Raw genomic sequence first — 69,581 nt, 5'->3', positions numbered from 1 at the left:
AAAACTGGAGAGTTTCATTGATTTTTATGAATGCTGTGTATGTTTGCTGCTATTCAATTCTTCTGCAACTCATTTTTTGTGCACTTACTTGATCAGTTTTTGTGTACTATGTCTTATTATGTTCTCTAAATTATACTATGGATGTTAACTTTTCAATTCAAGTGTTGTATATTTTAAAGCTTGTAATTTTGCAATGTTCTTACTGGATCACAGTTGTCATAATTGGTATTGAGGAAGTCAAGTATTTTTAAATAGGTTATTTAGAGCAAAACTAAGCCTTTAATATCTGCTTTTTAACACGTTTTTCTTAGCTTAGCTTCGCGTTTGTTTGTTTGTTTATTTGTTTGTTTGTTGTTAACATTGACAACGAAAATTAGCCCACTTCTGATTGCTCTAGAAATCTGAAATTCGGCATGCAGGCTATTTTCGCCTAACAATTTCAGATTCAATCATAAAAACTGGCAATTAGAGACCTAAATTAGCTTAATTGAGTAAAGTATATATAAATAGTATATATATAGTATGACGTGCGGGCGCTGACGTTATAGACTACGTTTTTCTTAGCTTAGCTTCGCGTTTGTTTGTTTGTTGTTAAAATTGACAACAAAAATTAGCCCACTTCTGATTGCTCTAGAGATCTGAAATTCGGCATGCAGGCTATTTTCGCCTAACAATTTCAGATAAAATCATAAAAACTTGCAATTAGAGACCTAAATTAGCTTAATCGAGTAAAGTATATATATATAGTATATATATAGTATGGCGTGCGGGCGCTGACGTTATAGACAAGCAGGCGCTTACGCTGCGTATCATCGATACGTACGTCAAGTCATGCTTTTTAGTCCGTGCAGCAACGGACTAAAAAGGAGAAAATAAAATACTTAAAAATTATTTTTTAAAAACACGTTTTTCTTTTGGACTAAAAAGTAGAAAATAAATTATGGCTCGCCCCAAAAACGTGGCTTGGGCTCTACATTCACCATTAAATTTCCAAAATTCGTGTGTTGTGTGCTTTTCGCTTTAATCATAAATCTGCCCGACACGTTTTTTGGGGCGAGCCATAATTTATTTTCTACTTTTTAGTCCAAAAGAAAAACGTGTTTTTTAAAAAAGAATTTTTAAGTATTTTATTCTTGACTAACTTTGCCTCGTCTCTGTGCAGAGCACTGCCGTGGAGATGCTCTCTGTGGTACTTCCTTGGGCTCTCTCTGCCTTCATCTTGCCTCCCCTGGACAATGAGACTAGCGTGATTGGCTTCAACAAGCCCGGTGAGCTTTGGCTGGTAGGACCTGGTCAGTTGAGCTCAATCAATGTCTGACCCTAAGCTTGAAATATGTTACTGGGGTGAGCTGATGTCAGGTGTGCTGCTGTCAGGTGTGCTGCTGTCAGGGGTGCTGCTGTCAGGCGTGCTGCTGTCAGGTGAGCTGATGTCAGGTGTGCTGCTGTCAGGTGTGCTGCTGTCAGGGGTGCTGCTGTCAGGCGTGCTGCTGTCAGGTGAGCTGATGTCAGGTGAGCTGATGTCAGGTGTTCTGCTGTCAGGTGTGCTGCTGTCAGGCGTGCTGCTGTCAGGCGTGCTGCTGTCAGGCGTGCTGCTGTCAGGTGTGCTGCTGTCAGGTGTGCTGCTGTCAGGTGTGCTGATGTCAGGTGTGCTGATGTCAGGTGTGCTGCTGTCAGGCGTGCTGCTGGATCGGTTGCTACACTCAAAATAATCAATTAGATTTTGTACAAATAGCGATGGATTTCTTGTCCTTGTGTGATCCACACTTGCCTAGTTTGAGTCTATCAGTGCTACGTCCCATTTCTGCTCGTACTCCAGGTAAGAAAGTGAGTTTCTATTTGGACACTTTAACCCATTCGTTTTTTCTAAGAGTAGAGCTGACACTTTTCCTGCATTGAAATCAATGAAGCAGTTTGAAAGAGAATCTCTAGTGGAAACGAATGGAGGAAGAGAGGTGAAGCAGACAAAGTAATAATAGAAGTCGTCTGGTGTGATGAAAAGTATTGTAGTGAAGAAGTCGGGAGGAATGTAACAGATTATGCCAGTGACAGAAGCAGAAGCATCTTAGATGAAGTTAAGAGTAGTTAAGAAGTTAGTAGAGAGAAAGTAGGACCGGCATTGAAGTTTCATGGATTATTTGTTATACTGGATCAATCACATGTTGGTTGAAGCAAAATGTCATTAATGTAGATATTGTTCAAAGCTGCAATGATTAAAGTTGTGGTTTCTGCCCGATTCAAATAACTTTGGTAACATTTTAGGGGTAAAATTAACAACTGCAATACAATAGTTTTATATTTCATCTAATTTATGTACAAAATTTAGTAGAGCCTTGATGCTTTTCTAAAATTTTTCTTAGCTTAATTATGGAATATATGGTAGATTTTGTTAGCATGTTCGACATTTTTACGATATCAAGAATTTGTTCTTTCCTCATGAATAGGTCAGTATTTTTTACAAATTTTCATATTCAATTCGTAACTATCTATTGAAATCATTTATCTTGAAGCATTTTATGCCAATGATTGTATTAGTTATCTTGTTATTGGTCATAGAAATTTTAATATGCATTGATTCTACATGAAAGGTTTTGTTTTTAATCGTTCCACCAGCCCGACCATGAAATAAGCGTTGGCCAGACCGCGGGTGAAGGGGAGCTGGCTCTGCTTCACCCCACCCTGGCTCTACTCCAGCCCGGGGTGAAGAGGCTGGCTCTGCTCCAAGGGAGCCCGGGGTGAAAAAGCTGGCTCTGCTCCATGTCAATTAGGGGGGAAGAGGCTGGCTCTGCTCCAGGGCAGCCCGGGGGTGAAAGGGCGCTTCCTCTTCTCCACGGCAGCCCAGGAGTGTAGGGGCGCTGGCTCTGCTCCATGGCAGCCAAGAAGTGAAGGGGCTGGCTCTGCTCCACGGCAGCCAAGGAGCGAAGGGGCTGGCTCTGCTCCACGGCAGCAAAGGAGTGAAGGGGCTGGCTCTGCTCCACGGCAGCCAAGGAATGAAGGGGCGCTGGCTCTGCTCCACGGCAGCCAAGGAGTGAAGGGGTTGGCTCTACTCCACGGCAGTTAAGGAGTGAAGGGACGCTGGCCCTTGTTCGCACAGCTCGATATTTCCATGGGCCAAGGAGAAAATTAAAGGCTAGGCAGCACGTCGAGTTGGAGTGGAAGGGGCAGTAAGATGATCAGAGCTTGTGTAGCCAAGCTAAAAATATTCCAGATGGAAAATTAAAGGAAAAGTAAATTGAAAATTAATACATTGTATTAATACCCTTGTTATTGGTGCGTTATGACTTATTTTAGTCGAGTTAATGCGACAGATGCAAGCAGGTAGTGTTATTTTGGCCATAGATGTTGAGAACTATTCACAGTTTCGGAAGAGTTGGAAGCTTTGTATAGATAGTCGTAACCAGTTATCCACTTGACGATGTTAAGCATAGAGCCTTCATGACCAGAAAAAATTGTCCTTAAGTTCAGATGCTATGAACGTTTGTGTTCACATTACATCACTTGAACATAAGGCCTGCACGTCATCCGCTGCGGAGGCAATTTCATCGCTCATTTATCATTGTGTTAACTGTTAACCAAGTACATGCTAATTATACTTCAACCTGCGCACATATTTTAATCCGCCATGTGTAGAGATTTGTTTGGTTGCAAAATGATTACCATTTTTTCATTTGTCATACGAGGGTGCTTATGACAGAAAATTATTCGACATTAACAATGTTGATCCCTACGAAGTGCCGGCAAAGCAGTGGTGTGCCGACTTTGCAATCCTGCCTCCCGTTTCACATGGTGATTTACTGAACTATTTTGCGTTTGGTTTCAGCCAATACAGCTTGCAAGAATTCAAGGCATACAAGACGCGTGACGAGTAATTTGTAGATGAATGGGTGCAGGAGATATACACCCACACACCAGCCAACTGCAACAACACTGTCATTGCTGCCAAGGTGAGGACAATGGATCATGAGAATTAATGACAATGTAATATGGTGTGCAAATATTTTTACTTATGTAGCTTGTCTACTGGCAAGTAAGAGATTTTGCCTCAGGAAAATATATAGTATCGTATATCACAAATATTACAGTAACGGGCATAACTTTCTGCTTTCTGTTGATGCACTCAGTGTGGTTGAATGAAAAGCTGTTGAAACCTTGGGTCATTGCTGATGCTGATGGCAGGCACCAGCATATCAGCTCACTACGACTGTGTGGCAGGGGTAGGGGAGACTTGTACACATGTTGGAGCGGTATTATTCAAAGTCGATGCCATTGTAAGATGCAGAGAGAAAACAACAGTCACAGGTCACTTGTCGACGTCTTGTAGTAACGCCGAGAACTTCGCTGCCTTGGCCTTCCTTCACGGCTGGTAAACTGAAGAAACGCATTCCATTGTTCAGTTTTCTGTTTAAATAGTCGTGAGAATGACTGGTACATCCAACAACGGCGCAGTAGCGTACCATCTTCAAGCAAAAACTTCAAAAAGAGATAAGTGCAGTAGATTGAACACGTATGCGAAAGTTAGACCATGCAACAAATATGGCGGCCGATCCCACAATGCATTTCGCGACGTCATCCTTGCGAGCCCGAAATAACCATTCCACACTCGGCAATAGCATTAAGCATTCGCTAATAGTGCTTAAAGCAGCAATTACAGCGCACAGTTTATGAGGTTTAACGCTTATATCTCATAAAATATTCAACCCAGACAGTGCGGTGTGATGAAATAAGGTGAATCAATGCACTTATTTCATGTATATCACCACTCCACACTCAAAAATAACATTCGTGCAGAAGCCTGTCAAATATCTTTGTCAGAAGTATTTTTTATTAACCATAGTGTTCCCTGTATTATGACGAATCTGTCGTTATTACTTTCACTAGCTGTTTCAATGTGTATTGAATTTCTTTGCGACGTTTGAGGTCACAAAAGAAATCTCTGCTATAAAAAGGGCAAAATTGCGATGCATCTTAATAGTAAACCTCACTATGATGATGTCAAACTTTTTAATTTATAAACGTTTATATGCTAAAAAAATTACTGTATAGTATGGTTGAAAGCTGGAACAAGTCGTTTAAGAAAGGGCTGTAATTTTTTCAACTGATTGCATCACTGTAGCATGTCCCACGTTTAACTCAGCCTGCTTCAAATGCAAAAAAAAGTATCAAGCTACGAAATTGATGTGGTAGTTACATGGAATATGGCGGCAGATATACACCATTACACTGTGACTGTCACACACCGGCTTCCAGAATGATCACCAGCGTCATCAGCGTGATCAACAGCGTTGAGATATTAAAATGGACAAAGCGTGGGGCGATCCATCATGCGGAAGAGAAGGCGGCAGGAGAAACGGAAGGGAGCACTCATTGCATCCAATCATCACGCTCACGCTACGATGCATCATCAACGCATAGTTGATTATCAGCGCATCTTTTTACTTTATTCTTCTTCTCCGGACGCAATTCAGTGCAGAATTTTAGACTCTTTTAAAATAAAAATCAACTTCTTATTTTACTAACATTTCATTTTGATATTAGGTTCAATTTGAGATTTTTGCTCATCGTTGATTTGCTCTGTAATGAAATTTCATGTACAAGATTAAAAATGGCTAATCCCAATGAGCTATTATTTGCCGAGCCTGCTGTTTCCGGATTATGGCCTTGATTCTCATGCTCCCGCCCTGTGCAGTAAAATTAAGGCTATAAAAACGGTCTCATTTAGTGTAAAGCAGTAAATCAGAAATTGTAGTTTATTCGAAAGAAATAATAAACTAATGGCGAGCCACGTCATCTTATCAGTCCATTGTCAGATTATCACTTGAGCGTCAAGTTGATCATTTATCCCTTACGCTGATCGTGTGGTCAAGTTAATAATTTATCACGTTCATGATCGTGTGGTCAAATTGATCAGTTACAACGTACCCTGATCGTGTCGTCAAGTTAATAATTTACCACGTTCCCTGATCGTGTGGTCAAGTTAATAGTTTATCACGTTCCCTGATCGTGTCGTCAAGTTAATAATTTATCACGTACCCTGATCGTGTGGTCAAGTTTATAATTTATCACGTTCCCTGATCGTGTCGTCAAGTTAATAATTTATCACGTACCATGATCGTGTGGTCAAATTGATCATTTATCACAAACCCTGATCGCGTGGGGCCTAAATAGACGTAACCACGATTACGTTTCCTAAATGCATTTAGCGACCGTGATAATGTCTGTAATTGGTATGTTTATCTTGAAAAGCCGTTACACTTCTATTGTTCTATACATCAAGACCATTGCGAAGTTCATTGAGGAATTAGAAAATTATTATTCGTAATAAACCTTGAATTAATTCAACGTAGTCGAATTACTTGCTAGGTGGGTTCGTAGTGTGTCAAAATAATGAATTTTAATATTTTTGAATGAATTATATCTTTTACTGCATCCTGGCGGCCCCGTTTAGAAGATCCATGAACACAACGCCTTTGCCCTTATCAGGCTTACAAATGACCAGGGCCTATACTTTCAAAAAAAGTTAAGAGATCGTAAGTTCATCAGCCAATCATTGACGGCCTTTCAAGCAAAATCCACCAATCATAAACAAGAAAATAAAGCGTAAGTACTTACGTTCACTTAGCGAGTTTTGAAAGTATGGCCCTGGATTGTCATTCCACCATCGTAAATCTGCATTCAATGCGTAGCCACGAGTAAACGTAAGTGAATGCTTCGCCTTTAAGAAAAAATTAAATGTACATTTCGCACTAAGCCTTGCCACATTGACAAGATGTGTAAATCATCTAAGAAATATAAAGAGAAAAATTATATTCTGAGAAAGACTCTGCATGGTGTTACAGAGGAAGTCAATCACGCACACTACGCAGCTATTTGTCCCGTTATCAGAAACTTCAATGCCGACAACGTCTACTCTAAATCGACACTTTGCTACGACGAAACGTCGCAACCTGCCAGCAGCATTCCAGTGGCAAACGCAAGCCACAGCGCGATGCATGCCGCCAATTGTTTGTGTAAATTTCTTTTTTAGACCAAAATCGCTATTATTTCCCATCAATGAGAAGCCGATTCCAGCGATCAGGAAGAACGGATGAAGCACTAGCGTTCGTGGATTCGAATGATCTTCAGATCGGGACCTTGAATTGCTGCTTAGTTCTGTGATTGAGGCCCAATTTAAATATTACGTATAAACGTTTAATTTAAATATCACGGGTAAACATTTAATTTAAATATTACGGAAAAATAGTGAGGCCCTATTAGAAAGAAGCCTGCGTTTCTCATATCAACGTTGATCAGCATCTGCTCTTGTTTCCCTGGGATTGAGTTAAATGTTAATAGTTGAATAATTAAAGATAGTTGTTATCATCGGTCCGCGTGAATAAAACCACAGTTCATCAAATATTTTTTTATGAATATGACATGACAGGGCCTAACGATGGATATGGACATCCACAACGATGTGATGAAGATAAGCTTGCACGTCAGGCGAGACAGTTTGCAGAATACGAACTGGGGTTTATCCCACAATGTACAGCAGTGGTATTAATTGTTGGTTCTATCTTGCAATTGGTAGCTACAGCAGGGTCTATCTCACAATGTAGAGCAGGGCAGTTGTTTGGTAGGCGTGTCGGTTTAGGGCCACGTGACCTTTGAATGAATACGTAGAGCTAGAATGACAGTCGTTTATTATACAAACTATATAAATCAAACTTGAGATTATATGTTTGGTTGGGTGAGTTTATAACAACTTTTATGTCGGCATTACGCCATAATTGTTTCCACAAAGGCCATTTATGTAGAAGCGCGTTGCATACATAAATAGCATGATTAGAGGCCTCATCCTGTGTTTTGTCACTCCCAGTTCCAGAGGAAGTTGAAGTGTATATCTCTGTTTATTATTGATTTTTCCTTTTTTTCTAGTCTCAGTGATTTCTCGACACGTACCAGGCCACTATAGGAGTAAAACATGAGGTAATATGTATATTTCTCATAGCATTTACTGTGTAATCCAATTCCCTAAAATAATCACACTGCTCTCAAACACAACTTACGTGAAGCACGTTGACTAACTGAAAGCTGGTGCTATGAACGCTATCTTTTAATAAACTAATCACCACTTGGCAATAGGAATAGGCGCTCGTTAAAGTTTAAAAGATTCAAAAGATGCTGCGCCCCAGTTGATACAAATATTTCTCATGATTTATGTACAAAGAAGGTCGCAGTCACTGCATCTAGCAGCAATTTGTCTTCCCGAGCCAACGAAAATGCAAGTTTATGTACTTTAGCCACATCTTCAAACTCGCAATCCTTTCTTCTATTCTACTAGATCGCCAGAAAGAACCACATTTAGTTAGCGCCTAGCGTGAAGTAGCCATATTATCAACGGCCGCCACAATTCCATAAACCAGTTGGAACTTCAACATATTCGATAATTTATCAGCATCGAGGAGATTGGATTTTCACAACTATATGACAGTACGTCGTACGTCGAATCAACGGTATTGCAGTCTCCACCCAGAAGTTCCCTAAAATGACACTATTATACATTAGGCTAATTAACCCTCTACCGCCTGACATGAGTAACCGCAGCAATGCTGCCACAAGCCTACTTCCCAAAAAGGATACGTTCTAGTGAGCGCAAAATGACTTGCACTGATGGTTGCCGCCACGTACGACAACTTTAAAATGTTCTCTGTTGCGTACAAACGTCCTCAGGTTGCTACACTCAATAGTTTACGTATAAATTGCCGCCACGTACGACAACTTTAAAATGTTCTCTGTTGCGTACAAACGTCCTCAGGTTGCTACACTCAATAGTTTATGTATAATTGTATCATTTGTATGTACCCAGAGAGTGACATACGGCGGTAGAGGGTTAATTCGTTTATTACTGCTTACGCCATCAGCGCCAAGTACTAAAAACTACCTTACTCTGTTAGCATCTCGTAAGATCCACCTTCGGTGTATGTGCACCAAGTTCAAAGAACTTTTGGTTTTTATAGGGATTTGGTGCACAAGATGCACCGCAGTGCATGGTTTCAGAATTTTATCGATGATTTTCTACATACTTATGAGATTGCATTAGCGCACAGCATTCCTGTTTATTGCTAAGCTGGGAGGCTAGGAGCAATTCCTGGTTGAACTGGGTAGACGCTTTTCGTTAGTAACGATTGCTTTAGCATTTCAATGCAAACAGGCTTACAATGTCCTTATCCAACTCTAAAACTCCGCCCTTATTTACAGGGAATTTCGGCTGTCAATGGCGTGAAAAGCTAGTTCCGAAAACAAAAACAAATTTGTCCTGTCATGAGGGTGTTAAGAAAATGCTAAGGTATTTATGATTGTTTTCTGCTTCATTGTTATAACTTTTTATTGCTCGACGCTTGATTTTACGAGTATTAGTCAGGTTGCGTCCGTGGCGTCTTATACACTTTTCTGGGAGTATTCGAGCACAAGTTCTCGTATGAATAGACTACTGAAAAAAATGGTACAAAGAGAGGATTGCAATGAAACACTGGTACAATGCATCTTAAACTGGAAATCAAGTGCGCATCCTACGTTAACAAAATCACTGGTATACAGAAAAATGGTAATCCGAACACAATTAAAGTTGAAAATCTATCCCTTTTCATCACCCAAACTTCCCACTTGATAAGAAATGTTGATCCGTTGTACAGTTCCGTATAGTGGTACGACTGTCGTAAACAACCGTATTTTATACGAGCTTTCGCGGCAATATTGTTTACAGCAGTGGATCCCTAAGACCAAAGTCGCCCCACACATTATGTTACGCTAGTCTTGTGGCAAGTCATTTCCTGTCCACAATTGCTTAGCGTCGTTCAGTCTCCTCTCAACTTCTGCATACAAGATATGTTCAACATAACAATATAAAATAAAGTCAGAGTTCCCTACGCTTCATTCAGGTGAGGCTCTCATGGACACAGGATGTTAGATTTCAATGTATGACGGGTCGTTTGAGCTATGAATAAAGTTCCTTTCGTGAGGTAATATAATCATGTAAATCAGAACTTCTATTCATAATGTAAAACTTAACTTAAATACGTTTTTCACACCGTGCACATATATGAATTAGGTGCCTATATAAATAGATATGTGGGTTTCAAATCTAACTTTCTATCCTTATCATTACTGCCGTATGACTTAATTGTTAAGAAGAGGCCTGACAGTTAAGTATTAAAACAGCTAGACAGCACAAACCATGTTGGAAACCCAGTTCTGCTAAGTAGACATTTATAAATTATGCAAGAGCGCCTCTGGAGCGTTCGATGAATCTTGAAAATGACTAAGCCAAAATGTTTCCTGTCAAGATTTAAAAATAACTGAGTTTTTTTTTATATTTCTCTTTCAAAAAAGTATATCTTCATCGAGATGCATGATATAAAGAGCCTCCACATGATAAAAATGAGAATTTAAATGAGAAACTGAAAATATAACTACAATTAAAATTAAGACGGTGCAACGAACACAGAGAAACTCACGACCAGGAGCAAGACCATGGGCATATGAGATCGTGTAATTGAACTTATATTACGGTGATCCAGAACTTTACATGCTATACTCAATTGCTCAATTCAAGACATCAAATCCTCGAGTGAATTCAGCCGTATGATAAAGTTCACTTAATTCTAATCTCGGGTAAATCTAACTATCGATTGATACTGTAGATGATCTGAAAACTCCCGAAACTAAACGTTTGTAATATGCTATGGTCCGCACTACCAAGTAGAATGGCGCAATATAATAGAATTTGTTAAACTGGTGATCGCAATCAACCTATCACATAGGTTATGTGTAGGGTATTTTTTGCGACAAGAAAAAAAATAAGAATGTTTATGACACGATAAACTGAATTGATTTCGTTATATGTATTAGTATCGATACTTTACTACCAAAACGGTCTTCGAAAATGAAATCAAGTTGGAACAGAATTATGTAAGAATTCGCACTCGTCATCACAACAAATCAAGAACTCAACTTGCAGGGTTCGCATCACCACTTACCAGGAGACAAATCAGAAACAAACACTTGGAGTTTAAATGAATGCTGCCATCTTGTAACCTTTTCCTGAAATACCATTTTTGTGATCGAGTTTGAAATGGAGTCGAAATTTAGTCAGAGCTCATAAACCGAGTGTTCACTGGGGTCCTTTATTTGAGTGCACCTGCCGTGAGGCATGGGTTATCATGCGCACCCTCCGTCCCTCTTTCGATCAGCCATTTATTTTTTTGATTCTGAAAAAATATAAGTTAAGAGTTAAAGTGCTGTTGGACAAATTGTTGAAGGATGGCATGGGAAATCGAATCTTGGATTGAAATATCATAAAATAATTTTATATGAGCTGCGTCACGCAATTCTTGACATAGTTTCTGTGTTCTCACACATTAATATAGTTTTGACAATTTTGAAGGAAAATCCTGACAGTTCATGCGTTTTGAAATAAAGAAAGTCGCTATTTTGAAAAAAATTTCTTTCATGTTTGGTAACGCAATTTCAAGTAAGAAAATGATCAAACGTTGTATTAGTTCTAAACTAAATTCAGAGTGCGATATGCACACATATGCAGATGTTTAACCAGGTATAGAAGGTGTGTCTTCATGTCCGATTTTTATAGTGATGGATAAACAATAGCATTGACAGATTGAAAATTAAGTAAAAGCTATTTGCTTTGACGATAAGAAAAAGTCAAACGTAAATGTCAAGAGCTAATAAATTACAGACATTGTGGGGATTCCTTGGATAACCGATTCACGAGCTCTGGAAACAGAACAGATACTATAGATTTAATGCTTTAGACATACGAAAGAACCTGCTTTGAATTGTATTTTAAAAACTTGGGGTTTGATTAGTGTCCAAATTAAGATAAAGAATACTATTCAAACCCTTGCGTTAAATTGACCGTTAATGCATGTCCAATGTTTCTCTGTCATCGAGTACAGTACCTAAACGCGTTCACTTCAGACGTTATAGGTTGCCGGCACAACTCGGAACCATGAACTATATATAGGCAAGGTCATATTTCTCACTATGTTGTAATCAACTTACGCACAAAAAATGTTAAAATATTGCATCAAATGCCGCTCTCGTAGATGCCTCAAATTGTCAGAGAAACTTAAACCACTTACTCGATGGTTATATGTGCTTCTCTGTGGTATTTCAATACCAAACATAAAGGTATCGTGCTGTTAGCCAGATGTGGCTGTTGTAGTCGTGTTTTCCAATGATCAATGCAGCTAATGTTTCTAACGCTGAGAAAGAAACCATGAGGTATTCCAGTAGTGATATCAGATATCTCACCTGTGTCCTGCTGACTTGGCATCATTTACGGAACTCCAGTTCTAATTTCCTTTTCATCTCAGAGATGGCAGGTAATTGATCCAGCTTAATCATTTTTTCACCATTGTTGCAAGGGTAGAGCGTGTAGAAGAGAGTCATTTTCTCGTCTATAACGCGCTTCTTTTCCTGTAGGATGAACATGGGTTTAGTACGACACATTTACTATCTCAGGGTAATTAGTCGAGATTTTAAAATTTACATTAATAGCAAATTTAAATTGAGGAAATACCAATAAATGTATATTAAAAAGTTTGTCAGAATGTCTGAAAAGTTTGAGACTTGAACCTCATCAAAAGTTTGGTCCACAAGCGCATCAGCAAGAAACAAATTACCTACACTATTTTTCGTGCCTGTCAGCAAGTTGAAAGGAAGGATATAATGCGACTAGGTCATATTACCAGAATGCAAAATGAATGGAAATAAATTACCATGCGTTGACATCTTTTAAATGATACGAATTGAAAAGATCGTTATATAGCCGACAATTACGTTTCTCGAGTTCTATACTAGATTTGCTGATGATATTCGTGTATTATTGCGCAGGCCAATGGCGAGCGTCGTGAGAATTGACACAAAAATGGTGGTCAATATTGGTGCCACTAGAAGTAATTAAGATTAAAGTTAGTGCAGATCCATGACCCACAACGAGCAATACATGAAAACAATACTAGGGTTGTGCCAACCCTTGGAACTAGGGTTGTGCTAAATTCCATGTTAGATCGGGGGGTAATATACGCTTACGAATGTTCTAATAAATCATTTTAATAGCTTTCTCCGACAAGGCTGAGATGGCATGGTTTTCAATTCAGTCTCAACCGAAAAACGTTAATAGTTTTCTAACGGGGAAATGCTTTTGGGATTTAAAATTCTATTGATAATTGATGATGTCAAAATGGATCGAGACGATTTTTTCATGAAAAAAATAACAAAGCTCGCATCAACATCTTAGGCTGTCATGCGTTCCCATTTCTAGGCAACTTGGCATGAAATCAAACTGGCAGCAGAAATAGGATTAACTAGAATGTTGGAGCGGACAGGAGGGACTCCCTGGGCGTTGACAGGTTCTGGGGTAAAAACACTCGCATCTTTCTTGATGGTCGCCTCGAGTTCGGTGAGCGCCTCCTTTGCCTTCTGGATTTGGTTCTTGCTGAGCCTTCCAAGGGGCATATCGCATGGGTCTGGAGGAACAAGATGCACTTACACATCAACATGTCATCCGAATAAAATGCCTATCCGAAACTCTGTAATATTCTACAATAAATAATTTACGGGTATTTTATTAGCCATCTCATAGAGCACCTCAACAAGCACAAATAATTCTAGAATCAATTTGAAAAGCACAGAAAAAAATAATCTCACGGTTATCGACCACATGAATAACTCAAACTTCCTTTCAGATGGCGTCATTAAAGTGAAATTATAATGAAAGGCCACGCGAGCATGGAGAAGACAATCCCCGGCCCCGACACGCCATGTGGGTATTGGCCCTTCAAACCGGCGTTGTTGCAATAATCATAATGCATACAAATAAATAGAACTTTTTTAGAAAGTAGTAAGATGTAGAATTACTTTCATGACAAGAAAAAACAAATGAAATATTACTTTAACACTGTTCAATTAATTACTAGACCAGATCGCCTCCTGAAACATGCCTGACACATATTAAACATGAAATTTGCATTGCATGTTAGCACTCACCCATTTCAAGCATTGTGAAGCCCTTTGTAGGCTTTCGAACAAATTCGCTTCGGTTTATCCATTCATTTCCTGTTTTTTCTTCGAACAGCTTACAAAACTTTTTGTCCGCCTCAGCCTCTGATCCAAATGTAGATGTAACTTTCTTTTCTTCAATACAACCCTTGAAAATAGTTGGCTTTAATATTTCGTTTAGATATGCAAGTGCAAGTTAATGAAGTATGATTAGTCATCTTTTACTGATATCATCGAAGCCGTCAAATAATTCTTTAAATTATATAGTCAATCTTATATCAAGAGAACTGCAAAATATACATAAATTTTCCGCGGATTTGAAAATCAAATGTTACCTTTTTAATACAAAGATCAAGCCTCGAATAAAACAGGAACATACTCAAATTGAAGTTACGAAGAAGGGGAAGCTTAACATGTCGGATGTTTGAGGAAGCAGCTCATGCAATCTCAAATGATTGTTTACATAAGAACTAAATAAGCTAACATGTATTATATAGAAATGACTAACCACTTGCCCCGATCGGGAGCACACATGATACTTTTCGCCGTCCTTGGTCATTTGTATCACAAAATATTTATTCTCGTTTTTCGCAATGTCAGCAAAGGTGAGTGTGCAGGAATAGTCCTTATATACTTCTCCTCCGTATGGCAACTTGAGGTGTTCAGCAAATGAACGATCTAATGGGATCGGCTTCGGCTTGTCAACTCGAGGCCTCTGTGCTGCTACCCTGAAATGCATCAGTGATAATAATTAATTTCAAACGTAATCAGAAGTTTTGAGGTTACACAAACAACAGTTAGTGATATTAAAATATTACATAATGCACGGAATATCACATTCCATCTAATTAGCACACATTAAGTCAAACAAAATTCAAATATGTATTTAGGCAATTTCATTTATGAAACCAACATATAAATTGTAAATTTTGGTCTCACCCAGGATTATCTTCAGCTTCGTTTTTCCTTTTAGGTGGCATGACTACAATCTTGATTGCAGTAGATATGATGACTTAACGACTATAATGACGTAACGAATACCTACTTAATTGGCCGTAGGTATTTATAACGGTATAACGCAGGTATAACGGCAGGGAGAATAATGATTAATTAAAAAATAAATTAAAATAATAGCAATAGTAGTGTTAGCGTTCATCAAGCAAAATATGGCCAATACTTCTCCCAATAGCGGTACTCTGAAATTTAACCTCTCGGCCAATATTTTTTATTCGGCCAGTATAGACGTATATAGAAAAAAGTTGTGCCAAAACTTGCTTTCTTTTATTTTTAATCGTTAAGCTACTGATAAGTCTCAGTCAAAAGCATCGTATGAATATAAATATATAAACAACTATCCAAAATGAACCTCATTGACAGGGAATTGCACAATTGATCACTCGAGGATATGATTTGTCTGTAGCATTCTACTACAATCCACATACTTATCTCCTAGAAGTAGAAATATCATTGATGATATTGACTACTTAAAATAAAGTAATTTGTCGAATCATGTCAGATTTTTAGGAGACAAAATACTACCACAAGCCATGTCTTTTACAGCATGGGCCGCATGTTTTGTGATCGAGCGAGCGGTAACCTAATATTTTTGCAGCGTTGGAGAGCGCAGCTAACAGAGGGCCGCTCTTTTTATGAAAAATAACACACATAGCATCAGTTTAATGTTACTTTTCTGTAACGATTGTGCCCAGAATTTGACTTCCAACGCCGAACGTCTGCAGGTTCCAATTCACGAAAACACCGAGGCGGGATAATAACGAAACTCAGATCCCTCGTCACTTGGTCGAATTTATCATCAACGTTGATAAGAACTGCTGATTATCATTAATAGAATGTAAAAGTTTATTATTCAACTTTTATATTAACTTCACAATACTCAGGGCTACTGCGTTTAAAAAAAGTTTTCTAACTAAAATCTATCAAATTTTGTTCGCGGTCAGTAAAACTTTCAGGTGCTAACCGCCACTAATTATCATGTTACTGGCCTCGTGTAAAGAATTATTAGGACCTTCCGTGGCCAGCAGCGCTCATACAATAGGCCGATAGGACGGTAAATAGTGGCAGTTAGTATTTTTCCAAGTTCATTGGACGCCACTAGTGTCCCCGTGTATAAGCACCAGTTTACACTACCAACTTGCTGTCTCTTGAGAAATTATAACTTTGCAAAATTTTTACGACTAAAACTTTCAAAATAATTTATTTTATTCATTCATAGCTGTAGGCATCCATCGCAAAGGCAGTTAATTGGAATAGGAACCCTAAAATGTAGTCTTTATACACTTTACTATAGACTATATAAGAATGCATTACCTTCCAGCAGAACTTCTTCAGAATTTTTAAATCTCAACTGAGAGTTGCGCCGTCAATTATTTCTAATTTACTGACCAACATTCGTGCTGTAAAGTTGTATAATTTATTTTTAGTTTCATCAACAAATTAAACGGCTTAATTATTTGAAATTTACTTATCATTAATGATCGGCACTGGATATGCTATGCACAGACACGTTACAGTGATGCACTCAGTTGAAATCTTCTGTAGAAGCTTCGGCTGCTGCATTTCCAGCGTCTCTGATCCCATCGTCATCTCGAGACCTAATGACTAACTATACTTATCTCAAGTGCATCACTGTAACTCATCTCGAGTGCATCACTGTAACTCATCTCGAGTGCATCACTGTAACTCATCTCGAGTGCATCACTGTTACGGATCTCGAGTGCACCACTTTAACGGATCTCTAGCACAATCCTCAGCGTGCTACAACCGAAAACAAATAACTATAAAATTCTAAAGATTATTCCGTTAAATTCGACCATCACTTCACTGCGACCATCACAGACCGCAATCAGCGCTGACGTGCTGGGATGTAAACATGGCAAGCATGACTCAAAGTCTGTCGTGATGGGGAAGGTCTCCTCACATATGGAACCGAGAGCGGAAATGAGCGCTCAGTGCCGTCATTTGCACCATATAACTGTCGCCACGCACGCGAGCGCTTAATTGGACGCTGCATTTACATCAACTTGACTGCTTCGAATATATTCGAGTGCTGGATCATGTTCATTTTTAAATCTTAACTAAATAAATTTGAGCCATTCTACCCTCTTCTCTGTGAATTAAGTTGAATTTCACTTATTATTGTTCGGCGTCAAACTGTACAATGATCAAATCAAATTTTTTAACATTTCTTCTCGCTTCGAATCATCGACATGTGGAACTAACTCTTATACCCGTCTCCTCAGCTTGCATCGATGGCGCTCCGATTTCAAAGAACAGATTAGATGAAGCTATGCTGGAGTATAGATTTCGACTGGAAGCGCCTAACATCTCACAAATTGCTGGATGTTCAGCAGCTACTTAGCTTCAATGTCAGTTTTGTATAGTTCTGGTCCAAAGGCCAGTCCTCAGATATCAAGATCTCATCATAAGGCAAGTCAACAGCATTATAAGAATCGGCGACGGGCCAACCCGGCCGGCGCCAATATCCTCTATGTTATATATGTTTAGTTTTTTTTTTATTTGAATATAATTTGATAGATTATTAAAGCATTGGGTCCCGGATATGACCCTTAATTTTCATGCTTCCACTTGGGCAAAAAATAATTGTTACAAAACACGGTCTGATTTCCAGCGAAGCCGTAAATCAAAATTTGTTCATTATTAAATCAAACTTAATAGTCCTTTAATACTTAATAGTCATAAACTTAATAGTCCTGGCAGCGCACTCAAGGTTCTATTCGATAATTTGTCACTTACTGTTGAATCTCGAATGGCTATGCATCTACCCGACCTCAGTTCGCAATTCCTGTGTTCACAACAAGTTTAACTCTTCTGCTTGATCTGACTCAATATGATAATCAGTTAGTTGTCAAAGATACAAAACTGATTTACATGAATTATTTCATTTATTTTACTCATATCTTCAAGCTCCCCGATAGCCGACCATCGAATTAATTATCGTCGCTTTCAATGTTAAATATTGTCGCCATCGTAAAATTTCATTCTGAATCGCAAAAAAACTACTGCGCGGAAAACTAGCTACGAAAACGCGTTGCACTCGAACATTTAGAGCTCACTAATAAATTATTGGACTACCAAAAAATCTAATATAACATAGACTTTACAAACGTTAAAATGTAAGCAAATAAAATCTCACATCCTCTCACCAAACCATGAACCAAATGTAATAATTTACAACAAAAAGCACAATATATTTCGATTTGGAAGAGGTGCCATCTGAACGTTCGCTTTACCTTTTCCGTAGAGTTGACATTTAATACAATGATGGAGTTCGGATGAGATTGATCTTCTTGCTTAGGATATCTAAAATCTTGTCCGCTTCTTTCCCATGAGGAATTTTGCTCTTGCGTGACAATAATTTTGATGGCACTGTCGTATCATTTCTCGCACCATCGCATGTCTTCCGGGCATCAGGATGGGATAACGAAATTCCTCTTTGTAGTCGCTATTTAGGATTGCCGTCTTGACTTTTAATATATCATCGGGACTTTTGATGGTGGGATCTTTGATACCCAACAACTCCGGACTCCACAGCCTCGAAATATCTTATTAGGTGCAAAACATGTCTATTGAGGTAACCTTGGGACTCCTCGACAGGGCCGCTACTAGTCTATACGAATTTTGTTCCCCAAGCTGCAAGACCGCTGTTCAGATCCACGCATGGACCATTCTTCTCAAGAGCTTCATAATCTGAACCCATTATAATATCTATATCGCTCTTTTTTACATAATTTTTGACAGGCCACTAATGCGGATTTCATGCGCATCAGTTCTTTAGTCTTTCGGCGAATAGGTTTGCTGGCACACGAGGAATGCCTCCTCCCAACTTATTCTTCTCCCGTAGGATTATTTCCATCTTTCCATTTCTGTTCATTCTAGTGATTGTTACATTATGACGGAAGGTTTTTTCTAAATGGGTTACGCTGCCATTCGCATGCATGTCCCTGGATACATCCGCTCCCACGGGCTGACTCCTTAATTAAATAATTCCTTCACTAAGGATGAGGTTATAGAACTCCTTTGGCTTCCCTCATCAAAAAGTAGTCTCAATGTTCGGGGTTGGCTTGATTCTGAGCTTCATACCTTTACCAGCAGCGTTTTCATCAAAACTTCTTTGGTTTCCGGTATCAATTTGGCGTCTCATTATTATCATTATAATTTTATTATATGATTAGATCATATGTAATTTGGACGTAATATTCACTTGACCTGCTAGAGATTGATGGAAAAGTACTAGAAATGAGTCAGCATCTGGAAGACATCACGTGATAGATCACGCGATCAAGCCTTAATTTTGGGCGGAAGCGAATGCTTTATAAGAGCTGGTAACCTCAGTATGAACCCCCCCCCCCACGCAGTAGTTGATAAGCGCTCCGCGATGTAACGCGTCGGTTGAGTTCTCCGACCTTACGGTCGACACCGTCGCTTATCTGTATCGTAACTCTTGTATTACTACCTTGTATATCAAGATATGTTATCTAGACAGCTGTGTCTTACTTATCCTTCACTACCTTAGTCACGTAACCCGAACCTCAGGTAGAGCTTAATCGATGAGCACGGACATTGGTGCACTGGGTGTTATACTGATATAGGCGACCGTCTCCGGGTAAAGGTTGCTTGTTTCTGTCAGTTGTTTGACTTTTGTATATTCTGGAGAATTCGCTCCTTTTCCCGACTGGCGACACATAGTAGTTGTTATGTGTTTTTTACTGCAGATCTGACACTTGATGAACGAGCGACATGAGTTTGCAAAATGTCGCGGATTAAGACATAATATACATAAGCGCCATTCTTTACTTTTTGCACGTCTCTCATCAGGAGTCAACTTGTCTGCTTTGAAACAAGCTGCAATTTTGTGTTTTCTATTTCAAAACAAACAATTGACTCACTGCCCTAAGAGTAGACCGGATAAGAAGCAAGCTCTTTCGCTTCTTATCTTGCTTTTCCGCTCGATGCTTTTCCGCTGAAGATGCATCTAGTTGTGAAGACCGACTTAAAATCCAGTCCTTCAGTAGTTTTGGTCATAATCAGGTTAGTGCTTATGCTACAACCAAAAGTGTTGAGATTATGGTCATGAATTCTACTATTTTTTTAATGATAAATTTTGGTGCCATATCTGATTAAAATCATTCTTATTATATCGAAAAGCTGGTCTGTTCCGCTTAGGGAGAGATGGGGAAGAACTCATTCATATTGTAACGAAGTACAATGCAGCTCAGACGCAACCTTCAGGCGATGACGTCATTGCCGTACTCAATGTCAGTTGGATAGACTTAAGACTTAATAAGTGGAAACTAAAAACCAACTTATAGTTGTTGACATGGACTTATCTGAATCTCTTAGTGCATATATGGAGACAAATTTACGAGGCCATGAGCTCCAATTTCGTTAGAAATGTCACGATTTAAATAAGGTTCGTTACACTAAAGTTTGACGTGACTAGTCTGAGTTCTGCGATTCGGTGGCTAGAAAAAATGCAGACTTTTAGGAAATAATTAATACTTTTGTGGCATGGAAATATTAACTCGGAAACGCGTTGCAGATTTCCAATTGCAACACGTTGATAAATCAAGATATTTGATTTCGTTGATATGCAAAAATTAATTAGATGTGATTTTCAATATTGGTCTGCATTAAGCAATAATTCGTAAAACTGTACGTGTAATGGTGATGTGTTCCTAGAAGGAAATTTTAATGATCAACTACATGAATGATGGCCAAAAGAGAAGTCTTATGAATGGGTCTGTCAACAAATTTAGCAAAATCAGGATGACTATCTCTGTCTATGCTACACAATTCCGGATTATTTGATAAATGGTGACTATAGTGAAGTAAATTGCTAATTATGTGAAGATATCCAATCCCTTACGAGCACACTTTAAATTGCTAAGATTTAGAGGTACCATACATTCCCACATACCTCTGTTATATATAACGTTAGATGACCTCAACATCTACTACGAGTATATCCCAGATTTTAGGATTTGGTAATTTGTCTACGTCTACTTATCTAAAACTAAAATATATTCATATCTATTTCCTGTTTATCTCCATGGCAATAGGCGTTTATGAGTCTTCTAACGATTAGCACTTATCAGTTTGCTATCGCGACGCCTTTCGAGATAGTTCAGGCTGCAGTTAGAACCGTTCAACCAAAGTTGAACCAGGTGAGTTCCAGGGTGAGTTACAGTTCTGGAATTTGTGTTTAGATTCAATATGTGAACCTGCTAAATTAAGTGATAATATTATAATAAACTTGCATCACATTTCATCTTGATTGAAGTATAAAATTAATTTTAGGCTCGGCATGGGAGACGCTGCCGCTGCGTATGAAGGAGAAATATATGGAGGTTGCTCCTGCACACTCGCCCAGGCAGACGTCGAGAAAAACACGAATAAATTTTTCATGCTTCGACTTGTCAAGCACAAGAAAAAATATCGAGTGCTTTCTCGATCGGGACGAGTGGTTTGTTTCTCAACTACACATTGCTATAAGGAAATCAGTGCATTAGTCGCAAACATTTGTTATTATATTTTTAAATTAAATTTTCACTATTACCCTATTTTAAATAATAGTTCGTCTGTGTAAACTATGTACTATCAAGTCCTTACAATTGCTATTATAATGGGAATTATTGCAAGAAAAACTTGTAATTAAGGGCTTCTATGATGTGGAGAAAAATGAGCAAACCTTCATGCAGTCTGCTTGTTGTCTTGGCTAATTATATTTCATATTTCCTACTTGAACCATTTACAAGGGGGCAACCGGATCTCAGTGGAAAGAAGAGGCTAATTTCTCGTCAGGGAAACGAGCCGTTGCGCGTTTCAGCTCCATTTTCAATGAGAAGACAGGCAACGATTGGTATGATCCCGAAAAATGGGTTCCCAAGGCTAATAAATTCACATTCCTTGAAACCGGTGAGATTTTTACTACAAGTTTAACAACTAAATGATGATTCGGCATTCAGAGAAAAGCTTTGCTAGGTAAAACTTTGATCGTGAGTCTGCTTTCAAACCATTTCGTTCTAATTCGCGAAATTAAAAAACAGATAATATTAAATTTCAGAAATGCTTTTCATTACATTCCCACTTTCTGTTACTTAATTCCCACCCCAGTTTGGGGCGTGACTTATTTTGTTTTTTCACTCACAGCGTTTTAAATGTACCTATTTGACAGTGCACACGACAAAGTTATTTCCTATGTAATCCTTATGAATATCAAAACTACAAAAATTGCTATGCAAATTTATATAACATTGATATTGATGCATTTCAATTCACGTTATTAGCTTAACTTGAACTCTAACTTTGATTCTTTTTGGTCTCGACTCAGTACCAGAAGAGGGCCCCTTCGGCTTACTCCTGTTGAACCCCGACAGCATCGGTGGCCTGAATTTTGGTGGGAGTCCTAAGCTACATTGTCATGTTTCCATTTCATTTTCTTGTATTCCATTTTTATTTTTTTGTATTGTTGCTTTTAAATTTATTAATTTGTATCGGTGGCCTGAATTTTGGTGGGAGTCCTAAGCTACATTGTCTTGTTTCCATTTCATTTTCTTGTATTCCATTTTTATTTTTTTGTATTGTTGCTTTTAAATTTATTAATTTGTATCGGTGGCCTGAATTTTGGTGGGAGTCCTAAGCTACATTGTCTTGTTTCCATTTCAGCAGTTTCTTGCATTCCATTATTATTTATTTGTATTGTTGCTTTAAAATTTATTACCACAGCTGGACTACCGACACTTCCATGACACTAGCTGGAAGTAACGCAAGTGAAGTCAAGCGGCCAAGAAATGTGTCCATCTCTTTAAATTTCTTGAAATATATTTTCAAACACAATTTCAGATTTTAATATTTATTATTCAATTTCTTATAAGATTATTTTCTTTCAAGCAGGGCTTTTGTATATAAGTTTCGAACTGGTATGATGTAATCGACATGGCCTTTTTGAGTGATACGTTGACGGACAAATATTCATCCTCTTTCAGACCCACGCGAGATGCCCCTAGGGAGGCTCAGCAAGAATCAAATACTATTAGGCCTGAAAGCGCTCTTCGCGGTCGAGATGGCCTACCAGACTAAGGTGAGTTTTCTTCTCCCTTCAGGGCGTCATGAGATGTTGAGGACCGGGGTCTAAGTTTCTTTGGATTTATGATAAGTTAATAATGAATGGTTATTGTGTTATTTATTAAAACTAATATTCAGGCCACATTTTATCGAATTTTTCATCAACAAATTATTTTAATGAATGAATAGAAAATTATTTAAGACGTTAAAAACATTTTTGGGGGACTGAAGTCATCCTAAAATAGGCCTATAGTGCTTCTGCCTTGTACGCCGGACATACGACCTACGAGACGTGTCCGGTCACCTTTTCTATGACTTCTGAGGCTATTAGTAATAGTGTCCAATAAGTCCTTAGAACAAAACGGTTCTTATAAATATTCCTAGTAACTCTAAGGTTGACTGAGCAGGAAAGAGCGAAACGCACGGTTGCAGTTAATAGTATTCACTATTGCCTAAGGCACGGTGGGTACAAAGGCATGCAGCTTAATTATACAGCTAAATGTGAATAGATATGTGCCATTTAGGTATTTGTGAACAGTGTAATATTTGTGAACAGTAATATTCGTGATATTAACATTTGTGAACAGATATATGTGTTAGTCAGTCTGTGCGTGTATGCTGGAAGTGGAGTGACGTAACTATAAGGAGCTAAGCGCTCAGAGTTCTTCTATTATAGGTGCTCTACTGTGACGTAACTGAAGGTAACGAGTGTAACAGCAATAGCTGGACGCGGTGGTGACGATCACCGGACTGACACCATACTTGACACCACCGGAATTGGCTCCTGGCCTGCTACAGTGGCGACACAAGCATATACTTTGTCATAGAATGCTGCTCCAAAATTAGTAATTTCTACGATCCAATAGAAGTTTCTTCTTCTTAATCCGATTTTTCTGTATAAATTATTTTTTAAGATCGTATACCGTGACTTAACTTTGCCGAAGTTAGACAACTATCGCTTTTCGGCCCATTTATGCTATATCGGAGGTTAAATGCACAGTATATTGTCACACTTCAGTGCAGGAAGGCATCAAGATGAATTAACTCAATGAAACAACCCAGTTGAAATTTAGCGCAGGATTTTTCGGTTTTGAAACTTTGCAGCCGATTCGAACCGTATGCCCGCCGGTTAACAGCCAATCAAAACCTACAATGCAGTATATTTGCAGAAAGCATTGCATGGTTAAATATGTATGCTTCAAAACGAGAAGCGTATTGACCAAACCTCTTCTGTGTCGATTAACCTTCCTTGCATTGGCGGTGGGCACGACTTGCATTTACAACAACTAACTCAGTGTAAAAAATTCTATCAGTCTCGAGCAATTGTACGGAAGCTCGCCAGCCCTCATTCCATCATAGTGAATAACGTTATCAAACTCTGTTCAATGCTATATAAAATATTTAATTGTAAAATTTTTACAGGATATATAATTTTAAAATTGCATTATAAGTAATGATCATGTTCACAATTTGAATTGTGACAACTAGCACGTAGCTAATTGCTCCTGAACTATAATTTGGCTGCCCGATAAGTTGACTTGTCGAGCAAAAACAATTATAAAGTCTGGAAGCGCAATTTTTCAGGTCTCGTTGATTTGCTATTATTAACACGTTGGTAAGGTTCATAGAAATTGTACTTTTTAGTTTATGTATCCTCCAACTTACTGCTGAATGGAAACTCTTCAGTTATTTTTGTTTAGATTTGAAAATGCTTCGTTCTAACTCATTTAATTCCCGTAACCAACATTTTATACATAGGGCACTTGTTCAAATACGAAAACAAATCTACACGTGACGTTATCATGGTAATACTAAAATTAGTTGATAACCTCGTTGCAATAAGACTCTTGAAATTTATCGTTTAGCGTTTTGATTCACCTGTGACGTGACCTCGTTTAGATGCGCTCTGTATTTCGTCATTGTATGGGAATCCCACCACAGAGGTGCGTGTAGGTATTATGTCTAGTTATTCATGTGATAATCATGTATACATATATCCACTGGTTTATAGAGGTGACTATGAATATCGTTACATGTATTAATCTGTTACTTATTTTTGCCAAGTATGCATTATATTTTGATTTGTTAGTATCCATAATTTGTTTATTCATGCATTTTCAGAAAGGCTCCGAAACTTGAGGCCGCAATTAGTAGAAGTGCTAAGGAAATACACGGTTTATTCATTTGTATTCTCGTATCCGTCAATAGTTTATTATTATAGATATTTATTAAAAGTTTGGGGAAACCGAAAGATTTGTTTGCTTATTTATTGATTAGTCCCCAACATTGTTTCATGTAAGGATCTCAATAATTTGAATTAATTTCACAAACCTAATGTATGCAGAGTCCTCCTAAATAGAAGTATTTCCCAGGCAAGCGACGAGCTTAAAATGAAGGCGATGAGTTTGTTCTACACGCGCTACCCCTGCAACGTCGGGGGGAACCGCAAGAAGCTGCTCCTGCTGGGGCGGCCGGCCGTCGCTGAGCTGAGGGAGGCTTTGAGCCTCACGCTACGTATGCTGTGGAAGGCGATGTGAGGCGGCCATATCCGGCCATGTGCCTTATAGTGAAATAACGATACTTGACGTAAACAAAAGTTAGTGAATTTATTAATTTCGAAGATAATTTACCATATGTTAATTTCAAATTCAAAATTATCAAAAAAAATTTATGTGAGAAGGCATAGAAACTGAATGTTTTATAATAGGTAAAATTTTTATGCGTAAAATTTTACAATTTTTATACGATATATGTAAAATTATTTGTTTAAACGCTTTTCAACTAATCATCTCAACTTCATTTCAGAATCAATAAGAGTGATTAGATGGCGCTGGACGAGAAGAGAACAGGATGGTGTTGACACCGATGCTCCGCATGTACAATACTAGCTTAATTTTGTATTGGCAGAGTGAAACGCGCCGGCTTCAAGCTTAGCTCCGTTTTCTTCAGAAGCTAACTATCATAATCATCCAGAGTATCACTTCAGGAAAATCACCATCCACAGTAGCACTTCAGGAAAATAGAAACAAAAAATATATCTTTCAATGAAGATCCAAGAGCGTGCCTAGATTTAAAGATCCAAGAAGAGCGTGACGATCCAAGAAGTTGATTGCGTTGCAAACCAGCCGTCAGGGTTTTTGCTTCGTTCTTGTTCAATACGAATTCCTCATTCTTCTCCTATGTGATTTTCATACATATGAAACTTTCGCTAAGAAATGATCAATATTCAAACTTAATCAATATTTGACAGACATGTGTTTTGTACAGAAATATCCGATATACGAGCTTGCACCATGTAGCCATGGGCCTATACTTTCAAAAAAGTTAAGAGATCGTAAGTTCATCAGCCAATCATTAACGGCCTTTCAAGCAAAATTCACCAATCATAGACAAGAAAATAGAGCATAAGTCCATGCGTACACTTAGCGAGTTCTGAGAGTATGACCTCTGGCTAGTAGCTTGGTAGCCTGGTAGCTTGGAAGCCTAGTATATTGCTTGGTAGCCTGGTAGCTTTGTAGCCTGATAGCTTAGTAGCTTGGTAGCTTAGTAGCCTGGTAGCTTGATAGCCTGGAGCTTGGTAGCCTTGTAGCTTGGTAGCCTTGTAGCTTAGTAGCCTGGTAGCCTGATATAGTCTGGTAGCTTGGTAGCTTAGTAGTCTGGTAACTTGGTAGCCTGGTAGCTTGGTATCCTAGTAGCTTGGTAGCCTGGTAGCTTGACAGTCTGGTCGCTTAGTGGCCTGGTAGCTTGGTAGCTCGGGAGCCTGGTAGCTTAGTAGCCTGGTAGCTTAGTAGCCTGGTAGCTTGGTAGCCTGGTAGCTTAGTAGCCTGGTAGCTTGGTAGCCTGGTAGCTTAGTAGCCTAGTAGCTTGGTAGCTTAGTAGCCTGGTAGCTTGGTAGCCTGGTAGCTTGACAGTCTGGTAGCTTAGTAGCCTGGTAGCTCGGGAGCCTGGTAGCTTGATAGCTTATATAGCCTGGTAGCTTGGTGCCCTGGTAGCTTGGTAGCCTTGTAGCTTGGTAGCCTGGTAGCTTAGTAGCCTGGTAGCTTGGTAACTTGGTAGTCTGGTAGCTTGGTAGCTTATTGGACTGGTAGCTTGGTAGTCTGGTAGCTTGGTACCTTATTGGACTGGTAGATTGGTAGCTCTGTGTGCGAGGTTGTTAAAAATGAAAAGGGCAAAAATGAACATTGGCGTGGAAGATACGAATGGCAACGTAAGTTTGTAAAAGCTGATGTTTTAGTCGAAGCATTGGAAATCGTGACAATGTTGCCAGAGAGCTCGTATGAAGATGTAAAGACGATATCCGGTAGAGACTCATCTCAAGGTGCAGAGAGTTCGTATAGAATTTTGGCTCTGTAAAGAGCACCGTCGTAAATTGTAATGGAAAATTAATTATAAGTTCGAATATATTGCTATTTTTGATTGTTTGTAACTGTTTTTACTTTCGATTAAAAAATATTATACTAAATCCTGTGAGACTTGTACGGAGTTGTTTAGGCATAAGTTGAAATGTCTAGCACCATGTCGAACCCGATGGAAGTCTAGTAGCTATTTCAAACTATCATTCAGTTTGGAAAAGATCCGGTCGAATGAACTGTTATTTTGGGGGGATTTTCCGTGGACAAGCCAAGAAAAGTACAAGAATCGGCGACAGGCCACATCAGCAGGCCCTTTCTTCAGCGCCGACATCCCTATGCTATGCTATGCTAAGGTGGCATCTGTGCAAAACTGTTTTATGGAGATCCTCCTGTTAGGTTATGTTTTGGATTCATGATTTTGTCATGAATTCATCGCTTTTTCTCGCACACTTGTAGGATTAAGTGCAATGATTTGCACGAGGTGGATTGGTGATGTGAGGGGAAGTGATGATGTATTAGACGTTAGGTTAAAAATTTCTCACTTCTTTTATATTTGAGTCACCGCTGAAGTGACTTCGCGTAAGAATCCGTTGTAATTTTTCATTCTGATTAGTGATTCCACAACAGAGAAAGATTTACATGCACGTCGAAAGTAATAAGATGCACGTCGAAAGTGAAAGTTTACATAAATACAGCGCACGGTTTAATTTCGGTTTGTATACTCAAAGTTAGTTCGTTTAAATTATAATTTTTTTCATTTGATACGTTTTACTCATTCTCCTCTTTGATTGCATCAAAATTAACCATACGATCATGCGCTAATATCTGGGGGCCACTGACGGTTTATTTTTCATATTTATTGAATGTACTCCGATCGCGTTATGATATAAGTTTTTTTAGGTACAAAGATACCCTCCCGATGCATATGCGAGCGTCCCTAGTTTATAAATATAGTTGTGCACGATGTGCATCTGCATACGTCGGAATTACATCTCGCAATCTTTATTCTATAGGGTCGCAGAACATAGGGGCAGGAGTTGTAGAAGGTCACTTACTATATCGCGCCCCCTCATTCGGCTGTGCGCGTTCACGCCGAGCATGCAGTTGCGATGTTCCAATTTCCGATAGTGACTTCAAGGTTTTAGCTTCCATTTCCGGTGTTTCTGATTTGAGCAGTTAAAATCATTGTATATTTTTGATCAGACGCCTAGTTTAAATTCAGCTTTTAGCTCTTACCCACTTGAAATTCTTAGGTTTTTATACCACTTAGGTTTTTTATTAATCTTGACTGTACTAATTACTGATTTATTTGTGTTCTAGAATTTTCAAACTGACGATGGAGCTGGACTCCGAAACGTTTTCTTTAAAGATAGTATGAATTTTTTTGGGAGTTTTCTTTGCTTCTACGTTTTTAGTGAATTAGCGTTTCAAGCAAACGAGCTACGCTATTACGTTATGATATTTATGATAATTCGTGATTGTCTAACCATTTTCTTTCTATATGGGGTTTCTAATACAATGCTAAACATAAAAAAGGAAATTAAACTGTGAAAATTTTTGTTCCGGTGATAATGAACCTACAGCCTACAGGGTACGATGAGCTCGATGTCAGAATTGACCGACTTGAAGCATAGGGATAATCCGACAAAGCTGACGGATAAGGGGACGAGGCCTCGTTATCAATTTATTGTTTTATCATTTTATCTTAGCTGTAAATTCTGATTTACTACCTTTTAGACAGTATATGAAAAAATAAATACTGATCGGAAGAGTAACCCAGTACCGAAAATGAAATTAGAAATCGTTAACAACGTAGATCCTTATCGCCCACTGCAGCTGATAATGGATCTACTAGGGTATAAAGTTAAGATTAAAATGTTTCCATAGTTTAGTTCGAAACACTACTTCATTTACTACATGCTGCATTACTTCTGTTGCAACAGAGATCATGAAGTGATGCGTAAATTCCATTGAATATCGTATTCAAAATTTTATTGTACGACTCTTGATTTCATAAGAAGCACGCCGAGTGTGCTGTGGAAGTCATACCACAATGGTGCCGTTGGACAGTGAGTCTCCAAAGTCTGCTCCTGTTTCTGATGATTTTATAAGAGCAGAATCAATGTAATTCGGTGATACCAATAACCAGGTTGATGGTAATGGATGTCAAGAAAGGTGTTGCGGTTGTGCTCACGAAGCGAACGAATTTATACTAGTTTTTAGTTAAGATTCTAAAAGCCACTAAAACCATGTAGGAAAACATTTTTACCTTAGCGAAAAACGGAGTTGCTAGGCACAAGTGAAGATGAAAAATAGGAGCTCACATGCGCTGTATAGAGAGTTTCGGGTTGTGGAGAGAAGACTTCATTTGTACAAATTAAAGAGAAAAAAAATATGTAAGAGGCAAACTTCGCGCGACGTTTGTTATCTCTTGCGTGCTGGAAGCGAGTTGAAAAAAAATATGAGCTTGAATTGGCCAGAAACTTTTGTTTTTGATGCTCGCAGCAAGAGAATATGATAGGATACAACTTGATTGTTTAAAAATGTAAAGTTTAAGTTTCGTTGACAATATAAAAATTCATCCTGAACTCATTCATCTACGTTTCAGTAAACTCTTCAGAATTCGATGATCTGTGATTGAAAAAACGTTCTGCAAATTTTATTTTTAATTTTTACCAATTTATTTATTTAAAGAATTTATACTTAATTTATGAAGGGGATACATTTCCATTTTATGTTTCGACTATTCTCTATGTGATATAACAACATTGCTCTCTATGGGAATATCCTCAATCAAAGTTGAGTCTAGTGAGGACCTCAACAATTTAAAATTTTCAGCAATTCAATTCAGAAAAACCATGTATGAAACTAATTGATTTTTTTCCCACCCTTTTTCAATGAAAAGAGTAGGTTTCACGTCCTAAGTCATTTGCAACTCTATAATTGTAATCATGGAAGGTGAACCTGCAGGTAAAACATGCTATATACCTGAGGATCAGCCTGGGTAAGTCATAAGTGCACAATATGTTTGTTGAATCGATTGTTGTCGTTGTGTGAAATGTGATTTTATTTATGTATTTTATCTGATTCACCAAACACTCACAAATGTATTAAAAATATTTAAAAAATCCTAAGAGTTGGTGACGAGCGCTTGAAAGAGAACTTGGCCAAACTAACGTCTGCGATTTCAATGGTTACTATGTTATTCGTGTTGTGTTAATGGTTTCTCCAGTATAAATTGTGGTATTTCTTATTTTTATAAGCTTTCAATGTTTCAAGTTGGTTAACTATTTAATAAATATTTCAGCCCGGCATCAAAGAAGCTCAGAGCTGCTGATGACGGCCCTGACGGCAATGAACCCGCTGCTACTGCAGGACAGAAACATGCAGTCTATTTTTGCACACTCACCAAGGCAGACGTCAAAAAGAACATGAATTCATTTTGTAAATTACAAGTTACCATGGCAGAGACGAAATACAAAGTTCATCGTCAATCCGGACGCGTGGTTTGTACCAAAATTATATTCGTTTTATCGACTTTATGAAGAACGAATGTTGTTTACGAGTGTTCGAATCGCGTCGCCAAGCAACATTCGCTGATATTTAAACTATACTTAAAGTGTTTCTACTTTTAATTTCTTATAATGTCAGGTCATAAGTCATGCGTTGTTTGAGGATATTGTCTGTAATTAAGTACGAAGCGTGTTTTTAGAGTAAGTTCGGTTTTTAATTACGCCGCGGCAGCGCTCTACCTATTGAAAATCCTGTCGACGTCGAAGTGCGACCGTTTCTCTGTGCTCAGGGCTTCAATTAAGTCAGTTCACATTCGTCGCCAAATCAGCAAAGAGTGATGAAAACATTATGAGTGATGGAATAGTGCAGAAATGAGACAGGCCCTTTAAAGATGGCAGCAAAAACATGCATGATGGGGAATGAAGTGGGAAACCTTAAGTCATTATCGATGATCTAATTCAAAGGGTGGACTGTAATATGAAAGATAACAGATATTCGCTCTGAGACAGCTGGAAAGTTTCCTGCTGTCTCAAAAAGTATAACTTACGAATTTGTCTAGTCAGGTTCTTTAATCAGGTGGCAAGCTTCTTTAACGATAGCATGCACAAGCAGGTCCCAAGATGCAATAAATACCTCAATATCAATGGGAATTATGTAGAAAAATAGAGTGAAGTATGACTTTTCAAGTGAATAAATTCGGAAAAAATTAAATTTTTTTGTAAAATCGGTATTTACTTAGAAAACGCGCCTCGTACAAAGGCAATATTCGAGTTCATTTTAGATCGAAAATCCAACAGCGACAATTAATTGTTTAATAAAGTCCAGAATATATGACCAAATTATATTGCTAGTATAAATCTGTGCAATATTGACACGAACTACTTTCAAGGGTGATAAAAATCTGCTATGCAAAGAGTGGGGTGTTTTCCCGGGAGAAAATGAAGCTCGGAAATTATTTGAAGTTTTGTTATTTGAAGAAACCGGCTACATATGGAAGGATCGTGAGAAATCTGATCCCATTGATGGGAAATACGCATGGCTTGAAATGGGTGAGTTTTTGTAAGCGCAATAAAAAATTTCAATAATTACTAGGCAAATGTTCTAATTTACCAAATATATGCGTGGTAGACATTTGGGAAGTTTATTAATTTTTGGGAAGTTTATTTGGGAAGTTTTTGCTTTAAACAAATTTTGCCGTACAATTGATAAAAAATACGCAAATATGCTTTTATAATAATATATTACTAAAGGTTTTATTATTTGAGTGTTTTGAGTATTTATAAACAATTACATGTACTTTTTTGGCGGTACGCCTTATTGATTTAGTAATAATTCCTAATATAAAACTGAATTATTCCCTCTAGTTAAAACAATATTGATGTTGGGAAAAATGTAGTCTGCCCGCTATTTTGGTCAATCAGAAATAATTGCATGGATGTTGTTATCAAATCAGCCCAAGGAGGGGATGTTGCGGATGGCAGCAGTTCAAGCCTCAAGCCAGACCTTCACATCAACGATTTAAATTTTGGTGGGAATTCAATACTATTTTATTTTTGTATTTATTTCATGCTTTTAAACGAGGCATCTGAATTCCATTCTTATTTTTTCGTATCGATGCAGCCAGCGGTATAAATATACATGTCTCGACCAAATTTGTTTTAGGTTCAATTTAACGGAATGAATATTGATGCGAACTCAAGTTCAATTGAATTGTAAATAAATTAATTTCATGTTATCTTCCTGTTTATTCATATATTCGTTGCATTCTGAACAACTGTTTTTTGAACACTGTGGCCCATCGCAAAGGACCTGTTAGCCTAGCATCGCGTCAGCATTAAAAAATAAAATTTCTAAAGCGAGCTCAAATTATCGTTCCGATTTATTTGAAATATTCTGTTGAAATAAAGGGCTCAGTAATATACGGATATAGCTCACCTTGCCTATTGTTTGCTTAGTTTTAATCTTGTCAGTATACTCTTGATTATTTAAAGTGTTGATATATTATTACAACTACAAACTAAAGATGTAAGATGCATTAGTTAATATGACAATCGGTGCAAAAACGTCGATTGTTGAGGGCCAACACCCACGTGGCGTGTCTGGGGGATGGTTTGCGCCATACTTGCGTGACCTTTCATTATGAAGTAGGGAAGGCTTCCTCCCGGCGGCGATGTGGGCGAGGGGGGGTCTCTGCCGTTTGGCCTGTCCCACGGTATGCCGGGCGCACCCATCCGACGCGTAGGCCAGGGTACCCCCACGACGAAGATGCGGCAAAGATCGGGGGCAGTGTCTCACGCACTGCAATAGCAAGCCTCTAAACCATCCAAAACTCAGACTAACCACAGGCTGCTTCAAAATGGCCCCAATCGCCCATCTCCACCATGAGATCGGCGTCCTTCCCATGACCGCCCACCTGGATCTGGCCGGTGCTCAATTTCTCACCAGCGCCCTCTAGCCTACCCATACTTCTTTCAGCATCGTCTCTGCTCCCCTCGGAGACCGCCCAATGAAAGCTTCTATCAAGACGAGATTCGGCCACCTTGTGGCACCTTTCCAGGCAGACGGCATCATGCCCGACGGTGCCTATGAAGAGGCAAAACGCTCCCTCCGCAGGGAGAGGACTTCCCGTGTCGCGGCGACCGGGAGGTTTTCTCCCGGTCTCTAACAACGCTGTCCTCACAGCCTCACCACCACCTATTGCATCAGTGGAGGCCTCACTTCCTCGCCCCTACCGCTAGGCGCTATCCCAGCTCCTATCGGGATACTGCAGCTCCCTGGCGTCCTACACCTTCAGGGTCGGACGCTCCCCTAGCTCCGCCTGTCCAGAATGCGGTGATCACCTCGATCCAGTCACTCCAGCACCTCTTCGCCTGCCCCGCCTTCCCTACGTCCCTCAGCGTCTCCTCACTGTGGGACAGCCCCGTGGAGGCGGCTGCGTTCCTGGCCACCCTCCCTGCCTTCGCCAATCTCCCCCCTCTTCCGGTGCCTCCCCCCCGGCCACCACCGGAGCCTCCACTCACGCAAGAAGCGGACGTCGGCGCATGAAACAACAACAACCTTTCATTATAATTTCACTTTAATGACGCCAGCTGAACGGAAGTTTGAGTTAATCATGTAGCCGATAACCGTGCGATTAACTGTTTTCTTTGCTTATCCCATTGAAAATTCTAGGATGATTCGTGCATGTTGACGTTCTCTATGAAATAGCAAATACTTCTTTATTCTTCTTTGTTTATTTTTTTCTTTTTTATTCTTTCATTCTTTAATGAATTTATACAAGCAAAATCTCGTGTTACGGAAAATCGAAATTACTATTAACATTAATTAGGATGAGCTACATGACCTATTGATAAGTCAGTGCATATCATCCCTCCAGACCCACGTCAGATGCCCCTGGGGAGGCTCAGCAGGAGGCAAATACAGAAGGGCTTGGATGCGCTCGACGCGCTCGCGGCGGCCATCAGGAATAAGGCAAGTCTTTCTCCCCGTATCCTGAGTACTTCCCACTGATTAAATACGGATTTTAAATAAAATTATATACATAGAGAGAGACGACGTTTCCTATCGTCTCATATCTTTTAACGTTGGGTGAATCGGAGTGATCTACTCCACCAAATTTACGTTACGTTCAGGTTCAAGATACCGGTATTCATTACTTATCGTTTTGTCAGGTAGGCTGCCGAGTGGCATTTGATTTGGCACGTGAATAAGGTTCTCTTTTTGGAAGCGTTACGGCAAAGAAAATACAAAGAGAGGGTTGTAATGAAACACTGATACATTTCATATTAAATTGAGAAATTCAAGTTCACATCCTACGTTAACAAAAGGTGAGCTTTACACAATCAAAAGTGAGAACCTATCAGTTTACATACGTTGATCAATTGCTGTTCCGTTGAGCCGTACGACCGTTGCAAACGACCGTATTGTACACGCACACTTTGCGGCCGTAGGTTGAGCGGCCGTACCGCTGCTGTATTCTCGCGTCCGCTTTCACAGTTGCTCCTTCTTCATGGCCGTATTTCCCGCGATATAGTGATGTCTCGCGGCCGGTCTAACCGTGGAGTTTATGATGACCGTACTTTGGAATAGTAGTGCTCGTCTTCATAGCCGATGAAAATACTCCAACTCCGTTATCGTACTGCCGTCGAGGTGACTGTGACCGTACCACTTCTTCAGATGAAAATAGTGACCGTATACTTTGTTGAAGTCGTAGCCGTCCATTGTATATGTTTGTCGCACTCACAGGAATCGTAACTGCCTCGGTGAGTCTAAGTTTCTCGCAAGTCGCGACCGTCGATGTTCGAAAACGGTAACACCGCGGCCTCACGGCCGCAGCAGTTACGTCTGCAGACCGTACGTGCGTGACGGTCTCCGTCGTAGAACCAACAACCCTTGGCGCCAATTTTGAGGTCCTTATATAGGGAGCCGTCGCGCACAGTTAAGCCTAACCCTCGCACTGACGCGCATTCTTTCGAATGGAATGTCCCTCGCAACGCTGAGCGTCAACGTTTCAATGTAAACAACCTTTCCCACGGTCTCGCAATAACGGCCCGCATTCCTAGCATTCTTAACATCTACGCATAATACATGTTCAATATTACCTATGTTCAATATTACCTACTTTATTCACCACGATGCCCCAACGTGCGCCCCGACGCACTGGTGGAACTTATTCCTGCTGCAAGTCTGATTTCTTGACGGCAAATTATAAGAAATGAAAGCTTTACATTTTGAGCTGAGAATCTATATTGCTCATTAAAAGTCGCATTATTAAAAAACTGAGGCCGTCACATTTAATCAAGTTTCTAAAAGATTTAACCTTTCATCCTCATATAGGACAGTATCAGAGTACTATAGGAATTAATCGATACACGTATACGTAATCGGCTGTTACTGAATATGATATTATCTCCATCTGACGTTGGTAGACCACAGTTAATTTAATGTGTTAGTAAATTGGCCATTGTGCTTGCATATCCTTTCTCTAGGAAGACGAGGTGGAGAAAAACAAGAAAATGAGCCTCTTCTACACGCTCTACCCTTGCAACGTCGGTGGCAAGAAAAATAAACTGCCCAAGCTACTGATTGATGACATCACTGAGCTGAAGAAGGCCATAAAATCTCTGCTCTAATCTAATGCTCTTTGGAATTTTTTGTCGAGGTCTGAGATATAAGCTACCTTAAGCATTCCAAAGTACCTACACTATTGCCTGGTAAAGAAGGAACAACATTCCAACTTGGCAAGGAATATATCATAATAAAACCTACATCCTCCGACAAATTACTTAACATTTCTTGTCAATTTTTGAAATCTAATTTTCTGACACAAAATTTCTGTCATAGAAATTGTTTCGTACTTAAATTTAATCAATATTCTAAAAAAAAGTTTTCTTGGCTTCTTCGTAGTCCGGGAATCTATTGCCTGAACCTAACGCGTTTGTTGTGTTGCAAGAAAGACGCGAAATAAGCATAAATTAATCAATATAATTATAGGATGGATTACTAATTTGAATTGTAAAGTAACTTAAATAAATTCATCAAGTTTTCACAGTGTGTGCTCATTTTAGGCTCAAGACATTTTTGCTTTCCGTTGCTTCAATTTCCATTCTGGACAAGTATTTCAACATAATTCTAACGTCGTGTTTCAACATAGGCTCAACTATATGATGCTTGCTGTGAACCTGCACACGGATTATTAATTAATTTGATTTCGACTGGTGTCATTCATGTCACATTGGGATACTTATTGGCAGATTGTGTAATGCTGTCGATTTGAAGTAGAAAATAATATTGTCGATAAGTTAAATTAAATTCCGTGCCTCTTTGACAATTCAGTAACATGAGGTTAAACCTGGTATAATAAAAGACGATTCCAGCGTTCCAGAGCAGTGGTTGACGCACTTGATTATGTGACTAGTGTTTTTTGATTAGATCGTGCTCGGCTCGGGTCGCCTGCCGAAGACCACAACTGCCCTGGATGTAATGGACCATCATGATTCCTGCCTTCCGGAACGTAGCCTTCAACACTTCAAGCCGTCCGTATCTAGGCCGTGGGTCGAACTTGCACGGCAGGTGGTGGTCAAGGCCGGAGGAGGACAAAGCCGAGTGGTGCACAGCTGATTGGTGGATATCCAGAGCCAAGGCGTTCAATTCAGGGCTTATTGGTGCACAAAATTTTGGGGTGCACGGCTGCGCTCCCCTCGGCTCGAGTCGGGACGACAATTTGCTGTTAAATTCTGGGATTACGGCCCCAATTATTGTGGTATCCCTATACTAGTGTTTCAAATTTACTGTGTGGGAACAACACATAAGATTATAGTCAACACTGTAACTATGAAGTGAAACTCAGCTGAAATTGGAATAAAGCTACGACTACTACCGCTGTATCTCTTGTTGCTCCTTTACATGCGCACTTGCGTTTGAATGTTGCATCATCTGGCGAAGAGGATGTAGGACACTACGAAGATTTTCCAGCCTGATGTGGAAAGTGTGGATAAATTCATCTATGGTTATGGTTATCCTAACATCCAGCTGACAACTAAGTAGAAAATCCTGCTGATTACTTAATTCATAAAATATTAAGGAAATATTTTAATTGAAAGCCACATATTTTCTTCGTTAGTAAGCAATTGAATTCTCAGATGTGATTTAACGAAAATTAGTTGCTACTTTGATCGTTCAAATAAAAGAGGGAAACATGAAAAACTACATAAATGTTATATATTCCAGAATATTTTTTATAAATCCTCACAACCCTTATTTTTCGTAGTATTTTTCTAGTGTCAGCGCACCGAAACTAAATAGGAGTTCGATAAAAACGATCAATCAGTTTTTTCTTGCAGGCCTGTGTAATATTATAACTGTTATTTAGCTTCCCACTTTTCTTCTTAATCTTTCGAGAAGAATAAATCATGAAGATTTTTATTTTTTTTTCGAACCTACGTACGATACGATAAGCTCGGTGTCAGAAATGATCCACATGAAGCCGGAGTGATAATCTGATAAAGTCGACTGATACGGGGACGAGACTATATTAAAAATTTTTGGTTGTCCTGTAATAAAAACTTATTATTTATTTATGATTTTCCTGCCATAAAATACTGCATTGTTGTAAATATTCTGATTTACTGTTTTACAGTAAATACAGAAAGGATCAGGGATGACGTCTTTTATAGGAAATAGACAACTCGAGGCCATTACGCAACCGAGCTCCGATGAAATTTCAATCTCTGCTAGAAGAGTACCTTTTTACGTTTTTACGTTTTACGTTACGGACGTTTACCTTTCGACGACGGAAAACTGGACGTTTTCCCGTGCAAACTATACAATTTCTGATCGTCCGCCCCTGCATTACAAGAAGAAGAGGTTCTAAAGCGCCTTATCGCTGGAAATCCAAACAAGTCATGTGGACCGGACGGCTTCCACCCCAGATTAAAGAGTTAGCAACTGTCCTATAGCCGGCCCTTTGACGTCATTTTTTCGAAAAACTTTGAACGAAATGGGGGGGCTCTTGCCGGCTGACTGGAAAGAAGCTCAAGTGACACCATTATTCAAAAAATGCGACAAAAGCTGCTCGGGCAACTATCGCCCTGTCAGTTTGACACGTGTCGCTTGCAAGGTAATGGAATCTGTTGTGAGGGATCGATTGATAGATCATTTGACTGTTAATAATCTCCTATTAGACTGTCAACATGGCTTTATTGCCGGGAGATCCTGCACCACCAGCCTCTTGTCTACTCTGAACGAATGGACTAGCCTGCTGGACGAAAGTGAGCCAGTAGATGCAGTGTACTTCGATTTCGCCAAGGCATTTATCAGTGTCTCACATGAGCGCCTGTTGCGTAAATTTAAGTCCTTGGAAATTGAGAGTAATGTACTCAAATTGATTAGAGATTTTCAAGTAAGAAGACGACAACGTGTCAGTATTAATGGGTCCGTATCAGACTGGGCTTCAGTGCGCAGCGGCGTGCCACAAGGAAGCGTTCTCGGGCCTATTCTATTCGTTGCGTTTATAAACGATCTGCCAAAAGCTGTGTCTAGCGTTTGCTCGATGTATGCTGATGACACAAAAGTTCATAATACAGAGAAGAATACAACGCAAAAAGTACAGTTGCAAGTTGATCTTGACAAGCTGGTTGACTGGGCTGATAAGTGGCAGCTGCGTTTTAACGCTGACAAATGTAAAGTAATCCACCTTGGCAAGCATAATGAACAGCAAGATTAGTATAAGAAGACACGGTTGTAACGACAGAGTGACGATGTCAAAGTCGACAATGGAAAAAGATTTAGGAGTTAATATCGACAATGAGTTGAAATTTTCCAAGCATATTGAAGGTCAAGTTACTAAAGCCGCTCTTTCAGAAGCTCTTCCGAGTATCTAGATGCAGAAGCGAAGAAGCAGTTATTTGTTTCTGTCGTGCACCCGAACCTAGAGTTTGGAAACGTCGTGTGGTCACCGAAACTTGAAAAGGACAAAAACTTAATAGAGAGTGTTCAAAGACTTGCAACAAGGATAATTCCGGGCTTGAAAGGCAAGTCCTATGAGAAAAGATTAAAGATTATGAAGCTTCCAAGCCTCGATTATCGACGTCTGAGTGGTGAACTCATTGAAGTATACAAGTATACTCATGGCTTATAGTACAATTAAGGTCACAGAAGGATTACTAGAATTTGAAACAAGAACCAACACTAGGGGCCACGGCTATAAACTAAAAAAACTGCGTTGTAACACATCCATGCGACAACATTTCTTCTCGCTTCGAGTCACCGACATGCGGAACAGCCTCCCTAATAGCATCGTTGACGCTCCGAGTAAGAACGCCTTCAAGAACAGACTAGACGAAGCTATGCAGGAGCATATGTTCAGTCTTAAAATGCCTAGCAACTTTCGGACCAGTCAGTAAGTCCAGCAGCTATCTCAATCATCAAAGTTATGGAAAGATCGGGTTCCAAAGGCCTCTCCTATTGCCAACCCAATTATGCGCAATGAGCCTTTCCATCTCCTACTGTCTTTTCCATTTTTCATTCTTCTTTCTGACCAATCTGCGCCACCTCATGTTCTTTTCCACTCTTTTGTAGTGGCACCGCATACACACACACACACACAAAGGCCGGATCCCTTGTGAATCAAGTAACGAAAAGTACAAAAATCGGCAACAGGCAATGGGCCTATTTCTTCAGTGCCGACACTTCTATTCTATTACTACCGGCGGCGAGAAGCAAGCAACAGCATTTTGCATCCGCTGCCTTAGCTGGAGGAATCAGCTGGCCCAACTGAGGGAATCATGTGACCAACTGAGAGTATCAGCTGATCCTACTGAGAGCAAATGCGCGGTATAGGTATGGAATAGTCCCAGGCCCTCGGCGGTCTGCTGAGGTCTGATGGTTTAAGACGAAGAAGACGTGGCAGCGTGGAATGAGAATGTAACGCCGCGAACTTCGACAAAAATATATATACATATATGTCAGTCCCGTTACGTAGTGTTACCCACTAACGACGTAGGGTATTTTGGTTCTCCGTGCGACAAAGGTAGAAGAGGTGGGTGGGTACAAGGAGCTCCAAAACACGAAGTTGCGGACCGCCTGCTTGTGCCTCCAAGGGCAACCTACAGCGATATTGCGGGTACAATTGAAACAAACAGTATTAAACTAACGTCTGTACTTTGTGATGCTTTTCTAACTGTACATAACTTATATATCTGCTTTGTTACATAGTTTAACTCTATAAATAAGTATATAGAATACAGTCTTCATAATGTCGACACAAACGACCAAATAACTCGGTTAAGACTTCAGCGTGTGCATGACAACGATTGCTCTCTGCTTAACTCTTAGCGGTAATGCCTATTCCTACCCGAGCTTTATTGTAGTGATATTCCTACGTAAATGCCGTCAAAATCTTAGCCGAGGTTCATCGTGGCACTGTACTTCTATTAATGTTTTCATAATATTATTCTTACTATTAGGCAGTCGTTATTTTATTATGACCAACCACATGACGGTCATAATGCTAATCTTACTGATAGCATTGTTCTGCTGACGATAACAATAAAGAAAGCGGCAACAATAAGATAGTATTTTAAATGATTCAATAGGTTTCATGCCATCTTACAACGGTTAAACACAATTGAAGCTTTCAGTCCAAAATAAATAAAAGTTTGGACTTGGCCCTGGTGGCATAACATGAAAACACGATGGAGGTCCTGAGATAACAGCACCAGGAGAGCTATATTCAATAGTAAAACTAATCAGGTCCTTATGGAATAGCCTAGTGGAGTAATCCTTGTGTGATAACATGAAAATACTTTTGGTGTCAACAGTCTAATGCCCAAAAATTACTGCATTGCTCCAGAAGAGAGGCACTGCTGCTTGAAAAATTCGGAAATGGTTCAACAAGTGGACTGGGAGGGCGAGAAATTGAGGTACAGAGTAGACGTGTCACCACTGAGACCACTGAGTCCACTCAGCCCTGACAACCCACTGATTGTACTGGACGGTGACGTCATGCAGTGATAGTCCAGTTGATCCAGGAAGCCCTCACTCCTGCAGAGGGCTTCCCTGGCGCTGTCTTCGTTCACCCCAACACCCAAACGACGGTTGATGGCTGACCTGTGACCAGGGGACATGTCTACGTAGGAACCGTCGTTATTCCCCAAGATTTCTAGACTTGAACTTTTTTGCGGTGTCTTGAGCTGAGTAAGGAAATGAAAGCTGTTTTCTGGCGTAGAGTGGTCAATGGATGGTGGGGGTGATCGGCTACTGGGTGGTGAGTGCTCACTGAGTGGTGGTGTGTAAGTAGAGGTCTCAATGACAACATTCTGATTGACGTACGGGTGCTGAGATTCATGAACATTTAAATTCTCTAGCGAACAATGACCGTTAATGTTGCCAACGTCTGAAGTTGTGAGAAGACTAATGCTTCGGGATTTTGCTTTCTTTTTCGTTTCAATTTTAGGGACAACTTCTGATTTAGGGAAATCGAACTTGTGTAACTGAGGCCTAACTGGGGAGTAAAAATCGTAGCAAAATGGAGAGGTGGGTGGGCTGATGGACAACGGAGGAAGCTTGGCGCTGGTCGGGCGGGCGTAATGCTCGGTCAAAGAATGAGTGGGGAGGTGGAATGTAAAGGCGACGCTGGTGGAGGAAGGATGAGATGTAGGAGATGACGTCCTAGGAACCCTAAGGCTAAGTGAGCGCTGAAATGCACTGTGGGATGTTTGGGGGTGTTGAGGGAATTTATTAAGGAGTGAAAGTAAAAAGGGAGAAGGGGAGTTGTCGTCAGCTTGAAGTGTCGAGTCCGAGTTGACCTCAAGGCTGAAATCGACTGTGGAGTTGAAGTCGCCAGTTGGGTTGGCAGGTGTAGACTGTCTTCTAGACGGGCGCAGTAATGTGGAAGATGATGATGGAAACAAAGTGGACGTGTTGCTTATCATGGAAACGTCGGTAGAAACGTCGGAGGACCCCGCTAGAGCCCCATAGTCTGTACCTTTCGGGTACAGGTCGTTTACCTCCACCAACGGGCAGCTGGATGTTTCACCCCTGGCGAGGTCGTGGAAAGACAGGGTGCTGGCACCAGAATGGCTTGCATTGCAGGAGGCGACGGTAGGAATTTGATCATCTTCTCGTTCTCCCGCAGCTGCTGCCCCTGTGCAGAATCAATGCGATAACTTAAGTAACAGTAAAAGTTTCGTAAGTGAGATTGCCTATTTTTAATCATAGAAGGTGTCTGATTTGCGATGCAGGCTTAGCGCTCCAATGGCAAGGTGCTTCTGACTTCGGCTTTTCCATCTCCGGGAAATAATTTTTTTATTTAAAATATGTTTGAAATTTTTCAATAGTAGAAGACGGCGTATTATTCATGAAGCAGTGGTCTACACATTTACATGTTTTTTATCCCCGTAAACTGATGGCAAATGAAGGAAAATAATTGCAGTTTTCGCATGGAAAAATTTTAGTAAAAAGAGAGTCAATGAAACTTATTTCGCAATCGTACCTGAGGATGTGGGAGCGGACGCCTCCACTTCACTGGAGTATGCCAGGTTATCCAATCCGAGCAAGGCTAGCAGGGGTTGGGCAAGATAGGTTTAGTCGAGGTCAGGCTTCATCAATTCGAATTATCTGATATCATGACAGGTAAGGTTATAGGACAATGACAGGTTAGGACAATGACAGGTTAGGACAATGACAGATTAGGGCAATGACAGGTTAGGACAATGACAGGTTAGGACAATGACAGGTTAGGACAAAGACAGCTGAGGACAATGACAGGTTAGGATAATGACAGGTTAGGACAATGACAGGTTAGGACAATCACAGATTAGGAGCAATTACAGGTTTGGACAATTAAGGGCTGGTCAGGCTTAGTTAAGTTAGGATATGTAGGAGTACTAAAACTAAAATATCCTTAGTGGCGATGGGTTAGGTTACATCAAGACACATCAATTACACGATACGTATGTATAATTAAACCCTAAACTGTTTGGACAGGTTAAGGTATGTAGTGGATTGCCCAAATAAATGAAAGTTAGTTAATGTCAGGGTGAGCTAGGTTAACTAAGACTACGATGTGAAGGATGAGGTAGGAGTGAGTTCAGCTGGAGTTAGTCTGGGTAAGACAGGTTAGGCAAGTGCAGATTGGTCAGGGATAGACTGTAATTTGTTGGTAAATTTGAAATTTTGGATTAATAAAGCTAAACTATTTTCTAGCTAGGTCAGACTGGATACGATTATGAGGGTGCTACATAAGTTAGCGTTTTTAGTAATATAACGGCTAATCATGCTAGGAAATATCAGATGAGAATGGGTTAGAGCGAGTTAAGACAAATTAGAACGAGTTGGATGACTGGTCAAAGAGGGTTACGAACTTTCTACATTGTCGATACAGGGATACGAACATTCAGAAGGGGTTTCAATATTTCCAACAAGAATACAAGATGCAAGTGCAGACAATTATCAATCATTCACGATTTCCGTATCACTTACGTTAGAAGTTACGATCACGATGACAGTCTCCCTCCATATTGAAACTCCAAATCTTAATAACACAAGACGTCCAGTTTTTATTGTTCAATAAATACAAAGTGATTCAACCATCCGTCGTGCTGCTCCAACTACACCAACATAGCATACTAGTATCATCACTCGTAAATAAACTAGAATCATTACCAGTGCTGACAGCCTAACACTGGTACCATCAATAGTAACCTTGCTAGTGCCAGCACTGGTGATCATACCCAGACCGGAAACATCACTAGCACCATTGTGACTCTTGCCACTACCAGTATTATCGCCACAAGTGCTATTACTAGTACAAACACTAGCATCACTACTCATACACCTACTGGTACCACTACTCACCGGTATCGCTGATGTAGTTAGCGTTGTGGACGGCGATGGTGGGTGAGGGTGGGGCACGGGAGGGTGAGGGTGGGGTTAAGGTGGTAACCGGGCGGGGGAGTGAGCGCTGCAGCCCCAGGAGGACCGCCAGACACTCCCTGAACCGCGGACGCACGTCGGGGGGGAAGCTCCAGCAGCTCCTCATCAGGTCCCCGCTGTGGACCAATAGAATTGCCATAGATTGTGGATTATAATAGATTATATAAATGAATATTTAAATACTACTATCAGTATAAATGGATTATGTTACAATACTACGCGACGCGATGCAAGCGAAGGGAGGGAGGAGGAAACTGCCAGGTAATACCGCATGTTCGGGCATTTGGAATCATTTTTTGGTTCATAAATATACACTTCATATATTTGTATATATATAGAACATATATTATATATACTTTTAGGTTCATACTTAATTACTTATATATGGGTTGAATAAGGGGAGAATTGCCTACACATTTTTGTACTCACAGCAGTGAGGGGCAGTTGGGCATTGTACTCACAGGAGGGAGGGACAGTTGGGCATTGTACTCACAGCAGTGAGGGGCAGTTGGGCATTATGTAAGCCATTATCAGGCATTATGTAAGCCATTATCAGGCATTATGTAAGCCATTATCAGGCATTATGTAAGCCATTATCAGGCATTATGTAAGCCATTATCAGGTTGAGAAACGAACATTCGAGTCCTGAGCACAGCTAACGTTATCCGTAGAGTTGCTCCTTCTGTATAGCCAACCCACCTCCTCCCATAGCAGTATAACCAACCCACCACCCCACCTCCTCCCCTAGCAGTACCACCAACCCACCACCCCACCTCCTCCCCTAGCAGTACCACCAGCCCACCTCTTTCCTGTAGTAGTCGCTCTTGTAGATGTCGCGCGCAAGGCCGAAGTCGCCGATCTTGACGACGCGGGACCGCGGGTCGCCGGTGGACACCAGACAGTTCCTGGCCGCCAGGTCGCGGTGGACGAAGTGCAGGTCCTCCAGGTAGCTACAGCCTTTGGCCACGTCCACACACATGGCCAACATGTCCTCCACCCTCAAGCCTTGTCCACCATTGGCCTGAAGAAGGGAAAGTTGCTAAAAAAATACTGTAACATTTCATCTCTAACGCTCACCTTTAAACCAAAAAGCTCTCATTGACAGCCTCTCTACCACACAAATTTTCAGTCCTCTTCACAGTTCCTGTAGCCCACTCATAGCCCTGCCACACTCACCAGGGCCTATACTTTCAAAAAAGTGAAGAGATCGTAAGTTCATCAGCCAATCATTGACGGCCTTTCAAGCAAAATCCACCAATCATAGACAAGAAAATATCAGCACTGCCCCACCCACCAGCACTGCCCCACCCACCAGCACTGCCCCACCCACCAGCACTGCCCCACCCACCAGCACTGCCCGACCCACCGGTCTGCTGGCACGCAGGTGTGACAGCAGGTCGCCGCCCTCCATGAGTTCCAGCAGCAGCAGGAAGGGCTGCGTGCACACCGCCAGCAGGCGCAGGATGTGTGGGTGCTGGAAGTGACTCATCAGCTGCGCCTCCTGCAGGAACTCGCGCCTCTCCGCCTCTGAGGCGCCCTTGCGCAGCATCTGTATACGGGGGAGGTGGTGGAGTGGGTTACGGTGGTGATAGAGTGGGTTACGGTGGTGATAGAGTGGGTTACGGTCCCTAACAAAATTTAGAGTCGCCCCAGCTTCTGGTAATCAGAAGCTGGGTCGACTCTAAATTTTCACTGGGATGGAGGTGGTGGAGTGGGTTACGGGGGAGGTGACGGAGTGGGTTTCGGGGGAGGTGATGGAGTGGGTTACGGGCTGTCTCTTATACACATCTCATGGCCAACATGTCCTCCACCCTCAAGCCTTGTCCACCATTGGCCTGAAGAAGGGAAAGTTGCTAAAAAAATACTGTAACATTTCATCTCTAACGCTCACCTTTAAACCAAAAAGCTCTCATTGACAGCCTCTCTACCACACAAATTTTCAGTCCTCTTCACAGTTCCTGTAGCCCACTCATAGCCCTGCCACACTCACCAGGGCCTATACTTTCAAAAAAGTGAAGAGATCGTAAGTTCATCAGCCAATCATTGACGGCCTTTCAAGCAAAATCCACCAATCATAGACAAGAAAATAGAGCGTACGACTTACGTTCACTTAGCCAGTTTTGAAAGTATGGCCCCCTGCCCTGCTCGACCCACCAGCACTACCCCACCCACCAGCACTGCCCCACCCACCAGCACTGCCCCANTAATGACTGCTTAGAGGTACTGTCTCAAAAGTAATGACTGCTTAGAGGTACTGTCTCAAAAGTAATGACTGCTTAGAGGTACTGTCTCAAAAGTAATGACTGCTTAGAGGTACTGTCTCAAAAGTAATGACTGCTTAGAGGTACTGTCTCAAAAGTAATGACTGCTTAGAGGCTGTCTCTTATACACATCTGTACAACAGCACCCATGGTCATGCTGAGTCACCGTCTTTGACGATGCCAACGACATAGAAAAAATAATCGAGTTTACCCAAGGGTCGAAACTACAGCCACTTGCTGCCACCACTCGCTGCAGTGGCCACTCGCTGCAGTGACCACTCGCTGCAGTGACCACTCGCTGCAGTGACCACTCACCTTGATGGCCACTCGCTGCAGTGACCACTCGCTGCAGTGACCACTCACCTTGATGGCCACTCGCTCGCCCCTCATGCGCCCCTCGAAGACCTCCCCGAAGGCGCCGTGGCCGAGGAACTTGCCCCTCACCACCTCGTGCTGCGCCACTCGTGGCACCTCCAGGTCATCCCCTGGGGGAGGGGGGGAGGTCATCATATGGTTGGGGAGGAGGTACTAGTGTACCTAACCTAACCTAACCTGTATGTACGTACCTAAATTAACCTGAACTGTAGATAATGTTACAGGTTATACTATAGCGTACCTATAGGAAACTAACCTAACCTGTATATAATGTTCCAGGTTATACATATAATACCTGTATATGTATAATGTGTATAATGGTGCGTATTTTCACTTCACACAGAAGGGGAATATATTCAACACGCGCGCACAATGAATATATTCATCACGCACTGAAGACATTCTGTATATTGTCCACACATATAGAGTATACATAGGTACATTCTCCACACATGTGGAGTATACATACACTCACCACACAGATGGTTCAGATGGTACAAGACGTTGTCCTCAGTTGTGGGGAAGGAGGTTGGGGGTAGAGGGGAGAGCTGCAGTTCTCGAGGGGGTGAAGAGGGGGAGCCCAGCCCCCCTTTCATCTTGTCCTTGACTCGGTTTGCGGCTGTAGGCCATAAAAATTTAATAATATTAATTAAGTTGTTAATAGTTAGCATAGGTAAACATGTTGAGAAAACTAAACAATTTTCTATGTATAGAATTGATTCACTGTAATTATATCAATTTCTATGACTTTTTAAAGAAATTGGGTTTCAAAAGGTATTTATTGGAAGAAAAGCAGTTCTGGGAAATTATTTTTGGCTTAGATTCCAAGATTTTTTGTCTTTGTTAAGTCAAAGTTTTAGTGTTTGATGCCTGGCACCACAAATATGTAGGGGCAGTTGAGGTTACTTATCGTGTCGGGGATTTTAATGGACATGAAATTTCATTCTTGGTGGAGAAATTGGAAAGGATTGCGGGGATTTATGGCGCCAAAAAGTGAAAATTGATTTTGCAATTGGTTGATCTTGAAACGAGGGTGAAATTGAAGTCATATCTTCTATGTAAAATTCGGGTTTGTAAGGGTTTGTTACCTAATTAGAATCCTACTGATCCTTGATCTCTGACGAGGTCTATAGCTGGCAGCAGTACTCAAAGAGAAGGATCTGAAGAGCATGATCATCGGTTCTGTTTTCGTGTTCTGTACGTCCAGTGGCAGCAGCAGCATCCGCAGCACTCACCGCAGACCAGCAGCAGCAGTATCCGCAGCACTCACCGCAGACCAGCAGCAGCAGCAGCATCAGCAGCACTCACCGCAGACCAGCAGCAGCAGCAGTAGCAGTAGCAGCATCCGCAGCACTCACCGCAGACCAGCAGCAGCATGAGCATGAGCAGCACTCACTGCACACAAGCAGCAGCAGCAGCAGCATTTATAGCAGCAGCACAAGCATGAGCAGTAGCAGCATCCGCATCACTCACCGCAGACCAGCAGCAGCATGAGCATGAGCAGCAGCAGCGCAGCAGGCACGGCAGCTGCAAGGATGGTCGGTAGAGAAGGGGAGGTGGGGTAGAAGGCCCCAAGGTGACTCATATGGAGGGGGTTGCTTGCCCCCCACGGTCCCCAGCCCACGTCGTTCAGGGCCCGGGCCCGCAACACGTACACCCCCACCGGGTCCAGACCAGACACCGCCCAATGGTTCGCTGGTTGGCAGGAAGAATAAATAAAACAATTTAGATTAGTATTCTACAGAGTGATATACAAAGAAAATAAAAATTTTATGTAAATAAAAAGCCAAATTGATATAAAGTACGTAACTATAGCGTGTGAGTTGAGCTTACCAGACCCGTTGTAGAGCGAGGTGAAGTTCTCAGACGACTCGTCTGTGGGCAGCGGCGCCGCCTGCAGTTCGTATACGAGGACGGGTGACCCGTGGTCCCGCGCTGGGGCCCACCACGCCTGCCAGGTGTGCTCGGGGGAACCCACCTGCTGCAGGCGCACCTCTCCTGGTGCGCTGGGCGCGGCATCTGCTCAACAAATCAAGCAGCCTAAGAACTGCTGCTTATATACTGGGCGTGACTGAGGTGCCAACGAGGATTTACACGACAGTTGCCAAGTAGGAATTACAAGGTAAATATGAAGTATGAATAACTAGGCTGGCACCAACTAGGACTACCTAGAAAGGCAGCTTACAGGGTTTGTAGGTCACCATCACCTACCTAGAGTGGAGAAGTTGAATGGGGGATCCCCCAGCCATGTGAAGGTGTGCAGGGTGGTGTTGTAGGTCACCCGCACCCTGAACAACTGGGAGGATCCAGGGGGGAGGCCCCCCACGCGGTGGGTGAACGTGTGGCTGGGGGAGGTTTGCTCCAGAGTGCGTGTAGACCACCCATCTGCAGCAGTGGGGTCTGCCCCTGGGAGGAGGTGGTCCACCTGCAGTAGAAGGTGCAGTTAAAGAAATTGTCGTTCTAGCCTTTAGCAAAACAGAATTGAACATCTTTTTTTCCGTTGCGAAACTCTGAAAATTTTCCCTATTCTCTCCCAGATAATTTCCCATACTTCAGCCCACTCAGACCACCCACCGCATGTCTGAGCACACTCATGTCAGCGGGCGCCGTCCAGCTGACTGTCAGCGAGTGGGCGCTGGCGTTGACCAGATGGAGGGGGGGCAGCGGGGGCAGCGTCAGCCCCTCCACCGCGGGGGAGTCAGCGAACACAGACGAGTCCTGAGCTGACATCAGCCGCACCCACACCTGGGGGAGGGGGGAGTGGAGGGAAGGTTGCATGATCCTTGACAAGAGATCCACATGTAAGGTGGCACAGAATTTACAGTTCAGAGTACCAGGATTGTAGTATTGAGGTGCAGGTTCGAACACAGCTTCCGCGACAGTTTCTGATCAAAATCGACGAGAAGGCCTGGGCGGTTGAGCACAGCCAAATTGATGCAGTGATTTGCATGTTCGAGACCGCAACAAGCCGTGAATGTTCTGCGGCGTTAGCAATAGGCGACAGGCCTACGACGTAATCAAAACTGACACCGCTATTATTATTACTAGACAAGACATCCACAGGCCTATACAAGAGATCCTTTGCGATAAGGTCCATCCCCGTGAATCAAGGCCAAGGACATACCATAAGGACGCGACATGCCATAAGGACGCTGTAAGGATGAAGGATACACGACCTTAACAAGGCAGTTCTGAGCCTGCGCTTAGTCTCCTTGGTATCCTTGATCGTGTACATGAGCACATGTAATCTGCAGCACTGATTGATGTGAGGCAGACGAGCGCGCCTCAGCAGGCGAGCCTCATATCCTCGCCTGTACCATATCGCGCCATATGAATATTACCATAACCTGCTAATTAGATGAGCTTATCACTTAAGGAGTATTCCTGTAATGTAAAGGTTTTGATATATATTGGTGCAGGTGAAGCCGTTGTGCTCAAGTTTGGATAGATAATAGCATTTAATTGTGTGATCGGGCAACGTGGGTTATGCTAGGTCAGAGTGCAACTCAAACCTATTGCGTCCAGTGGTGCTGGTCTGTTGGAAACATTTTTTGGTGTGACTTTGAATGTGCGGGTAATGCTGTCATCACCTAGTTACTCATTGTGATGTAATTTTATTGCGTATCATTATGATTTATAATAATTATTTATCATTGTTATTTATTTTCACATGGGAAAAGGATCAATAGCTGCTTTCACCCTTCACTCCAACCCTCTCTTATGGCCCTCTCACCCTTCACTCCAGTCCCCTCTCATGGCCCTCTCACCCCTCAATCCAGTCCCCTCTCATGGCCCCTTTACCCCTCACTCCAGTCCCCTCTCATGGCCCTTTTACCTCTCACTCCAACCCCCTCTAATGGCCCTTTCACTCCCTGCACTCTCAACCCCTCACTCACGCTGTACTTGGTGTCGCCTTGCAGTCCCGTGACGCGGTCTGTCACTCGCACACTGGCAGAACTACTGGCCGAGGTTTCTGCAACAGTTCCGTCAGCAGGTCTGTCAGCGTCAGGTCTGTCAACGTCAGGTCTGCCAGCAGGTCTGTCAACGCTGTCGACGACGTGGCTGGATTGCCAGAAAATCCTGTAAGGCAGACCGGCCTCTGCCACGAACGTAACGGCCAGAGTTTCGGGGTCCAACCCCGTCACCCCGATGACGCGGGGGGTTGGGGGCACTGCAGGGGAAAGAGGGGTTAAAACGGGGTAATTTCTTTACCCTGAACAGGTGATGATGTCACCGGAAGTTCGCCGCAACTCTTACGTATTGTGGTAGGCTCGAGTTCTACGGCCAAACTCCGGAACTATTTTGTTAAAAGACTTATCTGAACTAACGTTGTTATTGTTGTTAAATCTATGTTAGTGTATTTTAGTTACTAGATGCATTGAGATAAAATATAGATTTTTGGGGGAAAGAACAGTTTAAAAGAAGTACGTTTAAAATACCAAAAGCAGCGTAACGAGCAGATTCGTGACCAATAGCATGATGAAGTTGTTGGAGCACAGCTACAAGATCTAGTGTTAGGGCACAAGATCATTAGTGAATACAGCGGAGTGAGCTGAGGTAGAACCTCACCGTAAGGCTGCCAGGGCACGACTGATTCCCTGACTCACAGCCACTCTGACGTCACCATACGTCACTGATAACTGTAGTGATGTCGCACTGTAATGTTACTGAGACAGCCACGCCAGACGCGTCTGTACAATTACACTTGATGCAACTAAAAATTCACATGAAAGAAATAAATAGTGGTTTTAAAAATAGTGAATGATCACCATAGTTAACAATGGGCACCCACCTGCCGCGCGGGTAGTGAAGGTGGTGATGTTGCTGATGGTTGACAAGTGGTGGTGGCGGGTGGTGGTCTCCACCTGCACAGCGTAGGTGGTGAAGGCACGCAGACCACCTATTGTCACCACGTGGCCGTCGGCCACCTGCAGAAGGAGGGCGGAGACAAGACCTTATTACCTATACCAAATTACCACGTATAATTTAGGTTAAGATATTACCCTCAGCTAACTGTTAAGATACTACCCTCTAAAATTGAGTTGAAATAGTGACACATATTGTCTAAATAGTGACACACTACCTGCACGTAGCACTGATACGCAATTTTTGACGCCAAACTGGGTCACAATGACCTAGACAAAGGCAGAGCGTACATATATAGCTACCAGGACAAAGTTTCCTTTGTTTCTCTGAGTGCAGGAAGCAGAGGCGCGTAGACGGCGGGCAGACGGTATATTTTACAGGGATGTTGTGTTGTGATATTTTACAGGGATATTGTGTTGTGATATTTTACAGGGATATTGTGTTGTGATATTTTATAGGGATTTTGTACCGCAATATTTTACAATTATATCGCATTGTTATATTGGTTAAATATGATATGAGCCTCAATGGAGGAGATTAGGCAGTCATCATATATACATATATTCTGTTAATAATATATATTCTGTCAATAATTTATACCCTGCTAATATAAGGCTTCGTATATATACAGGGGTTGGACAAAATAAGGGAAACACCTGACATTTTGATATCGTAATTTTTGATCATTTTATAAGCAATGAAAACGTGACATCTTTTATGTTTTATTGTTTATTGTCCTGCTAATTGATATTTATCCTTGCACAGACATTTTTAGTGAATTTTTGTGTTTATGACCTAACTTATAAATGGCATATCTCTCTGACTTTCATAGAGGCCAAATTGTTGGTACCCGTATGGGAGGTTCTTGTGTGACAAAAACTTCCCGAATGCTTGACGTTTCTAGAGGTACTGTCTCAAAAGTAATGACTGCTTAGAGGTAATGTCTCAAAAGTAATGACTGCTTAGAGGTACTGTCTCAAAAGTAATGACTGCTTAGAGGTACTGTCTCAAAAGTAATGACTGCTTAGAGGTACTGTCTCAGAAGTAATGACTGCTTGAGGTACTGTCTCAAAAGTAATGACTGCTTGAGGTACTGTCTCAGAAGTAATGACTGTTTAGAGGTACTGTCTCAAAGGTAATGACTGCTTAGAAAAAGTGTCTCATAAGTAATGACTGCTTAGAGGTACTGTCTCAAAAGTAATGACTGCTTAAAGGTACTGTCTCAAAAGTAATGTCTGCTTAGAGGTGCTGCCTCAAAAGAAATGACTGCTTAGAGGTACTGTCTCATAGGTAATGACTGCTTAGAAAAAGTGTCTCATAAGTAATGACTGCTTAGAGGTACTGTCTCACAAGTAATGACAGCTTAGAGGTACTGTCTCAGTAATGACTGCTTAGAGGTACTGTCTCAGAAATAATGACTGCTTAGAGGTGTTGTCTCAAAAGTAATGACTGCTTAGAGGTACTGTCTCAAAAGTAATGACTGCTTAGAGGTAGCTGTCCCACAAGTAATGACTGCTTAGAGGTACTGTCTCACAAGTAATGACAGCTTAGAGGTACTGTCTCACAAGTAATGACTGCTTAGAGGCTGTCTCTTATACACATCTAGATGTGTATAAGAGACAGGAAGTAATGACTGCTTAGAGGTACTGTCTCAAAAGTAATGACTGCTTAGAGGTACTGTCTCGTAAGTAATGACTGTTTTGAAAGAGAAGGAAAAACGTCCTCAGCAAAGCACAGGTCTGGCCGAAAGTTGAATTTGTTTTCGAGAGACCGTCGGTACAGAAACCGAACTGTGATGGACAATCGAAAGACCAAAGCTGTTGAAATTACTGTGGTCCTCAATGGACACCTACAGAACCCAGTTTCCATAACAACTGTCCGCCGAGAGCTGCACAGATCTGGATTCTATGGAAGAGCTGTGATTAGAAAAGCTTTGGTTTTATATACATATGATTCAAAGTGTTCTGAGTGGTGGCAAAACCTTCAGAATTGGTCCCTCTAGCAGTGGAAAAATTTTATTTTCTCTGACGCGGTTTTAAATATTTACAAACGCTTGCAGAATGTACGTTGGGACAGGGTTAAAAAAGGCCGAAAGAGGGTTAAACTGGGGTCTAACTGACAGAGGGTGAAAGAGGGTTGAATTGAAAAATATTTTAAAATTTTTTGGAAATATTTCAAAATTTGTAAAAATTAATACCTCTTGGAATTGAGGCCGTAGTTGCCGCAACAGCTGGACCTACATTATATATACTAAATTATATATACATTTATATACAACATACAGAATATACAACATATATATACGACAGGTGTACATACACTACATATACTAAAATATACCTAGCGTATTCATAAGGTGTATCCTTTATTTTGTCCAACCACTGTATATTTCACTAAAAAGTCTAGATATGTTGTCAAACCAATGTCTGTATATACACCTGTATATCTACACCCGTATATATGCAACAACAATATTTGTTTAAAAATCGCGCTAATATCTGATTATAAACAATACTAATACTGAATATACACCTCAATAATAATCATGTATATACCACACATACCTCACTAATGCCTGTATACATACCTCAATGTATATACCACACAAATAACCCAATTGTTAAATTTAAAAATCCCCTTTAAAGTCCCTTTTCAAGATTGCTATAAAATTTTTATTAAATAAAAATCACATTTTTAAATGAATCCAATTAATTTTTCAATCTCCCCCTCCCCCTCAGGAGTCCCCCAGAGTCACCCCTCGAGAGGAGTCTAGAATCACCCCTGAGGATCGCCTCCCAGAATCACCTTCTCAACCAAAGGCAAAAGAGAAAAAAGAACAAGAGTCTGTAGAGTCTAAAGAATCTTTGAAGAAACGCAAGGAATCTAAGAAAAATACCGGTAAGAAAACAGAAGTTGACCTGAAAGAATATTCGAAAGAATCACCCGAAGAATCAGTCAAAAAGTCACCCAAGGAATCTCCTAAAGAATCACCCGAAGAATCACCTAAAGAATCACCCAAAGAATCGCCTAAAGAATCACCCAAGGAATCACCCAAGGAATCACCTAAAGAATCACCTAAAGAATCACCTAAAGAATCACCCAAGGAATCTCCTAAAGAATCACCCAAGGAATCTCCTAAAGAATCACCCAAAGAATCACCTAAAGAATCACCCAAAGAATCACCCAAAGAATCACCTAAAGAATCACCGAAGCGTCCGGAGCCCCCAACATCTGGAATGTCTGAACCTCAGAGTAAGTCTAAACATACCTTAATTAACTAGTTAGTTAAGTAACAGGTAAATTAAGTAACAAACGTTACTTAATTAACTAGTTAGTTAAGTAACAGGTAAATTAAGTAACAAACGTTACTTAATTAACTAGTTAGTGAAGTAACTTAGGTAGCTGGTAACAAACGTAACTTAATTAACTAGTTAGTAAAGTGGCTAAGGTAGCTGGTAACAAATGTGACCTAATTAACTAACAAATACTAGTGAAGTAAGTAACTATCTTAAATAGCTGCTGTTCGTTAAGTAACTAGCCTAGTATCTTCAATAATTAAAACTTGCATTTCGAGATTATAAAATCTTTCAAATTTTATATTAAGTGGTGATAAATTTTTTACATAATTAGGGCATGTCACAGAATATTATATAATATAGCAAATATAGCAAAATAAATATAATATAATATAGCATAATATTTGCTGTGCTGGATCGGGTGATTAAATTAGACGATTTCGCTGAGAAATGTTAATAAAAATTTAAAATTGAAAATGGAAAAAATTAGATTCTGAATACTAGTAATTTGATGAATGAATGTTAAAACAATTAAGATAATTAAAAATTATTTAGTACGTATAGTGATACACGATATTGAGTTGAATGAAGTCAAAGGGTTGAGTCAACAGGTTGAGAGGTTTTGCTAAACAAATTAAGGGTTTGAAAGCAAAATAATGGACAGCCATGATATAAATAACTCATGTTCTATTAAATATTATATTGAAGTTGAAGAAATATTATATTGAAGAATATTAAATATTATATTGTACGTTATTCAAACATTGCTATTTTCTATAGTATAATAATATCCCGGAAATGTGAAGATTTAGTATATGAACTATATAGTTTCGGTTCTATATCATTCATATACGTGGCATGTCATATACCGGGTATATGTATATGATATATACGTGATATATCTTATATGATATACCACACGTTAATATACATATACCACGTAGACGATAAACCGCGTATATGAATATAACTTTAAGCGGGATATAATACAAAAATAAGTTTAAGTTGATTAAATTTTATAGCGACTTAAATTCGTTATAATTTTCAAATAATCTCAAATGATTAGAAAAAACTTTATTAATTCAATTTATTCACATCTGAATATCTTCTGAACAATTCAGCATTTAAACATGATCTAGATATGAATTAATTATATATCTTAATTAAATGCTAATACAAATTCTTAAACAAAAGTTTTTCTTATAAAATACCTAGCTCTCCCGAGTTATGCTTAAACCTTTCCTTGCTTTATAATAACTAATGAATTATTCATATATTCATCATCTTTCATTCATAAATTCAGGCGTTAAGGAGAGCGTCTCGGTCAAAAATCTAAAATTTTGGCTTTTCCGTTTTCGTCTCGGTCAAAAATCGAAAATTTTGGCTTTTCCGTTTTCGTCTCGGTCAAAAATAGAAAATTTTGGCTTTTCCGTTTTCGTCTCGGTCAAAAATAAAAAATTTTGGCTTTTCCGTTTTCGTCTCGGTCAAAAATCNCCGAACGATAATGAACAACGAGAACATTGTGTGCGCGACGTTAACTTCCTAGCGGTGTTGCCAAGGTAAAGGTAAATTACAATTTTATTACAAATAAAACTCGCAAAATGTCTAGCACTACAGGGTTTCAGAATTGTGCGCCGTGCGGAGCTTTACGTGTTAATACAAAAGTAACAAAAACAAGTTTCATTCAAAGGTTAGTAACATATTAATACTGTCGATTGCTCACGATTATATATAATACCATTCACATTTTACCATATGGTGGCAGTGTATGGACCTTAAGTTTTTCAAGTTGAAATGATATATCCTAAACGTAACTAAACATGTGCTTGTTTGCAATAGCACAAATTTTTATTAGTTTCAATAAACGTTCACTACGCTCGTTTCATAACCTTTGTGCAGCTAGGGCTCAACATTAAATTTAATGACTTGAAAGAGCATTTTATATCCCTGCTTGCGGATACATGGACCGATTCACCAGAGCAGCGCATCAACATCGGGATCAAACAACCGTCATCAATAAATATATCAATTTAACTTCGCCTTCCTCTCTCTATATAGTGGGTCAATCTGGGTAGACCCTGTCTCTTATACACATCTAGATGTGTATAAGAGACAGCACTTTCACTCATCGGATTTCCATTAACAAACTAATTTATTAATCAATTTTTACACAGAAAGTTTTTCCGAAAAAAATTTCTAAAATTATTCATGTTCTCAATATTTGCATTGAAATTCAGTGAAATTAATTTTTTTAGATAAATATGCTTTTTATTTTTTATAATACATATTTTTCTAACTAATTCGTTAATTTTCACCATAACAAATGTCTATCATCCACACTTATATAGCACCTTCATATTTATCACCCACATGTTTCTATCCCACTCTAATATTTGTATGAACCACTCAATATCCGTTTACATCCCACTCTAATATTTGTATGAACCACTCAATATCCGTTTAATCCCACTCTAATATTTGTATGAACCACTCAATATCCGTTTACATCCCACTCTAATATTTGTATGAACCACTCAATATCCGTTTACATCCCACTCTAATATTTGTATGAACCACTCAAGATCCGCTTACATCCCACTCTAATATTTGTATGAACCACACAATGTCCGTTTACATACCACACAAACGTCTGTATATATACAGCAGTATGACCTGTATATACTGGGCTTGAACAAAATAAGGGAGCACCTTACATTTTGAGATAATATTTTTTGAATATGTTAATAACAATGAAAACATGACATATTCTCATGTTTTATTGTTAATTGTTGCTGCTAAATGAAATTTCAAGCCCTCGTAGCTATTTTAAAATTTTTTTTTACTATAACCTTATGAAAATAAGCTCTCTGACTTTCAACGAAGGTTCTAGTGTGACAGAAACTTCCTAAATGCTGGAAGTTTCTAAAGGTACTGTCTCAAAAGTAATGACTTCTTAGATGTATTGTCTCATAAGCAACGACTGCTTAGAGGTACTGCCACATAAGGTTCTAGTGTGACAGAAACTTCCTAAATGCTGGAAGTTTCTAAAGGTACTGTCTCAAAAGTAATGACTGCTTAGATGTATTGTCTCATAAGCAACGACTGCTTAGAGGTACTGCCTCAAAAGTAATGAATGCTTAGAGGTACTGTCTTAAAAGTAAGACTGCTTAGAGGTACTGTCTTAAAAGTAAGACTGCTTAGAGGTACTCTTTCAGAAGTAATGACTGCTTAGAGGTAATGTCTTAAAAGTAAGACTGCTTAGAGGTACTGTTTGAGAAGTAATGACTGCTTAGAGGTACTGTCTCACAAGTAATGACTGCTTAGTGGTACTGTCTCAAAAGTAATGACTGCTTAGAGGTACTGTCTCATAAGTAATGACTGCTTAGAGGTACTGTCTCATAAGTAATGACAGCTTAGAGGTACTGTCTCATAAGTAAGGACTGCTTAGAGGTACTGTCTCATGAGTAATGACTGCTTAGAGGTACTACCTCAAAAGTAATGTCTGCTTAGAGGTACTGCCTCAAAAGTAATGTCTGCTTAGAGGTACTGTCTCATGAGTAATGACTGCTTAGAGGTACTGTCTCATGAGTAATGACTGCTTAGAGGTACTGCCTCAAAAGTAATGTCTGCTTAGAGGTACTGTCTCACAAGTAATGACTGCTTAGAGGATGTCTCAAAAGTAATGACTGCTTAGAGGTACTGTCTTAAAAGTAAGACTGCTTAGAGGTACTGTCTTAAAAGTAATGACTGCTTAGAGGTACTGTCTTAAAAGTAATGACTGCTTAGAGGTACTGTCTTAAAATCTTATTTTGCTTGGCTCGGCTCGCCCTTATTTTGCTCGGCTCGCCAAGCAAAAGAATTTAGACTCACCACGACTTTTAGAATTTAGACTTGGACTCTTCTAAATTCTTAGACTCTCTAGAATTTAGACTCACCACGTTTAGAATAATTGAAGGTGAGCAGAGTTAGACTCGCGAGTCGGACTCTATGGTGTACGGGGCCCTTAAGAGTTCACTCATATAAATGAAGGGGTCATATATTGTCCCAATATTGACTCAGTTTCTCGCTCTTGGCACGAGCAGAGAGCGGTCGTAGCACTGATACGCCCCACGCTAAACAGGGCCACGATGACCCACACACAAGCGAATAGTGCTTCGTTATTAGGACATTTAATAGGACGCACATTTTTCTGAGTGTACTTTTCCGTGCCCTGGCGTGAAATATTTTCACAAATTTTTACGTTCCTTTTTAATTAAAAATCAATTAAATCATTTAATTATTTATTTAATTAATTAATTAAATTAATTACTTATTTTAACGGCTGCGCAGTTTTAGTGATGAGAATCTGCTTCGCACTCAAAGAATAACGTAGAACTTGGGATAAATTGTGATGTAAGTTTAGCTCTTAGTGAGTCATCCAACCTCACTTTTGAATTAATTATTTAATTAAAAAAGGCATATAAGTAAAAAGGCGTATCAGTGCTACGAGCGGAAGGTCTGTCATAATTTGGACAATATTACCTAGTAATTTTTGTGTGCGCAATATAGCGCATTCGTTAAAGCTAAAAGTAATTGTTATTAATTATTGTTCATTATTCATTATTATTATAAAAAAAATTGTTCATAATTATTATTCATTATTCACATTCCTTCCGTGTTCATCATTCCGTTTTTTCCGTTAAAGTTTTTGTGGAATTTTTGTCCAAGTTCTCCGTGTGTTTTAAATTTTTTCTTAAATTGAAAATAATCTAAAATAATCTATAATAATAGAAAATAACCAACTGATCAATTGTAATTTATTAAAACTATATATATCGGAGGGACAAAACTATATATATTGGAGGTTTAAATCTATATATATTGGAGGTACAAAACTATATATATATTGGAGGTATAAAACTATATATATTGGAGGTACAAAACTATATATATTGGAGGTACAAACCTATATATATTGGAGGCACAAAACTATATATATTGGAGGTACAAAACTATATATATTGGAGGCACAAAACTATATATATTGGAGGTACAAAACTATATATATTTTTGGGATCAGGTGACGAAATTTTTATGTATATGAAAATCTTTATAATATATTGTTGATATTTACATTATTACAGTTACATGCATAAATATACTTATAAAAAATTATTATTAATTCTATTATATAGGTTTATTAAATTCAAGGAGTAAACTGAACTGAAATGAACAAAAATTTAGAAAAAATAATTAATAATATTTTCGAATTTATATATAGGCCGCTTTCAGTTAATATATATAGGCCATTTCTAGTTACTATCACCTATTCAAACATGTGTAATATTTATTTTCAGTTTTCATTGAGTGATAATCACTTTAATGCTATATTTTTAAATTTATAACTAACTACACTAATGCTATCGCTATATGTTTGTTAAAATATTACATAATAATAATAATAATAACAATAATAATATTAATAATAATATGACGACACTGACACTAACGCTATATATTTATCAAAATATTTCAATAAATATAGCTTATTCAACGCTTAATTTACTAAACCAACACAACTGAACATTTTATTCAATTATCCAGAAATAATCCAGCACACACAATGTGTTGTACAATGTGGTGTGTAGTTTGTTCAAATCTATACAGGGGATCCTAGTCGCGTGTATATTAGAGCTGCGGTGTATATACAGTATACATGTATATACAGTATACAAGTGTATATACATGTATACTGTATATACTGTATATACACACATGTATATACAGTATACATGTGTAACATATCGTTCGTTATCGATGATGGTCAAAATCGTGTTGGTCAAATATTTATCCTGTTATGAATCGTTGAATAACGATTATCGTTTTATAAAAAGGCCTAATAGATGTTTAATCTATTCAAATTCATAACAAAATTGATGTTTAGTCTATGCAAAATGTGAGCAAATTGTTTTAATTTATTTTAAATTAAAAATAGATTAAACATCGATTTAATCTATGCAAAATGTGAGCTAATTTTTTTAATTTATGATTACGAACAAAAACCTAAGTAATTTGAGTCGTCGAGGCATTTAAAAATATATAAATTAAGTGACACCTTTAGATAAAAATTTAGGATTTCGAAAATTGGTAAAATGAAAGGAAAATTAAATGAAAAAATTGGTAAAATGAAAATTTCTAAGCCAAATGTGAAGGAGTTTGATTTTAAATTTGTATGTTATTTCTACTCACGTACGATGACAGCTACGAGAATGGCGACAGAAAAGAGAAGAGGAAGAAGAAGAAGAGAGGAAAGTAGAAGAAGAGGAAGAGCGATTGAAGAGGGAAAAAGAGAAGAAACGCCGGGAGAAAGAAGAAGAGTGTCGGAAGAAGGAAGAAGAAGAAGAAGAGAGAGTTAGAAAAGAGGAACAAGAGCGAGTGAAAAAAGAAGAAGAGGAGAGGGTGAGAAAGGAAGAAGAAGAGAGGGTGAGAAAGGAAGAAGAGGAGAGGGTGAGAAAGGAAGAAGAGGAGAGGGTGAAAAAGGAAGAAGAGGAAAGGGTGAGAAAGGAAGAAGAGGAAAGGGTGAGAAAGGAAGAAGAGGAGAGGGTGAAAAAGGAAGAAGAGGAGAGGGTGAGAAAGGAAGAAGAAGAAAGGGCGAGAAAGGAAGAAGAGGAGAGGGTGAGAAAGGAAGAAGAGGAAAGGGTGAGAAAGGAAGAAGAGGAGAGGGTGAGAAAGGAAGATGAGGAGAGGGTGAGAAAGGAAGAAGAAGAGAGGGTGAGAAAGGAAGAAGAGGAAATGGCGAGAAAGGAAGAGAAGGAAAGGGTGAGAAAGGAAGAAGAGGAGAGGGTGAGAAGGGAAGAAGAGGAGAATGTGAGAAAGGAAGAAGAGGAGAAAGAAAAGAAGAAGATCGAGAAAATGAAGAGAAAGCAAGAACAGGAGAAGATGTTGGCGGAAGAAGAAGCGAAAATGCACGAAGATGAAGAGCGGAGAAAGAAAGAAAAAGAGAAGCTGAAGCAAATGGAGGAAGAGATGAAGAGGCAAGAGGAAGAAGAGCGCCTGAGAAAGATGGAAGAGAGAGAGAAGGTGAGAATACAGGATGAGGTGAGGAGAAAAGAAGAAGAGATCATAAAGCTGGAAGAGAAGAAGAAAAAAGAAGAAGAGAGGAAGAAGGAAGAGGCCGAGAGAATGACTAGTGAGCAAGAGAAAAAGAAAAAAGAAGAGGAGAAGCAAAAGATTGAATTAATGAAGCGAAGGCGGCAAGAAGAAGAGCAAAGATTGAAAGAAGAAGAGAGAATAAAGCATTTGGAAGAGAAACAGCGGCTCTTGAGAGAAGAGGAGAAAAGAAGAGCTTTAGATGAAGAAAGAGAAGAAGAAGAAAGAAAGAAGAAGAGAGAAGAAGAGCGAGTGAAGAAAGAAATGGAAAGAAAGTCGCTGGAAGAAGAAGAGGAGAGAAAATTCAATGAGGAGAAAGCCAGAAGAGATGAAGAGAAGCTGCGTAAGCGTAAAGAAGAAGAAGAGAGAATGGAAGAAGAGGCGAGAAAAATTGAAGAAATGAAAATTAAATTCAAATTAGATAAAGCCCGGAAAGAAGAAGAGCAAAGAAAGTGTGATGAAGAGAAGCGCAATAAAGAGGAAGAAGAGAAGAAGATGGCCGAAGAAAAGCGCAGGAAGAAAGAAGAAGAAAAGATGAAGAAAGTAGAAGATCGATTGGATAACGAAACGAAGAGAAAGGAAGAAGAGCGAAAGAAAGAGGAAGAAATGCGAATGCTTCTCGAAGAAGAGAAAAATGAGAAGGAGAGAGAGCGAGTGCGGCAAGAGATGCTAAAGAGGAAGAAGGAAGAAGAAGAGCAAAGAATGAAAGAAGAAGAGAGATTGAAGCACTTGGAAGAGAAATTGCGGTTTATGAAAGAGGAGCAGCAACGGAGGATGAACCAAGAGCAGAAAGAAGAAGAGGAGAGGAGAAAGAAGAGAGAGCAAGAACGGCTGGAGAAGGAAATGAAGCGAAAGAAAATCGAGGAAGAAGAAGAGCAGAAGCTCATTGAAGAGCGAAGAAAAAGAGAAGAAGAGAAAAGGAAGAGAAGGCTGGAAATGGAAGCAAAGTTTGAAGAAGAGAGTAAGAAACTTGAAGAGACTCAAAGAAAACTTGAGATAGAAAAACGAAAGAAAGAAGAGGAGCAGCTAAAATTGAATGAAGAGAAGCGAATAAAGGAACAAGAAGAAATGAAGAGAGCTGAAGAGAAGCGTAAGAAGAAGGAAGAAGAGAAAGCCAGGAGGGAGAATGAGCAGCTGGAAGAACTTAAGAAAGAAGCTGAGAGAATAAAAATGGAGAAAGAAGCGCTGAAAAGAGAAGAGAAAGAGAGACTGAAGAGCGAAGAGCTTCTTCTCTTGAAGAGAGAAGAAGAAAGGAAGCAGAAAGAGAAAGAAAGAAAAATTCAAGAGGAAGAAAATAAAAGGAAAGATGAAGAGAGAATCGAGAGAAGGAGGAGAGAAGAAGAAAGAGTGAGGAGGGAAGAAGAGGAAAGAAAGAAAATAGAAGAAGAATTTGCTCTGAAAAAAGAAAAAGAAAAAATTCGCAAAGACTTGGAGAGGAAAAGGCTGGAAACAGAGCGCGAAAAGAAAGAAGAAGAAAGATTAGAAAAGAAGAAGAGGGAGGAAGAGGAGCGAAAAAAGAAAGAACAAGAGAAGAGAAAAAGGGAAGAGGAGAGGATACAGGCGGAGAAACTAGCTGAGGAGAAAATGGAAGAGGTAAGGAAGAAAGAGAAAGAAGCCTTGGAGAGAAAGAAGAGAGAATTGGAGGAGAAGAATAAACAGGAAGAGGAAAGGTTGAAGAGAATGGAAGAAGAGAGACGGAAGAAAGAGCAAGAAGAGTGGCAGAGGCTTGAACGCGAGATGAAAGAAAGAGAGAACATGAAACACCGAATGAAAGAAGAAGAGCTGAAAAAGAAAGAGTTGGAACGAAGACGGAAAGAAGAAGAGAGAAGAGCAAAAGAAGAAGAGAAGCTCGACAACCTCCGTAAACAAGAAGAGCTTCGAAAGAGAGAAGAGTTGGAGAAGCTGGAAAGCTCGATTAAAAAGGAAAAAGAAGAGCGTCTGGAAAAAGAGAAAATGAAAGTTACTGAAGCGCAAAAGAAGAGGAAAGCCACCAAGGAGAAGGAAGAAGAAGAAGAAGAAGAAAAAAAGAGGCTCTTCAGTGAACGAAAAGAAGAGCGCATGGACTTACAATTATCGGTAATTGAAAAAAAAGAATGAATTGTTTGATTATTAATTATTTATTAATATAATAGGGGATAACCAATTAGGAGCATAAAAAAATGAATTATTTGTTTGATTATTAATTATTTATTAATATAATAGCGGGATAACCAATTAGCAGCATAAAAAAAGAATGAATTGTTTGATTATTAATTATTTATTAATATAATAGGGGATTACCAATTAGGAGCATAAAAAAATGAATTAGTTGTTTGATTATTAATTATTGATTAATATAATAGGGTATAAATTAGGGTAAATTGTCAATTTGTACAAATATGTATAAATTATTTTTTTAAAATTAAATTATAATTAGTATAAATTATTCTCTTGCTGTGCTGGATCGGGTGATTAAATTAGACGATTTCGCTCAGAAATGTTAATAAAAATTTAAAAATTGAAATTGGAAAAAATTAGATTCTGAATACTAGTAATTTGATGAAAGAATGTTTAAAAAATTAAGATGACTAAAAATTATTTAGTACGTAGCTATACAAAATATTGATTTGAATGCAGTCAAAGGGTTGAGTCAAAGGGTTGAGTCCAAGGGTTGAGTCAAAGGGTTGAGTCAAAGGGTTGAGTCAAGGGGTTGAGTCATCACAGGGTTGAGTCACAGGGTTGAGTCAAAGGGTTGAGTCAAAGGGTTGAGTCACAGGGTTGAGTCAAAGGGTTGAGTCACAGGGTTGAGTCAAAGGGTTGAGTCAAAGGGTTGAGTCAGGGGGTTGAGTCAAAGGGTTGAGTCACATGGTAGAGTCAAAGGGTTGAGTCAAAGGGTTAAGTCAAAGGGTTAAGTCAAAGAGTTGAGTCACAGGGTTGAGTCACAGGGTTGAGTCAAAGGGTTGAATCAAAGGGTTGAGTTAACAGTTTAAGGGTTTAAAAGAAAATTAATGAACCGGCCGAGAGATAAATTCTTCCTTTACTATTAAATATTTTATTGAAGTTTTAAAAATTTAAAATTTTTTTAAAAATTAAAAAAAATTAAATTTAAAAATTAATTTTTTAAATTTAAAAATTAAAAAAAATGAACTATCGGCATTGCTATGTATTCATACACTTCTAGCCTCAATTTTATTATTCATAGTTTTAACGTAGGGATTGGTAAACATTATTAAGCTTTATTATTTTATACAACATTTAAACATTGTTATTTTCTATATAATAATATGCCTGAAATATAAAGATTTGGTATATAAACAATATAGGTTTGGTTCTATACCAATCATGTACGTGGTATATCATATACCTGGTATTTGTATATGATATATACCTGGTATATGTATATGATATATACGTGGTATATGTATATGATATACCACACGTCATATACCTGGTATATGTATTCGATGACGGCGCACGTGTACCACAGCTACCGTCAGCCCAACAGTACCAACCGCTGTACCTGCGCCTCCCCGCGCCCCAGGTACCGGCGTCGCAAACGAAGGCGAAATCGAACAAATAATCACTACCTAAACACCACCCTTAGGTCCTATTGTATGTATTTCATCGCGCTACGACCACTAATTTGGAAGATTTTGTCAAGTTCACGGTAAATTTAACTATCGGCCGCAGAAATACCGGTCGCTTCACCTTCAGCCGAATAAATCGCAAATGAAATCTCCATTGAAAATGTTTGCGCGAACTAAACACCACCGGCAGGTAATTAGGAAAAATATTCACAGTTTTGTTCAAATTTGTACAGTAGGATAGAATATTATTATGCTCACTGCCCGTTTGTGATGGAAACGAAGGCAAAATAAAAAAAAATCGTTTGTATATATAGGGACTTAAGGAGATCGTTTCGGTCAAAAATAGATAATTTAGGCTTTTCCGTTTTTTGACGCATTTTGTAGCTGCTGAAAAGGCGCGTCTAGCGTAGCAAACCGCATGACTGTGCGTGCTCTAGTTTTTACGTAAAGCAATTTCAAAAACATATATATAACATGAACATTTTTCAACAATAGGTACAAAGATTTCTATGAATTAAATCTGTATTTATAGATCATTATTCTCGGTAATTGTAAAGTTATTGCACTCGTTTGAAAGCTACAAACAAGGCGCGGTCAAGACAGCAAATATTACGGTTGTACATGGATTAATTTTTGCGGAATGCAGTTTAAAACTTATATAAAATGAACATTTTTTATTTATATAAATATCACAAAAGTCGCATATATAGCTTATTATTCATGTTTGCAATGATTTAAATTATTAACTTAGATTATTTGAAGTTGATGTTTTGGCAACATCTCCCGAACCACAGAAAAGGCTTGCTTCCAGATTTTCTTTATTCGTTGTAACTTGGGCAGTCGACCGCTTGTACCTATGGTAAGCGCTTAGATTTTCTATTGAATAATAGAATGTGTACTTGATATTAATTGTTGTAAGAGTTGCGTTATAATTGTTTGATATCTTGTTACTAGTACTGTGTATTTAAGCATGTGATTATTTAATTGTAGGTATATAAGAAGTCTGGAGTACTTCCCTCCTCTGTCGCTTTGTTCCTGCTTCTAGCCTCCTTCAATAAAACTACGTCTGAACCGGATTCTGTTAACCTACAAGCACAAGAAATTGGTTGGCACTTAGTTATTGGTGGAACCTATAATGAAAGGAACCCGTTGACGTCATTACAACGTTAAACTGGACAAAAATAAGTTTAAAAAGACGCGTGCTGGTACCCTAAGTGCAACTAATTAGCAATGGGAAAGCTTGGGCTAAAATATCAAACAATTTTTTGGCATTTCCTACTTGTTATTACAACACTTCTCTTTAACTTCACTCCTTGTTTGTTTGTCTATCTGCTACAATTCTTATAATCCAAATTTAACACACTTCTACTTTTCCTATCGATCTGAAATTTTGCACACTTTCGTAACGTCAGACATAATGCATGAATAAATTGACAAATACATAATTTTGAAACTTTAATTTTTTATGAAAATAAAAATTTAAAAATCAATTTTCTTCAATATTTGAAAATAAAATTTGAAATTCATTGTGCATGTGTATCATCGGAAACACTGGATTCTTTGGAAGTGTTGTCTGTAAAAAGTAATTTTAAACGCATATCATTTCAATAAATTTTGCTTATTTGGCTCCTCTGAATAATTAAAATTTCCAAAATGCGCCATCTTTGAAATCTATTTCCTCCTATGATTTTCAAGCTACAGCAAAGAGAGATATACATACCATTCGTTTTGCAAAGAAAATTTCTAGAAACTATTCGATTAATTTTTTTTTATTTCGTTATAGTTTGGATTATATATTGGAAAAAGGAAAATTTGAAATTTTTGGAAAATTTTTGGAAAATCCCCCCTCTCTCCCAAACAAATTCGAAATTGAAAAAAAGTGATCGAAAAGATTTTAGATATGGTCTTTCAAAATCAAATGATATGTCTCTCGATGTCGCAGCATCTTTACTGAATAAGGAGATAGATTTCTATATAACCCCCTTTTATCGCCGTTGCTTATCAATTTCACGCTTTCTTTTCGAAAAATTCACACGAACAAAAGAATCATCGATATCTGTTTTACATATGTGTACCGAGTTTCAAAATGATCCGTCCGTAAATAAAAAAGTTTTTTTTTGACCGAAACGGTCCCCTTAAACATCACCTATAGGTCATAATGAATGCATATGCAGTTTCATCGAGCTGCCTTCATTAGTTTCTTCAGAGACATTTTATGTTCACTGAATCATGGAGACCGGCCGGAAGACCGGTCGGAAAAGTGTCCGAGAGGTTACAAATCCCAACATGGTGGAGAGACCCGATTTGCCAAAAATTGAATTTTAATGTTAGTCAGGGGTTAAATGAAATTCAAATAAATACTGGAGGATGAAAATTCGAAAACATTTGTGACATAGGTAGTGTTTTATCTTTCGTATTATTGTGTTATCACCGACAGATAATACATTTCCCCCGCGTCATGCACGTCATGCTCAAGTCAAGCACTTGCATGTTTCTTGGCTGCTGTCAAGCATGCGCGTTGCGGCTGAGTTGATAACATAGGCTATTCAAAGCACCAGTAGATACTGAAGGCTAAGTGCAGAAACAGTTTATGATTAATTAACAGAGCCACGATGAAATTATTAAAGTACCTTATGCTTATCCGGAATACAGATCTCTCACTGGATCTCTCTCATCACTTTCATTCGGATTTTATGAATTGCTTCAAGTCACTCTCAATTTCTCGATCCCTCTTTAGTATACAAGGTCATTACTTGCAAAATGTTCGAGATAATCACGCTACTTATCACTGACCAGCGTGGGAGTTCAACAGATGCAAACTAAACTGGCCAAGTGGGATGATTCTTTTTCTCTTATATAAGAACTGTCTTAATCTCCACAACACAACATAGTTACTTGGGCTGTTCTGTAATAAAGTTGTTCGGTCTTCAGAGTTTAGAACGTCGCTGTCACTTCAGCAGTGAACAAGAATGCCGTCTAAAAATTGTTATCTGAATACTGCATTCTTTTCATTGTGTGAACGAGGAACATCGTTCACTAATTTATTCAATGTGCGTTTTCTTGTGACGAAATTATTCTATTACGTCTGGCGAAGCCGCGCCAGTGACATGCGAGTCAGACCTATAGCAGTTGGAACTGTCTAGTACTAGGTCAGGTCTGAGTGTCTGTGCGTCAAGTAGTTAGTCGTGTCCCGCCAGCCCTTCAGTGAGGTTACCTGAACCTGCTCAGCTGTGTTAACTCTCAGCATTCTTTGCTTTAGCGCTGGAGTTGTGGCTGTGCCGTGAGGACTTAGTCTTGCCTGCTATCGTTCGCCTATGCGAATTACGGTAACCTGAACTACGTGCATTAATGCTGTGCAATAGGGAATCGAATTGAACGTTTTTCATAAGTTATTTTAGTCGGAATTTATGCTTGCCCTTTACCATGTTTTACTGATTTTAAACAAAGTGATTGAATAAACTATTTCAAGTGCTTTGTCGTGATTATATACCACAGCCACTGAACCGGCTTTAACTGACGATGACTAGGAGAGTTGAACGGCATTGTAGGTTAGATGAATGAGCACAGTTGCCTGAAATTTATTCATATTGTCCTGGCCAATGAGCGGTGAGCATTCGATCCTGATAGTGA

At 39.6% G+C, this 69,581-nt stretch overlaps 7 protein-coding genes and 1 long non-coding RNA gene across 12 annotated transcripts in view; 4 read left to right on the top strand and 4 right to left on the bottom strand.

Moving 5' to 3' along the window:
• Window positions 1–2,650, top strand: part of LOC108667560 — a 3,397-nt gene extending 747 nt beyond the window's left edge. Inside the window, exons 2-3 of the long non-coding RNA XR_001930561.2 lie at window positions 1,163–1,268; window positions 2,611–2,650. This is a non-coding gene — a long non-coding RNA (uncharacterized LOC108667560). The remainder of the gene's footprint in view (window positions 1–1,162; window positions 1,269–2,610) is intronic.
• Window positions 2,651–9,509: 6,859 nt separating this feature from the next.
• On the bottom strand, window positions 9,510–15,548 carry LOC108667564 (protein mono-ADP-ribosyltransferase PARP3). Of its 2 annotated transcripts, none has more exons than XM_018154605.2 (6): window positions 14,995–15,548; window positions 14,564–14,783; window positions 14,044–14,203; window positions 13,363–13,523; window positions 12,307–12,471; window positions 9,510–11,243 (listed from the first exon to the last, which is right to left on the bottom strand). In XM_018154605.2, exons 1-5 carry the CDS (start codon window positions 15,033–15,035, stop codon window positions 12,328–12,330), a joined length of 726 nt encoding a protein of 241 aa, XP_018010094.1. In that variant the 5' UTR covers window positions 15,036–15,548; the 3' UTR covers window positions 9,510–11,243; window positions 12,307–12,327. The 2 variants fall into 2 exon arrangements, with proteins under 2 accessions (XP_018010094.1, XP_018010095.1); XM_018154606.2 differs by having other exon boundaries at window positions 13,429–13,523; window positions 14,995–15,547.
• Window positions 15,549–19,984: 4,436 nt separating this feature from the next.
• LOC108667562 (protein mono-ADP-ribosyltransferase PARP3) lies at window positions 19,985–26,514 on the top strand. 3 transcript variants are annotated; one of them, XM_018154604.2, is made up of 7 exons: window positions 19,989–20,124; window positions 21,394–21,559; window positions 21,852–22,011; window positions 22,427–22,492; window positions 23,082–23,176; window positions 25,533–25,693; window positions 25,966–26,514. In XM_018154604.2, the coding sequence occupies exons 1-7, from the start codon at window positions 20,063–20,065 to the stop codon at window positions 25,982–25,984; spliced, it is 729 nt and encodes a 242-aa protein (XP_018010093.2). In that variant the 5' UTR covers window positions 19,989–20,062; the 3' UTR covers window positions 25,985–26,514. The 3 variants fall into 3 exon arrangements, with proteins under 3 accessions (XP_047740171.1, XP_018010093.2, XP_047740170.1); XM_047884214.1 differs by lacking the exon at window positions 19,989–20,124 and adding an exon at window positions 21,156–21,260; XM_047884215.1 differs by lacking the exons at window positions 25,533–25,693; window positions 25,966–26,514 and adding an exon at window positions 23,837–25,358 and having other exon boundaries at window positions 19,985–20,124.
• Window positions 26,515–30,222: 3,708 nt separating this feature from the next.
• Window positions 30,223–37,007, top strand: LOC108667561 (poly [ADP-ribose] polymerase 2). 2 transcript variants are annotated; one of them, XM_018154603.2, is made up of 7 exons: window positions 30,223–30,516; window positions 30,820–31,018; window positions 31,915–32,074; window positions 32,479–32,553; window positions 34,402–34,500; window positions 36,018–36,186; window positions 36,957–36,973. In XM_018154603.2, the coding sequence occupies exons 1-6, from the start codon at window positions 30,464–30,466 to the stop codon at window positions 36,155–36,157; spliced, it is 726 nt and encodes a 241-aa protein (XP_018010092.1). In that variant the 5' UTR covers window positions 30,223–30,463; the 3' UTR covers window positions 36,158–36,186; window positions 36,957–36,973. The 2 variants fall into 2 exon arrangements, with proteins under 2 accessions (XP_018010092.1, XP_018010091.1); XM_018154602.2 differs by having other exon boundaries at window positions 36,018–37,007.
• Window positions 37,008–40,666: 3,659 nt separating this feature from the next.
• Window positions 40,667–44,987, bottom strand: LOC108667559 (mucin-6-like). Its single transcript, XM_018154601.2, has 4 exons — window positions 44,953–44,987; window positions 44,382–44,575; window positions 43,018–43,083; window positions 40,667–42,669 (listed from the first exon to the last, which is right to left on the bottom strand). The coding sequence occupies exons 1-4, from the start codon at window positions 44,985–44,987 to the stop codon at window positions 41,414–41,416; spliced, it is 1,551 nt and encodes a 516-aa protein (XP_018010090.1). The 3' UTR covers window positions 40,667–41,413.
• Window positions 44,988–45,240: 253 nt separating this feature from the next.
• On the bottom strand, window positions 45,241–48,476 carry LOC108667558 (leukocyte tyrosine kinase receptor-like). The gene is made up of 5 exons (XM_018154600.2): window positions 48,454–48,476; window positions 47,571–47,714; window positions 47,084–47,205; window positions 45,826–46,008; window positions 45,241–45,480 (listed from the first exon to the last, which is right to left on the bottom strand). The coding sequence occupies exons 1-5, from the start codon at window positions 48,470–48,472 to the stop codon at window positions 45,241–45,243; spliced, it is 708 nt and encodes a 235-aa protein (XP_018010089.1). The 5' UTR covers window positions 48,473–48,476.
• An 84-nt stretch (window positions 48,477–48,560) lies between these two features.
• On the bottom strand, window positions 48,561–52,791 carry LOC108667557 (protein sevenless). The gene is made up of 7 exons (XM_018154599.1): window positions 52,786–52,791; window positions 51,888–52,023; window positions 50,992–51,266; window positions 49,670–49,840; window positions 49,307–49,520; window positions 48,929–49,114; window positions 48,561–48,790 (listed from the first exon to the last, which is right to left on the bottom strand). Exons 1-7 carry the CDS (start codon window positions 52,789–52,791, stop codon window positions 48,561–48,563), a joined length of 1,218 nt encoding a protein of 405 aa, XP_018010088.1.
• Window positions 52,792–52,815: 24 nt separating this feature from the next.
• LOC108667556 (trichohyalin) lies at window positions 52,816–64,514 on the top strand. The gene is made up of 4 exons (XM_018154597.2): window positions 52,816–52,830; window positions 54,700–55,213; window positions 56,561–56,580; window positions 61,498–64,514. Exons 1-4 carry the CDS (start codon window positions 52,816–52,818, stop codon window positions 64,480–64,482), a joined length of 3,534 nt encoding a protein of 1,177 aa, XP_018010086.1. The 3' UTR covers window positions 64,483–64,514.
• The last annotated feature ends 5,067 nt before the right edge of the window (window positions 64,515–69,581 follow it).

Source organism: Hyalella azteca, unplaced genomic scaffold, assembly GCF_000764305.2.
Source record: "Hyalella azteca isolate HAZT.00-mixed unplaced genomic scaffold, Hazt_2.0.2 contig14887, whole genome shotgun sequence".
Classification (NCBI taxonomy): Eukaryota; Metazoa; Arthropoda; class Malacostraca; order Amphipoda; family Hyalellidae; genus Hyalella; species Hyalella azteca.
The sequence above is the reverse complement of the archived record's forward strand: the minus strand, read 5'-3'. Positions and strand labels throughout refer to the sequence as shown.

Excerpts from the sequence above, each read along its gene's own strand:
- LOC108667556 (XM_018154597.2), top strand. Across the intron at positions 55,214-56,560 it reads TGGAATGTCTGAACCTCAGA|GCGTTAAGGAGAGCGTCTCG; the intron begins GTAAGTCTAAAC and ends TCATAAATTCAG. Across the intron at positions 56,581-61,497 it reads GCGTTAAGGAGAGCGTCTCG|CTACGAGAATGGCGACAGAA; the intron begins GTCAAAAATCTA and ends GTACGATGACAG.
- LOC108667559 (XM_018154601.2), bottom strand. The coding sequence starts at position 44,987 with ATGGCTTACATAATGCCCAACTGCCCCTCACTGCT. Across the intron at positions 44,576-44,952 it reads CCCAACTGCCCCTCACTGCT|CGGGGACCTGATGAGGAGCT; the intron begins GTGAGTACAATG and ends ATTGGTCCACAG. Across the intron at positions 42,670-43,017 it reads GTCCGCTCCCACATCCTCAG|GGGCAGCAGCTGCGGGAGAA; the intron begins GTACGATTGCGA and ends GATTCTGCACAG.
- LOC108667562 (XM_018154604.2), top strand. The coding sequence starts at position 20,063 with ATGCATCTAGTTGTGAAGACCGACTTAAAATCCAGTCCTTCAGTAGTT. Across the intron at positions 20,125-21,393 it reads GTAGTTTTGGTCATAATCAG|GCTCGGCATGGGAGACGCTG; the intron begins GTTAGTGCTTAT and ends AATTAATTTTAG. Across the intron at positions 22,012-22,426 it reads ATTCACATTCCTTGAAACCG|TACCAGAAGAGGGCCCCTTC; the intron begins GTGAGATTTTTA and ends GTCTCGACTCAG.
- LOC108667557 (XM_018154599.1), bottom strand. Across the intron at positions 49,115-49,306 it reads ATTCAACTTCTCCACTCTAG|ATGCCGCGCCCAGCGCACCA; the intron begins GTAGGTGATGGT and ends TTTGTTGAGCAG. Across the intron at positions 48,791-48,928 it reads CTCGCTCTACAACGGGTCTG|CGAACCATTGGGCGGTGTCT; the intron begins GTAAGCTCAACT and ends CCTGCCAACCAG.
- LOC108667561 (XM_018154602.2), top strand. The coding sequence starts at position 30,464 with ATGGAAGGTGAACCTGCAGGTAAAACATGCTATATACCTGAGGATCAG. Across the intron at positions 32,554-34,401 it reads CATCAACGATTTAAATTTTG|ACCCACGTCAGATGCCCCTG; the intron begins GTGGGAATTCAA and ends TCATCCCTCCAG. Across the intron at positions 34,501-36,017 it reads GGCCATCAGGAATAAGGCAA|ACGAGGTGGAGAAAAACAAG; the intron begins GTCTTTCTCCCC and ends TTCTCTAGGAAG.
- LOC108667558 (XM_018154600.2), bottom strand. Across the intron at positions 46,009-47,083 it reads GCGAGCGAGTGGCCATCAAG|ATGCTGCGCAAGGGCGCCTC; the intron begins GTGAGTGGTCAC and ends CCCCGTATACAG. Across the intron at positions 45,481-45,825 it reads ACCTGCGTGCCAGCAGACCG|GCCAATGGTGGACAAGGCTT; the intron begins GTGGGTCGGGCA and ends TCCCTTCTTCAG.
- LOC108667564 (XM_018154605.2), bottom strand. The coding sequence starts at position 15,035 with ATGCCACCTAAAAGGAAAAACGAAGCTGAAGATAATCCTGG. Across the intron at positions 14,204-14,563 it reads GCTCCCGATCGGGGCAAGTG|GGTTGTATTGAAGAAAAGAA; the intron begins GTTAGTCATTTC and ends ACTATTTTCAAG. Across the intron at positions 13,524-14,043 it reads CTTCACAATGCTTGAAATGG|ACCCATGCGATATGCCCCTT; the intron begins GTGAGTGCTAAC and ends TTGTTCCTCCAG.